The 62,379-nt window shown below is 36.4% G+C and overlaps 2 protein-coding genes across 3 annotated transcripts; both read right to left on the bottom strand.

Moving 5' to 3' along the window:
* Window positions 1-3,223: 3,223 nt before the first annotated feature.
* Window positions 3,224-30,560, bottom strand: LOC110116383 (triacylglycerol lipase 1). 2 transcript variants are annotated; one of them, XM_020849925.2, is made up of 9 exons: window positions 30,313-30,560; window positions 19,985-20,095; window positions 19,676-19,816; window positions 19,447-19,557; window positions 19,177-19,320; window positions 19,030-19,070; window positions 18,868-18,944; window positions 10,467-10,562; window positions 3,224-3,754 (listed from the first exon to the last, which is right to left on the bottom strand). In XM_020849925.2, exons 1-9 carry the CDS (start codon window positions 30,484-30,486, stop codon window positions 3,432-3,434), a joined length of 1,218 nt encoding a protein of 405 aa, XP_020705584.1. In that variant the 5' UTR covers window positions 30,487-30,560; the 3' UTR covers window positions 3,224-3,431. The 2 variants fall into 2 exon arrangements, with proteins under 2 accessions (XP_020705584.1, XP_020705585.1); XM_020849926.2 differs by lacking the exon at window positions 10,467-10,562.
* Window positions 30,561-49,058: 18,498 nt separating this feature from the next.
* Window positions 49,059-49,939, bottom strand: LOC110116382 (F-box protein GID2). The gene has a single exon (XM_020849924.2). It carries the CDS (start codon window positions 49,844-49,846, stop codon window positions 49,253-49,255), a length of 594 nt encoding a protein of 197 aa, XP_020705583.1. The 5' UTR covers window positions 49,847-49,939; the 3' UTR covers window positions 49,059-49,252.
* Between the last annotated feature and the right edge of the window lie 12,440 nt (window positions 49,940-62,379).

Below are 62,379 nucleotides of genomic sequence, written 5' to 3'. Positions count from 1 at the left end.
GTTGAAGGGTCGGTAGAGGTAAGGAGTCAGCATCTGGTTGTGGTTCTCTGCCAACTTCAAGAGGAAGCAAAAGGAGATAGGTTCTCTGCCTTGCCTGGGTGGCAAAAAGAGGTTCTTTATGAGGGCTTCTCCGCCTAGCCGTGGGGGCTAAAGGAGAGTCACGTTTGTAGTGCAATACTTGGAGGATGCCTCCAAGGAGTGGACGTAGGTCAAGTTGACCGAACCACTATAAATCTCTGTGTTATTGTTTTCTTGCTTCCGCACTTTTAATTTTCGCATTTATTTTTCTCGTGGTGTGATTTTGGTTTATGTGATTTTTGTTCTTTGTCAAAAGAAATTGTTAAAATACCAATTCACCCCCCCCCCCCCCCCCCCCCCCCCCCCCTCTCTTGGTTAGCTTGGGACTAAGTTCATAGGGCTTAACATCCATAACGAACTTTCAGTTGCAACAAAGAAGAAAATAAAGAGGCGTATGTTGATTAAACCTAAGGGTGAAATATACATACTTATTATATTCTTAACATGCTACTAAAATTTAATAAATGTTTTTTCACCTAACATATTTTATACAGGTTTCATCCGTCAAAGCAACCGACACATAAAATATGAGACATCATATGGAGCATGTATGCTGCTCCTTATATTTCTTGGAAGAAAATCCCAAAAGAAATATATAACATGTGTTTCAGATAGTTTAAGATTAGTTATTATATTATGTTACATATTTTTTAACTAAGCTAACAAAAGATTTTATGTTGTATGTTTTTTAATGCTAACAGATTTTTATTGGTTGGTCCAGCACAATTATAAAATCAGAAAGAATTTTGAGAAGCATGGGTAGACTTGCATCCAAGACATATTTATAAACATTAAAAATTAGGCGAGCAACCACTCTGAATTTGTGAGAGTGTATGTGTTGAGCTAACTAGTTCTTGGGGTAGCCCAGATTATTCCATAAGGGACCAAAATAGATAGAACTGATCTTTATGATATTAAGGGCATGGCTAATTCCCTCCATACTGGGGGCTCAGTTCCATATACTGAGCACAAGCAGTTTCTGATAAGATTTTTTAAAAAAAAAAATTTAATAATTTACTTATATATGAATACTAATATAAGTATATTGCAGAAAGTTATGTTGGGTAGAGAACCAATCACTGTTAATTGACATAGTCATACCCACAAGCAGCAAGAGGACCAGTAATGTGTTGATGAGCGAGTAATGAGAGCCTACATGAGTACATAACTTTAATATTTCTGATGACAAGTGTAAATTTCTTAATATTGTATTAACTTTTATAGGACAAGTATACAGTATTTTGAGATAGCCAGTCAGGAGCAGGCGAGAGATCTTCTAGGGGATCAACAGAGTATTCTGACTATTACACTTGGTCGCAAAACGTAGGAGGAATGAATAAAGGATGGTTTTATGGTTTATGCTCATAAGCCTATATGTATATGAGGGGTAGACATCTGGTGACTCTAGCTTATCAACAAGTAGCCAAGAGTTGTTGTACAGCCAACATGTAGTTGCCCTTGCAGCCGAGCTAGAGCAAGTCAAGAAATCACAAGTTGACATGCAAATACAGATGCAACAAACTCAAATGTTGGATGAGCTGCTGAAATTGAGGGAGTTGTTCACTGGAAAGCAAGCAGCATCAGCCTGAATTTTTGGCGGTAAGTTTTTGCCAGAAATTTTGACGGATAAATGACCAGCACAAATGACTAAAAACTAATGTGTCATTCCGATAAGCCCATCGAAAATATTTTCGATGGAACTTTTCAGCCGAAAAAGGTTTTCGATGTGCGTCATACAATTGTTTGAAGTTTTGCCAGAAAAAAATCAACAAATAAGATTAGAAAATGAGCTCAGGCAAATATGATTAAAAAATTCGTCGTGCGTTTTACCATTGATTGATATAATCGCTAACAACGCGTTTGAACAATGTTTTATTATTATGCAGGCAAGTTTATACATGTAGGCAAGTTTATACTTCTATGGTTCAACAAAATTTGAATTCGGACATCCATGGTTTGAATAACATTGAAAAATGTGTGAAATCATGTTGAAAATGTTCAATAATCATTTGATAGGTTCATATAAGATTCCAACTCATGTTTTAACAAAATTATGAAGATAATATTTGATACTCTATAAAGATTTGCCTAAACTCTCCATCAAAGTAATTTAAAATATGAAACACAATGCATCATTTAAAATTTAAAAAACACATCTTACAAAGTCACTTATGAATGAAAAATAAAAAAAGATACTCTATTGGTGTGGTAGTTTGATCACCTGAGTAACAAAATTAGGAAAGACGAACGACAAAACTTCTAATAACAATAAAATAAAGTTGAAGTATGAAAAGTGAAAGATGTCGTTCTACCTATAATAGAGATATAAAATTTGGAGGGTAATGATCTGAAATGTACTTTCGAATATATTTTTCATATATATATACTATAGAGTTCACTAATGAATAAAATCGTATTCGTACATTGATTCATTAATAAACGAGCTTATAGAGCTACTAATCAAGCTAATGGCTATTCGAACACAGTAAAAAACGAACAAGTTCTCTTGACAACCTTAGCTCAACGTTGGTTTGAAAAAAGTCTACACTTTAACCATCTTTTATGACTTCTTTTATATTTTAAAAGCAAAATAAATCATAAGGTATTAGACTTAAGTTTATTATATTAACTAAATAGCTTTCTCAAATCGCTAGAACATATGCACTTTCAATTTTCTTTTTCAAATAAGCCCTAAGTCAGAACTTTGTAAGGTCAGTAAACTTTGGGAGCTGGGATGTTTATTAGTTTGGCCATGTCTGTCCCTTTCGGATTCGGACGCAATAAGCGTAGTACTCCCAAAACAAAACAGATTCATCATTCATCATTTGATTGGTTGCATCTGCCACCCATTTGAACCATTGGGTCACCACTTGGTCGAGTTGCCTGTCTCCAGTACGAAGTTAATCCAAACTTAAAAAAAAATTCTTTATAAAAAATGAAGATCACTTTGTTTTGATATGACTTCAGCCTTATTTAAACAACTTCATGAGCGTCTCCCACTCAGTACATCGAACGCTTTTCAAATGATTTTGGCAACAGATTCATAAAACATTTTGCATATTTAATATTTCAATAAGAGCAACATCAACTTCCTTCTATCAAACAATACAATATGAGAACAAAAGCACACAAATCAGAACTTCCATATAAGAACTAAATACATTTTTATATTAAACCATTCTTATTTCGTAACTTCAATAGTCAAAAGCTGCTATACATCATAAATTTAAAGTTAAATTAATATACATATAAATTTTCCACATACTTCTCTAACATTACAGCTCATTCATATGACTGTAACTTCTACTTTAGAAAACATTACACAGATATCTTAGAACGCATATAATTTCAGTCTAATAGCTGGTAGACCTTCCTCTGGAGCGAAGGAACCTTATCAGATCAGCATAAACATCATCTTTAGCTTTCACGCTGAAGACAAAATCGATATGGCCGTAGGACTCGATGTACAGTTGTTCAGGCTTGGATTTCAGTTCCTTTATAGTGCGTTTTAGATCAGTAAGGTCTGCTAATGCATCATTACCTCCATAGCCAATCCATAGTGGGAGAGATTCAGGTATATCTCCTAGGTTGAATGCAGGGGGATGAAGACTGTGATAGTGTTTCAGATTTTCCCACCAGCCAAAGTCATACTTCGCAAATGTGCCTTTCCTAATCACTGCCAAAAGATGAACATGTTATTTCATAGAAGAATATCTCATAGTTTTCTGTAGCAAGGAAATTTCATAATAATAGAGTTTTCACATGTAAGTTCGACAAACATGATCAATACGTAAATCGCAGGATACGAAGAAATAGAATGGGACATTTTGGGTAGCTTCTAGAAGTGTTTGAGAGGCATCAATGAATTAGACACTCTAGGATGGACAGGCATATAAGCACCACTATGTCATCCTTAGTATCAAAGTGAATAAAAAAGCACGAGAATCGTCAGTTTGTTCGATTAAAGCCTCGCTTGAATTGGTCAATCTAGGAATAATCAAGCTGAGTCGATCCAAATTAACTATGAACCTTGGTACGGATGCCATGATAATGAGGTGGAAATCGTCCATCATAAGCTATATTCGGAAGGGTTTCAAATATAGTGATGATCTTCTTATCGTTTCTGCCGGAGCCCTCGGTGTCATTCCGTGGGTGAGTCTATCCACACCTCACACAACACTGGGGCGTTGCAAAAGTAGATCAATGTGGAGTGGGTATTTGCTTTCAGCCCTTTCACAGATTGCTCAAAAGAGAGGTTATTTGCCTGCAGCACCTAAGATCAAGGACCAAAGTTTTATGGATGGTAAACATAACAAAAATGTTGCAATAACTGAGTTACTGGGGCTGACATGTTTGGGATATGGCTGCAGCGATATGTTAAAGGAGACAATATATTCCCGCTGTTAAAAGTAATGGAAATTGAAGTAAAAGTTCACAAATGATATTAAAATGAGAGTAATTTAATAATATCAAACAAAATTTTGCAAAATATAATTTCCTAGTTGACTTATTTCCTCTGTGTACACAACTAATTTCACGTACAATAGGAGCAGACTGAGATCAAATATTTTAAAATTTTTAATATTTATATAAAAAAAATAAATTCTTACTTCACTGCAATTAAAAAGATAAAAATGTCAAACAAAATTATTTTTGACGACGAAGCAGTTGTTATATATGAAGTCAATTGTTGTACTCAAGGAAATAAGAGAAATAGAATATTAGAATTTGTAAGAAAATTTAAAATTATTAAAATATCCTTATTTTTAAGGATATCTGTTAACTTTAAATTCAATTTTCATTAATTTTGATAGTGGGACTATTTTGACTCTATTTAAGCAGTCTATGAACCAAAAATACGTCTTGGTCTCTAAAAAGCTAAAACAACTTATTTACATTGATTATGTTGGGCTTTCAACCAAATGTCAAACAAGGGCTGATACGTGGCTATATGACAGAAACGGACAAAAGTAGCCTGACCATGAAAGTAAGTTCCCACCATCATTAGAAATATGTTTTCAGGTAAACGGCAAAGTACATTAAATGAACCAAGACAAGAGCAGTGGAGGATCTTTGACTAATTGAAAGAATCACTAGATCAAATATGCCAAGAATCATATACAATTTATGTTGAAGGTTAGATCATCCAGGATAGCAGGGAAAGCTGAAACTGGCAGGAGAAGAGACACGTTAGGCATGTGGAAAGCAGTAATGAAAGGCGTACATTATTAAAAAACTTATACTGTTTTTTAGCATTATTGGCAGCAAAAATTCGCGCCCCAGCCTCTTTTGTTGACGAGGAGAGTTTTAACAAGTTTATGTTCTGAGATGAATTTTTAAAAGGTAGATTAGGTTTTGATAAGATACTATTTAGAGATTTCGCCCTCATTTAGCGAGGACTATGATCTAAGTTCTTGTTTCTTATAGGCACAAGCCCTTACGGTTAATTATCCTTCCCGATAACGAGAGAGAATTTTTTACTAGTCATTAAATAGGTCACACAATAATTACCTAATATATAATAGAAGCAATTTTAGAGTTTGAATCTGATTTTGAATTTTGGAGTTTATAATTTGAAATTTATCACCATACACTTAAAGTGAGTGATGGGAGAATGATGACGGGTCCGATGAAGATCCCATGGTTCTGTCATCCATGAATCCCTAATCTACTTAGTCAGAGGACGTAATCGACCCAACCTGATAGAAGGAACCTTGTTGGCAGTCATGAGTTGCTTCGTCCAAGTATACCTCGTAGATTTGGGGTGGATGTTTGTCTAAGGTGATGAATTTAAGTCAACCTTAGTTAACAAGGTATTCTATAGAGTGCACAATACAATTCATTACTCAATAGGCATTTAACCATTATTAAGGAACATACGAGCTTTGGTCGTGATTATAATATAATTGTGTCATTTTACAACAAAATCATCTGCTCATAAGGCATATGTCACGTCCCTACTAGCGATGAATCAACTAAAAATGAATTGCAGTAATACATTCTACAAAGACGTCTACTCTTTGTGAGTTGAAGTTATTCTTCAATTCATTATCCTCACCAAATCATTGCAAAGTGTGGATGGATTTTAATTTTAAGTTTTTGGTAATTATATTTCATTTAAATATTTTAAATTTGATAGATATTAGATTTTGAAATTTTAATAGGCTTTGAGAATTGGCTCATCTGGTTGAGATTTACATTCAACATGGCCATCATCGGGGTGTTGTTATAATTATTTTAAATATTTTTATTTATTAGAATTTTGGAGGCACTTAAAAGATATGATCCCCTTTGGTTGAGATTAGCTTTCAATACGATCATCATCGGGAAGGCTTTATAATCATTTCAAATATATTTGTATTTTATGTCAGGGTTCGAGATATTTTGAAAGACAGTTCTCCTCCATTTGAAATTTTATATTAACATGACCATCATCATGATTACTTTATTATCACTTTAAATTATTTGTATTTTACATTAGGATTTGAGTATTTTGAAAGGTAGGATCTCCTCCAGTTGAGGTTTTCTATCAACACGGCCATCATTAGGGTGTTTGAGCACTTTTAACAAATCTGCAAAGCATTCTTAGATCTCGTATTTAGGAGCTTGGCGTAAAGATCAGAGCACATGCAGAAATAGTTCCAGGTGTTTAGGCATAATAAATTTCACATTTCCTCACTTCATTTGTATAAATAAACATTGAACATTATTCTTGCATAATATATTAGCATTTGCAAATGCATTTATATTTTAATCACATGATGCATTTTAAAATTGCAATAGATTTGAAGTAACTCATATGATATATCTTATAATTGTAATATGCTGAGTGTAACGTTCAAATTTGAAATTTGCTTGATGGTGTGGATGATTTGCTTATGCAATCACTATTATTCATGATTTGAGAGTAGCCTAAGCAGTTTGCTATTTCCAAGCGAGATCGTCCAATAGATCTGGCTAGGATGGGGCTTATTGCTCCATTTAGGAGTTGCTTGTTAATTTTATTTTGGATGGGGCTTATATCTTAGCCTAGGAGTTGCCCAATAATTTTTAGTGAGAGCAGGACTTATGCTTCACTTAGAAGTTGCCTCTAGATTTAATTTGATGTAGGACTTATGACTTCTCTTAGAAGTTGATTGTAAATTTAATTTGCGATAGGGTTTATTGCTTCACTTAGAAGTCACCTATTGATTGAATTTAGTTTGAGATAAGTCTTAATGCTTCATTTAGAAGTCACCTATTGATTGGATGTAGCTTGAGATAGGGCTTATTGCTTCACTTAAAAGTAGTCTAGTAGTTCAACTTAGGGTTTGTTACTTCAGGTACAAGTTTTTCTAACAAATTGTTTAAAGTAGATCTTACTACTATTACAAGTTGCCTTTTGATTTAGGTTTGTTTAACTTAGGAATAGTTACTTTGGTTTTTGCTTTATCCTTGCTTTAGCTGCTTTCTTTTTTCTTTAGCATTGTTGTTTTAGCTCGAATATTAATTTGTAATTGTTTATTTGCTTGTAGATATTGGAGCCCGCATCGATTTTAGTTTTAGTTGAGTTTGTGTATGTTTAAGTTTGAGTTAGTTTGGACTGTTATACTAGAAATGATTAGTGTAAACATTTTCTTATTTTAGTTTAGTTTATTGGTTTCAAATTAATTAATTAATTAAAGATTTAATAAATAATTCAAAATTAAAAGTATTTTTTAATTTTTAATTAATTATTTCTTTATTTAGTTAAGTTTTAAATTAGTCACATTTAATTAATTTCTCTAGAAAATGTTCATTTTCTAATTTAGCTTGCTCTCATTTAATTAAACAAAATGCACAATTAATAAAGTGGCTCTCCCCTATTTTTTAAAATATTCCTTCCTTCAATCTTTTCTTTCTTTTCATGGAAATTTGGCAGCCTCCCCACCCCGTAAAGAGAGGTTGGGATGGCAGTTGCCACTATTCATCATAGACGGATCAAAGATACGACGACGCGGGGTCTTCGGATCCAATATTCCTGATCGGATCAAAGAAACAATGGCGCATATCTTTAAATAGACAATTTATGTTTCTTCTACTTTTTTTATTTATTTAAAACATATTTTACACGACAAGTGTTGGGTTGATCAGATCGGGTCGCGCAACGAGTCGGATCGAGCGTAGAAGAGTGAGCGTGATATGGTTTCCGCATGCAGGATGGAGAGGCGAGAGAGAGACAAGCTCAACTGTGGCTGAGGGAGACGCAAGGAAGGAGTCAAGCTCGGCCTCCTTACATGCAGCTAAGGGTGAACAAACAGGAGGGGGACTTCGGCCTGAAGTCTAGCGTGCGACACTCATAGATCAAGAGGGAGAGGGGTATTCCTGCATGCGGTTCGTATAGAGAAAATGGGATGAGCGGACGGTTCCTGCATGTGTGAGAGTTGAATAAATGAGATGGAGCGAGCGATTCAAGTGTTTGCTTTAGTGTCGTGATTGAAAGTTACATGACAAGCGGTTGTGTTGCTTGGGGAGCGATCAGTGGTCAACAAGCATGTCTTGGAATAGTATCATTTGTATGCCTATTTTGACCTAAGTTGTTTCAGGGATTTATATTATGTGAGTGCAATTTGGCCTATCTTTGGAAATATGCTATGCATTGTTTACAAAATAAGCTACTCTCGAAGAAAAATGAACTGCACTGAAAGTGTGTCATCCATGATCGTGAAGTCGTGGATACAATGCATTTCCCACAAATTTCAGTTGTGGTTATGATAAGCTTGTAAAATAATTTCAAAATCAATGATATTTTTCTTCCTGTAGATGCTTTGAACTCTATTTATGTCATTGTAAACTGTATTCCATTATTCTTCCGCCAAATCAAATCATTTGTCCACAATCCTTCTAGTCCATGAAGCCTTCAGTCTCACTTTCAAACGGTTCAAACGGCTTCCCTGTTCATCATGTAAAAACCCACCATTGTCAGCCACTAGTCACAGCCACTACCCCTTGTTGCATTACCAGCCGTCGAGCTTTATACATAACTTATTTTACTTCAATCAAACACTGAAAAGTACAATTGAATTTGTTTTGCACTTAAGCAAATAATTCTAAAACATTTCAAATATGCATTACATTTATTTTACACTGTGTTACCTTTATGCTGTGTTTTGTTTTTTCAGCAAATCAAAACAGACCCTAAGTGCAGCTGTAGGGTACATCTAATAGCCTGAAGTTATAATTTTTCAGTCTTAACTTACTTGACTAGTTATTTGTATTGACAATTTCTATCAGTTAAACAAGGCAGATGTAGAATCTTAACGTATAACAAAGTAGAAATTATTCTGTAAGGTGATCAGCAAAACACCGTCCGGAGACCAACCCAAATACATCACGTCGGCAGTATCGAACCGCGGTACCGAGCAAAGGGTGACGTGGCATATTCTAATTGGTCTTCGGACAGCGTTCGGCGTCCGCACAAAATAATTAATCATAACAAAGACACATAATGTTTGTTTGATACAACTGTGCTGATGTGTTGTATGAATAAAATAACATACATTGGGTAAATAGACGAGCTGCTGGATAGGTTAATCCCTATGCTTATGAAGTGCCAGAGAATGTGCATGCAAAAAATGATTTTCTAGTCTTATTTCTCATATAAATAATTACTTCTTTTTTTAAGTAGGAAAAAAACAGTAGCTATAAAGGCTAAATCCAATCCGAGTAATTTTACCAATACAAGGAAAGCTTAGAATCATGAATAACTTGATCTGACCATATACTGCAGAGAACAGAGCATATCACTTAAAATAAGTGTCTACACTTAGTACCACAAGTAGCGATGGAAGCCCTAAACATATTAAAGAATTGAAAGGGGAATGTGCTACAATCTACTTGTTAAAAAAAAAGTATTTTTGTAAATGAGAAAATTTTGAATATCTCAGCCACATGTTTTGTGAATACCACACGTGTTTGTATCCGCATCTTGGGGATGGTTATGAAGTGGGAGAAGGTGAAATGCAACGGTTAAAAAAAAAATTCACTACAACAAATTAAGTTGGCTTTCAGAATAAAATGTTCAGAAAGTAATAATCTTCATTTTATCATTTAAAAACGCTGCTTATAATTATTTATAATGAATGCGAATAATGACAATGGATGTTGGATGTAAGCCAAATACCGTGTGCAGCAAAAGTTAACCCAAAAAAAATCACGGGATATCTGAACCTTGTTGCTTATTTTAATACACTACTTATGTAAAGATATATGAATTTAAAATATAAAAAAACGAAGCTATTGGTCGTAGAATAAACAACAAAAATGAAAGATTAAGGGGTAATATCAGGAAGATGTGTTAATTATAATTCCCTTGAAAGATCAACGATTCTCGTATTACCATATCCATCTAAAAGAGTTGAAATGCATACTTTGGAATAGATGGTGTAAGTTTTTTGTTGATGATGAATGGGGCTCGTATTCTAGATAATACTCCACACGAGATGCATTGAAACAACAATTATCGCCTGCAATATACGTAGCATTAAAATAAAGTTATAGTATCTCCAAATTTATCACTATTATTTGAGACACTTGAGACAGATGCAGAAATAACTAAATAAACTTTACCCTCAAAGATGAAAGACTATTAGGAGACAGCCAGTGCAAGGTGCAATATATCACAGCGTAATCTAATGCATCACATAGTTCTGAGTATGAGGAAAATAACTGCAAAGATAACTTTTTTAACTAACCTTGGAACTAATTGTTTTGCCAAGTGAGTTTAAGCAGATTAGATAACCTAAAATGCCTGTGCTGCAGATTGAATAAACAAGATCAAAAGTAGCACCTTTTTTTTAAATTTTTGATATTATTTAAACTTATTATCCATGTTTTTTTTTTATTTAAAACTTTAAGAGATACTAGGGCTTCATAAGCCACCTGTGACTCACACCCCATTCCAATTCTTGAAGGATCCAATTCTTGACCATTCATGTTTATGTCCCCTCCACATTGCCTCAGTGAAGCTCGTGCATTCGCTCTTCAGTTCATCTAATAATTATTTATAGCATTTCTTCCTAATATTATTTACATGTATTTTCTTTGCCTATTGTATTTTAATTTTTTGTTCGTTCACTTAGTTTAGTTTCTTCTAATTTAATTGATTGCTAGCAATATTATATTAATGCAATGCTACTTTGAGTTTATTTCGCAAGTGATTCCCTGGATTGCCTGGGATTCAGGATTATCTGAAAATAGGAAGGAACCTTTTCTCATCCAAAGCTCCATGCAAGGGAGAAGGGTTACATAGATAAGATTTTAAAGTCCACTGTAAGGTAAGCTATTTAAACTTTTGACAAAAATTCATGTATTGCTTGCACAGAGTTTGACGAGTGTACTGAGTTGCATTTTTTTAATAGAGTGTGGAATATATGTGATACTACACATAATATATCTCACTGCAAAGAAAAATATTTAAAATGTTACACCTACTCATATATAATTTTACAGAGACCATAGATACATAGGTCAACAGATAGCAAGGAATGACTAAATTATTCTATAAACATCTTTGTTAATACTCATTTAGTTCTGAAAAATAATAAGCTTAGAATTAGTTCGCTATGTTATGGAGGTTAGATTGCACTCTAATATCTACCTTATAATCCTCTATGTTATAACCATTGTGATAATAATCTATTGTTTCAACCTTGTAGTTTACTACCTTATAGATATTGGCTATACTGTTTTATTTATTGTATGGTAAACCCTAGTCGAACCTTATTTGAACCTTTTTTCTAACCTTTTGTCTGAACCATATTCAAATTTTATTTGAATCATGTTCGAATTATGATCAAATCATATTCGAACAATATTAATGTTCGAACTAGATTTGAACTATGAGCTAAACCAAGTTCAAATTAAAATTTGAGTATAAACTAGTTTAAACCAATTTTGTTCGCAATGAACTTTAAATAAGTATTCAGTAGTTATGAGGGGGGCCATTTTGGTCTGAAATCAATTTCTTGACATACTTTTTCAAGAAAATAAATAACATATTTAACTAATTTCAATTATTAAGGAGCATATAAGATCATATTTTCCTTTCAAATTCAATTATGATGTCATGCTCTTCTCTATTACATCACACCCAGTAATAAGTATGGGATTTTATATGTTTGGAAATAAAATAATTTAAGAGAAAATCTAATAATATGACATCTAATCAAATCTAACTATATCATATTCAAATGAAATAAATATTTGATTAAATCAAATTATATAAAAATGAAAGGAGAACTAATAAAAACATAATCAAATCAAATATGATTAAAAGCTAATTATTGAATCTAACCATGTATAACTTGTGATGATCTAATTAAAGAATAATTGATGCTTTGTGGCAATCATGCATCCGACATACAAGTACAAAAAGTGAACAAGATTGATGTTTTCAACGATATGATCACAAGTTGATCCAAACCCGGCTCAAATTGGCTCAAAGACATTGGATTTAATATCGAATAGATTAAGCTTAACAATAAAGTCCGGCTCAAGCTAATCTTGATTTGAGCTAGGCCAGGCCAGGTTTGTTAAATTCAATTCAAGCTCATTATAAGAAAAAAACAAATTCAAACTTAACAAAATTTGATCTTCAAACGCACATTATAGTACAACATACAAAAATGCATGTGTATATCTAGATATCTATGAAGCACTGACACTTCTCCTCAAAGTATCCGACATGACATGCATCCGACACTCCTTCGACACGTGTCGAACACACCTAAAACGTGTCCAATAAAAAAAATTATAAATAAAAATTGGACACCTATGTCAGACATGCATCTCTTAAATATTTTATGAATTTTTTAAATATAATTTTTTGTATTTAAAATTTTTACTTATTTAAAATATAAAATCTAAATTTCTTATTTCCTATCCACAACACCAAATCGAGTCGAACTTGCTCTCGAATTGAAAATTCATTATATCTTATTTGTTTTCTTCTGTCGTTTATCAATTATTAAGTTTACCTAGTGTTTTGTCACCACATTTCTCTCAATTTCTATTTTATCTTATTGAAAATACTAATTTCAAACAAAATTCTTTCAATTTCTATAAGTATTTCCTATCATATGCTCAATAAAAAAGTTCCAAGGCAAGATTTATTATGAGTGGAACAGAGCCAAGGTAGTTTTGGACTCGGGTAAGTTTTTGCTGCAAATATAAATTACCACATCTTAATATCTATTAAACACAATTTTCAAGGCCCAACTTAACTTTCAATACACAAATAGATTTAAGCCCACAATTAAATTAAGTGATAAGAAGGCGATACTTAGATTCAACTCTATTTCCTAATTTTTGTATTCCAAAACAATTGAGGAATTCTTCGAGATCCTTTTATTTTCTTCTAATTTTAAATTGCTTTGTTTTTACTTGATTTTTTTCTAACCTGAAAAAAGTATAGCTGACATTCTTCTGCATTTAATAGTTTCAAAAATATAAAAAACAAAATATCCGTTTACATATCCCCTTTGCTCCCTCTCTTCGCACCGCAATCGCCGCCTTTGCCTCTAGACTTGGCCATACCTCCACCAGCCCTACCTCCTAACTCCCCCACACAAGCAACTTCTTCTCCAATGCCTATCCCTTTCCTGCCAACTCCATAGTTGTCAAAGACACTAACCTCCCAACGAATTCATCTTCGACATCAACCTTTACCATTGTTGTGTTACCTTCTTTCCTACATTCCCAACACCAACATCTCCACTCACTAGTTTCACGTCTTACCCCTTTTGAATCAACGCACAAGCAACAATGATGGTTGTGTTGTCAAGGAAGCTAATGTTGAGCTTTAATGTGAAAGATTCGACAAATGGGCCAAAGGTGAGTTTTTCACGTCGGACAATAATGTATAAGAGAGATGGTGGTGTTGTTCTTGCAAAAGAGAGGTAACATTGGTTCTCAAGTTTGTTATATGGTGAGGGGAGTCAAGGCTCAGGTTTTGGACATGGAAATATTAAAAACACCTAAAAATTATTTTTAAAACAAATAAATTGTTTTAAAAGTTTTTAAAACAAATAAATTGTTTTAAAAGTTTTTAAAACAAATCAAATTGTTTTAAAAGTTAAAAAACAAATATAAGTATAAACATATTTTGTTATTTTTAAACATTTTTTTAGAGATAAAATTAATTATCCCAAATAAGGCTTAGGTAAATAAAAAAGCATGTTGGCACCCTTGTTATACCTTTCTTTTGAGGAAAACAAAGTGGACCTAAAATAACTGTTAGGCTATTATTATGTGGATACAAGAGTTAATCATAATGCCATATGGTAAGACACACCAATGCCAATGATGAGGCCTATTACGACGATGGTAAAGGCGATGACCGTTGGCAACGGCCACCTAGGCAAGCTCACAGACATCGCAATGAAGCTGTGTCCACCACTGATAGTGGTGGCCATTCCCAAGGTGAAGATGAGGTAGAAGAAGTCGAGGAGAATCTGCCCAATGCTGAAGACGTCACGCTTGCCGATATGCAATGACAAATAAAGCAGCAAATGAGAGCCAAGGATAAAGAAATCTCCCAATTGAATGAGAAAATGACTGAGATGATGGCTCAAATGACGGCGATGATGCAGAGAAATGTTGCAGTCGGTCCCATGCCCAATCCTCCTCTGGATCTTCCAAACTTCCAAGTGCCACAAGTATCAGGAGTAAGGGGAGCTTCATAAGGTGGTCATGAAGCCCATAACATCGTCCGCCAGCGCACCCCACAAAATGTTGCAAGCACTTCCGAACCTATGACTGCTGCACAGTTGGAAGGAATCATTACCGAGAAGATCAAGGCTATCATAGCTGTTGACTAATCGGAGAAGTTGGTGGGCAAGAAGTTGGTGGGCAAGGGTTGCCCGTATCCTACTGAATACGACTAAGTGTCATACCCAAAGGGTATTCGGTCCCAAAGTTTCATACTTTCAATGGTACTAACAACCCCAGGTAGCACTTAACACAATTCAAGGGCACCTGCGAGAATACAGGAGGAAATGACGCCCTACTCTTCCGGTAGTTCGTTAACAGTTTGACAACAACTGTTTTCGAATGGTATGCTAAGTTACCAAATGACTATGTAAAAATTTTTGCAGAATTAGAGGCCATGTTTGTTGAGTTTAGTAAATAGGTTGTTAGACCTAAGTTAATGTCCCAAGGCTACCAAGAGGGGGGTGAATTGGTAGTTTAAAAAATTAAAACCCTCTTTTAATTTAAGTTGAACCGAAATGAAAATTTTCTTTTAAGTTTTTTGTAAAAAACGTTTTTCAACCACAGAGTTTTTAAAATCAAAAATAAAATGCGGAAAAGTAAAAACAGTAAAGTAAATGACACCAGATTTATAGTGGTTCGGTCTAAACCAGACCTACATCCACTCCCCAGAGGCACCCTCTGAGTATTGCACTAATACCAATAGTGACTCTCCTTTTGCACCCACAGCAAGGCGGAGAAGCCTTTACAAACACTCTTTTCACCACTACCCGGTACGACAGAGAACCGTCGTCCTTTCACACTCTCCTAGTGTGGGCAGAGAACCCTTCGGCTGTTCACACTCTCCAAGTATAGGCAGCGAACCCTTCGGCTATTCACACTTTCAAAGTGTAGGCAGCGAGCCCTTCGTCTGTTCACACTCTCCAAGTGTCGGCAGAGAACCGAATCTCCTTGGCAGATTCTTCTCACAAGAATCTAGAGGAAGAAGGAAAAGAGTGAGTATCTCAATTCACAAGTAGAGATTCTTACTTTAACTCCAGTGAAGCCTTCACCACTCAGTGGTATAGGAATCCTCCTTTGAATGCACTCTCACACTCTCTCCTTTGCTATTCTCTCAATAGGCACGACGATCAAATGACAAAAAGATTGGATGGAGTCTAATTTAAACTATTTATACAAAAGACAAGAAAAACCGCCAAAACTGAAGTTTTCAATTCTGTACGCAGTGGATCGTCCCGTACGATCGTGGATCGTCCTGGACGATATTACTTAAACGCCTTGAAACGAACCTGTTTGCATATGTGTACGAAATATTTTCGTACAAGCTGATCGTCCCGTACGAACTAAGTTCGTCCGGTACGAATAGTTATTACAAGGTCGGTTCCAGAAACTGCAGAAAAACCGTCCTAAGTCGGTTGTATCGTCTGGACGAAATTGGTTCGTCCGGACGAATTTTTTACAGAGAACAGATCGTCCTGGACATTTTTAATTTCGTCTGGACAAAAATTTTGCAGAGACCAAATCGTCATGTACGATAATTTAATTTCGTCTAGACGAAAATTTTACAGAGACCAGATCGTCCTGGACGATATTTAATTTCGTCTGGACGAAAATTTTACAGAGAGCAAATCGTAGTACGATAATTTATTTCGTCTGGAGAAAATTTTACAGAGGACAAATCAATCCCGGACGATTATTAATTTCGTCCTGGACGAATAGAACTTAGAAAAATTTTTCAATCCAGTTCCTATTCGTTCCATGTGCTCAATAGGAGATCACTGTCTGATCGTCCTGTACGAACTAATATCGTCCCGTACGATCAGTATAAATTTTATGATCTCCTTATGTGTGTGTGTGTGTTTTTATTCACTCAATTACAATCACTCCCTTTCAATTTTATTTTAAAGAAAAGTACAAGCTTCAAATTTCACAAAGTATCTCATGCTGAATTTTATTTGAAGTCTTCGTAGTCTGGAGTTCGATTTTCCTGAAATGTTAGTACACACAAGAGCAAATACAAATCTTCTAAAATTGTTAGGAGATAACTACACATTTGAACAATAATGTTTGGAATCATCAAAACTATACAAGTTGCAAAAATGTAAAGCATGCAAATAACAACTATCTTAACAATGTTTGTGAAGGATTCACTAGTGCGACCGAGAAGATTACGATCGCCGACCTCACTTTAGATAAACGAAAGAAAAAGGAGTCGGTATTGAAATATATAACTCGCTGGCGCAATTTGAGCATGAAGTGTAAGCAGCAGCTCAAAGAAGAGCATGTCGTGCAGTTGTTAATGGGCAGCATTGATGATAAGATGTAACCCTTTCTATGCATAGTTATAATTACCACATTTCAACACCTGTTGGATACGAGGCGGGTAATCCCCATAGCGCTCATGTAGCATGAGGGGGGCGAAAATTAAGTACCCATACATGGGGAAACGACTATGCTTTTTTCAACAAGTGCTTGGAGATCCTTAAACGCTCATGTAGCGTAGCGGGGATTGAAGAAAATGCAGCCACAGTGTCTACCGGTATCTACCTGAAATGCTCATGTTTCGTGGAGGGGAGGCTAGCCTCTCAAAATTTCCCCAAAATGGGGGAGACTCCGGGACTGCCGAAATTCCAACTGAAGATACAGTTTGGAGAATTCAAATTCAAACTTCTCCTCCTCTTCACCCATTAAATCTGAAATTAAATTTCAATTTTTGGAATTATCTCCCTTCCTTTATCTACACATAAAATCATGAGCTATTTCCCCTTTCCCTCCTCTATGGCCGATCCCCACTACCTTTTCTTCTTTACTTGGAATTAGTCCTTTTAACTCCCTTCCATCAAACATCGCTTCCGAAGGATTTCCACCTCGCAAAACTGCTGTCCAGATTTCCTGGACATATAAAACATTGTTGTCCAGAAATTTTGGCACAGGCCGTTTGTTGTCCCGCCGTCTGGAAGTCCTTTGTTTGTTGTCCAGAAGTTCCCCAACCCATAGTTTGTTGTCCACTCATGTATGGCTGATCCATAACATGATCACGGCTTCGTTTTCGACGATCAAGGGTTAACCGACATTCTCCGATCTCTGTTCTTTGACATAGACTTTGAGAACGACCACTCCGTGGAAGAGTACGTGGATCGAATCCTCTTCTACATTGCAACTGCTATTGATCAATGACAACCTCCCGTTCAGTGGCAACTCTCTTCCGAATCCTGACAAAGGTGAACTCTCTCCCGAATCTTATTCCTTCCAACTCTTCCTCAATTGTGGCATCATAAAGATTATGCAAGATTTCTCTGCCTAACCAATTATTAAGAATGTGAGTGAGGGATTCTAATAGTGACTAGTCTAAATGTTGATTGAGGGATTTCCTTTGAAAACCTCCATGTAATGCATAGCTTGATTTGAATTAGTTATTTTGGTGCTCCTAAGGAATATCGTGTAACCAATTGCCTAATCTAATCGTCTCTTTTATATTTTCAATCTTTCTTTTAAAATTGCTTGAAGTTGAATAATTGTTCTTACTCTTCGTTGAGCGTGTAATTTCATAATTAAACATCAACCTACGCATATAGTTCTGCATCACTTTTCCTAAATTTCTACAAGCACTTCCTAACATCTCTCTATGCGGCTGACGATATAAGTAGATCTTACCAAACCATGTAAATTCATGTGCCCATTTTCTTGTGTTTTTTGCAAGCTTCATTATTTTTTAGGTTTCAATCGCACTTATTATTGTACAAGCGAACCTTGTTCCCAACATGATATCTAGAATTTTGACCTCCATTTACCTGTTTCTAGCAGCTAGAATTTGGATATGCAAACACGTCACTTAAGAGAGGGGCGCAGAACTAAAAGCATAAAAGAAAGAAATCCAAATAAAGCAGCAACTTTGTTCACAACGCCATATAATTTACTTGGAAAGAACATAACTTTGGCCCTATAGAAGGATAGATAGCAGATTCATGTTACTAACTTTGTATTCTCTTCAAATTGAAGTAAGGAAATCCCATTGGAAGCAAGAAGGAATCTGAGCATAAAACAAAGCCAAGTTAAATGTACCTGTTATTGCACCGAGTAGATTGCCGCAATCCACATGTCCATCACATAATGAATCCATTATTTCAACGCCTATTTTACTGCAAATATTTTGGGCCAGTAGAAGGGAACTCTTGAGCTTATATTTTTAAGAAACATGTTTTCACTGGGAAGATAAAAACAAACCTTCGGAAATTTAGCTGATGAATGCCTAGAGAGAGAAGCATCTGGAGAACAATCAGGGACAATAAATCAGAAACCACAAAAGGACGTTTTCTACTAAATTTTCTTTTTATTATGTTCATCAGCTGAACAAGATGATGATGATGATACCTGATCAAGATGCATGCTAACAGCTCTAAGAACAAAATTGGAACTGATATGATCTAGATAAGATATTGGACACAGAAGTGCAGATGCTTCAACCATTTTGACCATATCTGGCATTGTAAATGCAGCTAATGCCATGATAGTCCCCTGAAGAACAGCAGACATAAATTTAAATTAATAAAATGACACTAAGACCAAAGAATATTTTGGTATGGTTATGATGCTGCAATCACTTGCTGAAATTGATTAATTAACTATTTGACTGATTAATACCTGTGAATGGCCTATATACAAAACTTTAGAATTTGTTTCAGTTTGTACATAGCTCAACATAGCCGCCAAATCATACTGAGCTAAATCCTGCCAACTCCAATCCCAAAATGCCTGCAAATAGTATCCATAATCATGGTATTATATAACTGAGGATATTTGCGTATTGCAACATGAAAAACTTAATACATTAATTTGAACCAAAATAAAAATCAATAAGAGATACACATACACGCTCATGCTCAGATAAAGTGATGTGCTTACTGCTCCAGCGTGTGCCACGCACATTTCCAACCCACACATCAAAACCATGATCTGCAAGTATGAATCCAAGAGACTCATCGACAGAATTTAGAAACCAAGTATCACCCCCCTGTACAGTATAGAAAATAAAAATATGAAAACTATGTCAAAACAAGCCAAACAAAAAAGCTACCTGCAAGTTCAATATTTGGTTAATTCAAGCATTTAAGGAGAGAAAAAAGAATCATGAAATGAAACATGTGCAAATAAAAATGAGATCACACTGCATTATATGAACCTGGAAGAGGCCATGTTGAAGGAAGACAGGAGGACCATTGTATCCTCTTAATGCACTTCGCCCATTTGAAATACGTTGCAGAGTTAGTAGATAGCCATCCTCAGTCTGAACCTGCACATCAAATCAGCATTACATGAACTCATTGAATTTCAATAATACACATTTCATCATACAGCTTTAGAATAGGAAACAAAAATTTCATTAGGTTACAGACAACTTGCTACAAACTTGAAAACTATAATTTTTCTAGTCCAGCATGTGAATAAACTTAACCATTTAAAATTTAGCAATCTTCATAATGCATGAATTCCAGGCCTGCAACTTCATATTGAATGTTATGTCAATATTTATCTAAACCACTACCTCTGAAGATATAATCTGTTATACACACGGTTGTCATATATGCAAATCAAGGATAACTAACAGCAATTTCATGTAAACATATAATAAACATAGCCTAAGTATCTCACAAGATTTGATTGAACAGGATTGGCTACAACAACAACAAGTCTTTATCCCACTACGTGAGGTCGGCTACATGAATCCTTTTTCTCCATTGTATCCTATTAAAAGTCAAATTCTCGTTTAAATCTAATAAAGAAAGGTCATTCCTAATATTTTCTAACCAAGTCTTTTTAGGTCTACCCCTACCTTTCTTAACATAAATCAAATCTAATACCTCTACTCTCCTAACCGGGTCATCGGAAGGCCGCCGTTTTATGTGACCAAACCATCTAAGGCGACTCTCTCTAATCTTATCTTCTACTAGAGCAACTCCAACCTTTTCACGTATATGCTCATTTCGTATCCTATCTCTAAGGGTAAAGCCACTCATCCACCTGAGCATTCTCATCTCTGCCACACTTAACTTAGTATTATGCTTCTCTTTTAATGGCCAACATTCGGCACCATAAAGCATTGCAGGCCTCACGACCATCTTATAGAATTTTTCCTTAAGTTTGAGGGGGGCATTTCTATCACATAACAAGCCCGATGCACTCCTCCACTTCAACCATCCAACTTGAATTCTGCTGATAATATCCCCATCTATTTCACCATCACTCTGAACAATAAATCCAAGATATCTAAAACGTGTACTCTTATGAATGACTTGATCGCCCAAAGTCATAATCCCCTCGCTAGGTCTATTACTACTAAAATTACACTCCATATATTCCGTTTTAGATCTAACGGGAGGGGGGATCAGATACTCAAAGCACTTGCATTAACTACTCCTATTGCATGGTTTTAGAAACTAAAACCTTAAAAAACTCTCAAGCATGGAATAAGTAATTTAAGCAAGAATTAGCAAGTCCTTCAAACTTCATCCATGTTTTGCTACAGTTCTTTAAGCTTATCGTGCCATAAATAAAAAAATGGTTAAGAATATAAAATATATAGAATTCTCTCTTCTCAACCAATTCTTTAGTCAATGTGCTAAACTTCTAACTGCCATGATGGGGTGATTTTCAAGCACATCCTTCTATAGATTTTTTAATCATATCCCACCGAGAAAAAAAATTTAGTTATCTCCTGCATGGACTTGAGTAGTATCAGCAAATAAAATGCCATTATCATCAGCCTATCCCAATAAATTGGGTTGTTTATTCAAATCCCACTTCACAATGCATTCATATTTGGAATTGAATTTGATATTAGTTCACCACAGCTCCTCATCAACCAGACTTATTATGAGTTGGATTGGGTGCATTCTAGCTTAGCTAAATCTTTTTGAAAACCTCTAACCATCTTATTGAGCAAGAACTGAGCCATGATTGAATGGATTTGTTGCCAAGCATCAATGCGGCACCAAGAAGATAATTGACTCTAATGTTGTGGCTATAGGTTAGACTTGAACCAACTTCCATAGTTGTTGCAACTACTTCCCAACATAAAAGTAAACGTTCTTTTATTATCTTAGTATCTGAAATACCGAGAATTCCGGTCAGCTCAATAGCACAAGATGTTTGTAATTAAATGGCAAGATTATAAAAAACCAGCAGTGCTTTATCTAATTAAGAATTAAATTTTCAGTAAAGTAAAATTTTTAAAGAGAACCAAAAGTATTTTAAAAAATAGAGATGACTGGTATTATCACCAATATTCAATACTACGCACAATCAACAACCAACTATGAACTGCAAATGTGCAACTTTCTCTTGTTGCAATTTTAGGCATACCAGAGAACTTGGCTCAACTTTAGCTGCATAACATAGTTATTCAAATATTAATGGTATCAAATGCAAAGCATTTGATTCAATGCTCTCTTACATAAACAAACATTATATTACATGCGTGTTGAGTATAATCTTTCTTACTTTTAATTTATTTTTGCCATCAAATTCAAATATGTAGATGTCAACAAAATTTGGCAGCCATCCACATGTTGTTCACAAAATTTCCTAATATTAAAATGTCAATAAATTTCTGATGGAGATCTGATGGTAAATCTACTTCTTAATCTTCCTCTTGACCTTTTTTTTCCCCTCTTGATGCACCTTGAATTTTCTTTGATTGTAACTTCTCTAATCAAATTCTTTTCTTTGGGTGTGAGAAAACTGAAGAGAGAGAGAGAGAGAGAGAAGTGAGGTTTAGAGAGAAAATATGAGAGGTAGTACTATGTACGGCAGAAATCAAAAGAACACCTTGGAAAACCTAACAGGACACAGAATTTCTATGAGAAATCTCATGAGATGTGTACGTAAGGCAAGAGAGTGAAGAGAATTAGAAAGGAAAATAGGAGAGCTTTTGAATAATTTCAGATAATGTAAATACGAGTTTTTCTATCCTTGGTTATAGAAATAATATTAGATTGAAAAATCAACATAGTTTAAATTTTAAATGAAAAAAAAAAAATCTAAATTCCTATAATCTAATTTAAAAAGTAGATTATCCTAAAAAAAGATAATTCCTATCTAATTTATAAATAAAGGATTATCCTATCAATGAACTTAAGATTAAATATAATTTATTGGCTAGTTTAACATAAATTCAATTAGGACTAGAATATTGTCAAGAATATGAGTTTGGGTCTTGGATGTGGGCCATATGCTTCATCAACTCCCTCAAGACAAAACAAAACTCACGTTAGAAGAGTTCGGATTATTATGTTACCTCATAAAAAGATGTAATGTGCCTTCATTAGCTCATCATAGTTGATCCATGAATATTCAGCAAGAGGTTGAATCTTCCAACAAACTAAGTATATGTGACTTCTAATGCACTCGTTATGATTTAATTAAAAATATATTGTTCTAAATTGACAACTTTTGTGATAGTGCTGGTAGGTGGAAGCACATGAACAAAATCATTATTTGAAGCTGTAGAAGCCTTACCTACAAAAAGACTACTTGTCAGGTACAAAAGGTTTGAAGGAGATATGGCATTACATCCATAAAATTTTTAAACAAATAAATTAAGCATATGAATCCAATTTTCTAAGAATTTTATAAAGACTTTACTATCTTATGTGGCGTTTTCTAAATAGAAGGGGAAATAACTTTGGTCTAATCCTAACCGGTATAAATTTTCCCTTATTAGATTCTCGCTTTCTTCTATAAGCAGATTGTGGCTTTACATTTCTCGTTTTGCTTAGCAATTTAACGGTTTGTATCATCATAAGTTTATATATATGCTCAAGATGCACAAGAATGAGGGTCTAATATAATGTAGGCAATGATATAAGATCTAAAAATTTCCTAGGTCGCAAATAGCTTCAAACGTATATTTCTTAATAATAAAAACAACAAAATTGTTGTAAGCGATTTTTTAAGAGGAAGCATTAAAAATTATTTCTAAATAATCACTAATAAAACAAATCAATTGATTACCTAGATTCTATTAACCACTTATGTTTATACACTCATAAAATGGAAAGCATATGAAAATTTCAAGCTTCCATAAAGTTCTCAAAAAGTGGCCATAAAAACAAATACAACACAATTAGAAAAAATTGAAGTAGGCAATCCATACAATCTATCCGTTACTTGGAAAAATAAAATTGTTATATATAAAGCATCAATAAATTTAGAGTAAGGTATAAGCTACGTAATCATTTAAAATATATCAACCACAATGAATGTGAAATCATGTTCATAGGAAGTTATAGGCAAACCTAACATTAAATCCATGCTTAAACTAATCTATAAAGCACTTGAGATAGATAGGAAATGCAAAGTTCATAAGATTGTTTAGTAACCTTGAGATAGATAGGAAATGCAAAGTTCATAAGATTGTTTAGTAGCCTTACCTAATCAACAAGTGTGACACTAATAATCTGATATACATAACATTTTAAGGAAGACCAGTAGAAACATGATGAAATTAATAGGAAACACTTGTAGATCTCAAGTATTTCCTATCAATCTCCATAAAACAGCGAGAAATTCTTCCAAAATCCAAGGAAAACAGTAGATGTTATTGCAAGAAATCAACTAACGGAAGAAAAACAAACAAGATACACTTGATCCTCAATTCGAGAGGAGGATCGATCTCTCCCAAATCTCTAGACGCCGCCAGAGCCCAAAGAAAACCTAAATCTAAGAGATCTCAAATTTCAACCAAATTCAAGATATCCAAACCCTAGGAAAACAAACTATTTAATGCATACAAATCAAAAGGAAATCCCTAAACAGTCCGTACATTCAAATTTCCCTCTCAAAACCCTCAAAAAAACTTCCTAAAAAGCTCTACTTGGGCGGTCGGGCCGCCCAATCTCCGCAGGAGGCGGAGATCCCGCATTAGTTGCAAAGTACCGGTCCCACGCACGGGCTGGACCGGTCTAACAATACTCCCCTCCCAAAGATCCACCTTGTCCTCAAGGTGGAAATATGCTCGTATTCCCGCGGAGGTGGTCATCCTTGAGGTGACTGAAAAACCTTACTGTATTACTGAACCAATGGTTGCACAGAAAGAGAAACATCCCCTCCATCATCCAATCTGATCGCATCCAACCTGTGTAGTCCCACCAGATAATCTTCCCCCACCTCTTGTATGCCCCTAACCATGATCTTAAGTGATGTCATGGCTTTGGATAGCACTACATCTTCGCTTATAACCACCTTTCTCCCATCCACCATTAATTCCATCGTGAGTGCTCCCCAATTTTCATTGGTTTCCCCCAAGGCCTTTATAGATTCCCTGGCCTTTCTCCACCTTCCATATACCCATCATCACCCCATAACAACTAGTGTCCACCAATTTCACTCCTAGGTTGTTGACAACCTGAGTGAAAATGAAATTATGGGTAGCTCCACTGTCAATCAAAACAACCACCTCCATACCTGTTATCTCCCCCTTCACCTTCATCATATGATTCGAGGTGAACCCTACTACTGAATTCAGGGAAACTTCGGTCAGATCCAAATGCAGCTTCTCTTCCCTCTCTTCCTTTAACTCCCCCTCTCCTCCCTCCTCAGTGTCCTCGTCATCACAGACGGTGAGAACCTGAAGAATTCGGTCCTTGCACCGATGTCCTGGCGTATACTTCTCCTCGCACCTGAAACACAACCCCTTTGCCCTCCTCTCTTGCATCTCCTTCTCTGTCAGCCTCTTGAAATTTTCCCCACTCCCTCCTCCTACTGGCTTCTCCCTGGTGGCCTCATTAATGTTGTCTGATACAGGCCCCTTGGGTGTAAGAGACTCCTGAACTGTTGCTCTTAGCTCCCTTCTCTAGATTCTTCTGATTTTCCACCAGCTGTGCCAGCTTCATGGCCTCCCCTAAGTCACGAGGCATCAAAATCTTCACTACTGCTCGGATCTCTACCTTCAACCCCTTCATGAAGTTCCCCTCTAATACCGTATCTGATAATCGCTCCACCCTACTAGCTAGGTGCTTAAACTGCCCCCGGTAATCTGCTACTGATCACTCCTGTGCCAGAGTAAAGAATTGCTCATAGAAATCTCCTCCCCGGTCAGTTTAGAAACGTTCTATTATGCAGTCTTTGAATTCCCTCCAGTCCCTGATAGGTCTCCTATGGTCTCGCCACTAGTACCATGACAGTGTCTTCCCCTCCAAACATAGGCTTGCTGCTGTCCGTTTCTCCTCCCCTGTTAGCCCATTAACGGCAAAGTACCACTCCATCTTATAGATCCACCCATATGCATCCTCCCCCTCAAAGATAGGCATCTTCAACTTCCTCACCTTCTAATCTCCACCATTCCCCCTTATTCCTCCATAACTTCCCCTCTCCCAAGTGCTCGACCCACCCCACGTTTCCCGGTTTTCCCTTGCCCTGCCATAGCTCAGACCCCCTTCGAATTCCCCTCTTCTTCCTTCAAAATCTGCACCTCGGCGACCATAATATCCCTCCCGGTGTTCCCAATCAGCACCCCTTTGCTCCATCCCTCCATACCCATGCCTTTCCCCATACCTACCTCCTCTATCCTCCCTCTAGAAAGACTCTAGATAGGGTTTCCTTCTTTCTCCCTCCCCGATTTCCACCTCATCTTCCTCCCTATGAATTTCAAAATTCGTGTTTTTTCTTTCCCCCTCTTTTGCCTCGGAAGCCGCCGTTTGGTTGTGAATTTCCAACATTTTCTTCATCATGTCCCGGAGATCGGCTATTGTTCTTCCATGGAGGAAATCCTTTCCTCCACCGTTGTCTTGATTTGGTTCATCTCTTCTTCAAGCCTTTCTTCTAGCGCATCAACTTTCTTGGCCGTCATCTCGATCCGAACTTTTGTAAATCCAAAAATTCCGGATATGGATTACAAAAATAGCAACTCCGTCCCTTCCCGACCAAAAATCAGCCGCCGCACTTCGCCAAAATCAGCCCATGAACGGTCCCAAGACTTGCTCTGATACCAATTTGATAGAAAACACTTGTAGATCTCAAGTATTTCCTATCAATCTCCGTAAAACAGCGAGAAATTCTTCCAAAATCCAAGGAAAACAATAGATTTTATTGCAAGAAATTAACTAACGAAAGAAAAATAAACAAGATACACTTGATCCTCAATTCGAGAGGAGGATCGATCTCTCCCAAATCTCTAGACGCCGCTAGAGCCCAAAGAAAACCTAAATCTAAGATATCTCAAATTTTAGCCAAATTCAAGATACTCAAACCCTAGGAAAACAAACTATTTAATGCATACAAATCAAAAGGAAATCCCTAAACAGTCGCTACAGTCAAATTTCCCTCTCAAAACCCTAAAAAAAACTTCCTAAGAAGCTCTACTTGGGCGGTCGGGCTGCCCAATCTCCGCAGGAGGCGGAGATCCTGCATCAGTTGCGAAGTGTCAGTCCCATGCGGACCGGCTGGACCGGTCCAGTGAATCGATCTAACAGAAGTATACATAATAGTTTTATCCTGCATATTGCATGATAACTAAAAAACCATTTAGAAATCAAGTAATCTATAATTTAAGGAGGCATACATCAATATTTTAATAAAACCAAAGGCTTTTTGTGCAAAAGGTAGATGATAAAAGTTGAATTATTTTAGTACAATAACCAAAGAAGATATAATGATGCAAAATTCATTATGAATCTAATACAGAAAGTGGTCAAACAATGAAAACTACTAATTGATTCAGGTTGATGCTGATATAAGATTGCCTTAACCTAAACATGATCTGCATATATCTCATAGAAAGAGATCAAAAAAGCAAGAAGGTACTCTAATCTTTCATAAAATTACACTTTTTTATGTTGATACGGACTCTCCACTCAAAGTATCATAAAAAATAAATACTAGCGACTCAAACGATCAGTAATATTAAAGATGAAGATATCATCAAACAATACTACTAAGAATTTGCCAATAGAAGGATAAAGGACTTGGTTTATGATCCGTATAAAATGCCAAGAGTAATTAAAAGACCAAAGGATATGACAAGCTATTAAAAAAGGCATAAAAGAGTCGTAAATGCAGTTTTTAACTCATCCATAGGCATATGGGTTTGTTTGGTTGCAAGTATTACTAGTGTAAAGTAAAGTAAATATAGGAGTATTGCAATTTTAGGTGTCAGTATAGAAGAATAGCAAATGCGGAGTAAAATAGCCGTGTATTTGAAATTTCTTATCTAATTCTTTTTTAATGTATTTGGAATTTGTCAAATTTGGGCTAATTCTAAATATACTATTTGTGTTAAGAACGGCCGGCAACCACCCGCCACCAATGTTGATCACCGCTACTCACCATCAATTGTAGTTCGCCCTCACTAATGTAGCCTCCAGCCTCTAATTTCCATTAGCCGCTATTGTCGCCCTCGTCATGGCCCCATCAACGTCGGTTTCCCTCCACCACAAGTCGGCCTTTATTGTCGTCGTCGGGTTATACATTAAATTAATTCTACTTTAAACCAAATACAAAATAGTAATAACTTGCATTTGCAATATACTCAATCAACCAAGAAATATTTTCAATACAATAAATTTATTTATACTCTATTTATTTTACTATGCATTATTTATCAACAAAACAACCACCCGTAACGATAATATTGAAAAAAATATGCCAAGAACTAAATGCATCATTTACGAGTGAATAAAGAAACTAAAGTGAATTGTGATTTTATGGATAGCTGAACTACTAAAGCATGTTCGCCACTATTCATCCCTCTTAAGAGTATGACGAGCCAAAACTGCAATAGAAAAAATGTTTTCTTTAATGAAGCTTTTTTACAATAACTCATAATTAATGTTTTAAATTCATCATGCTCTTTAGAACTAATGCAATAAGAAGCATTTGATAAATGGTATGAACTTCTCAAGAAAATGGTGAAATGCACCTTTCAGGAATTAACATATCAAGGAGATTAAACTCATTATCAATTAGTACAAATTTTCAAGGTGACAATAACTAAGCTATAAAGTTTAGTTGGGACTTGTTTTTTAAAGTCGGCTTACAATTTTTGTAGGGTCAACAAATATTTATTCAATAGGATTTGATCATTTCATTATAATATTAGTACCCTCAAATTTAAAGGTATAATGTTGGCTCTGCCATAATGAAAAACATTCATATCAGAAATTCAAATGAAACCTGAAAATTACTAGCAACATACATGGGTAATACATCATACAACATCACATTAGAATATATACCGAACTACGAAGTGAAGAGATGTCATGTTAAGCCATGCAAAATTGAAAGGGTCAATTTCTGCTTAGCCTTGAGATTGCAAAAGGACAACAAGACACCCAATAAATTATCATATTAGTATCTCACAGATCTTTATTCAAGGATTCAAAGAGGAACTACACTAGTTGCAGAACAAGTTCTAGGTGATTAGAAAATCCATCAACATTTTCATTGAGGCCATCAATAAAGGTAAGTTATAACAACAATAGTCTCTTTTTTTTTTTTTTTTTTTGCATAAAGATATGCAAACTAGTGATAATATTAGGAAGTTGTCCTTCTTGAGATGTTCCTTTTCAGTTTTTCTTCAGAGTGCTTATTAACATTAAATTATCAATTTTCAATGCAAGACCACAAAATATTCGGACAAGCAACCTCATGATCCTAGTTTGTGTCTCCAATAATAGTCATTTGGGTCTGTTGTATTGTTTCTCTATGGAATTTTGTTCGATTCTCAATTTGCAAGGTGGGGTTCAACTGAGTAACCTTTGCTACCTTGTAATAGCATTTTCCCTGAAAGTATGTCCTGAGTTCCTAAAGGATGTCATTGTTGGAACCAGAATTCTAATGCCTAATTTCAAGAGATTCGTTTTAGCCAGGGTTGAGTGTAAAACCCAACCCTTTGTGTTAATTTTAATTATCATTGTTATCCAAGAAATCTAAATAATAACGATGGGTATATTACATTAAAAAAAAATGTTGTTCAAAGGGAAACTATGAAAATTGTTGAATCACCATAGCCAGACATATTGTATAGGATAATAAGATAAAATAATAATTTTTTGAAGGCATGCTTAAAACTATAAGGCATTTCAACAAAAAACAGAAAAAATAATTTTCTCTTCTTAAAAAACTATGCATCGTCTAATTTTAAGCATTTATCTTCATTCTTCAACATTTATTAGGGTGCCTTATTACCTTGATATAACACAGGTCAATATGTCCATACACAATTTATTTATGGGTAACTATTGGGATATCTACAAATTTTCATAAGGAAAACCTAAGAACCATGCAGAATCAGCATATAACAAAATAATAATAATAATAATAATGGTTCGCATGAATCGCGCTTAATGCTGCAACGCATAAGCATCTCACTCCGAATGACTTCGTAGCTTTGACAAGAACATACACTTTTAAACTAATGACCCCTTCCAGATACAAATATATCGTTCAAAGCCTGCAAATTAGTCATTAAGTTCCTATCGAGAGGCTTAAGACTGGAAAAATAGAGATGCCTACGATATATTCAGTGCAAGGATAACCCATGGGTCGAACTATGAGAGAGCAGAGTCCCTCATTGGACTGCGGCACGCCGGAGACAAAGCTTGGTTCTATCAAGCAAAAAAAGTTAACGAAAAGAAATATGGAGATGAGCGAGGCAGAAGAACAGGAGGTCCAGGCCGCCCTTTTCATCTCCTGCAATCCCAGCTGCTATCCGAAGAGAAGGAAGGAAAAAGCCCGCTGACCTGGTTATTTACGTCATCTACGTACAGAGCACTCAAACTTTCTCCATTTATATATTTAATATTTATTTAACTTTTTTTTTGGGAATTAACATTTGATTTTTTTTTTTTTTTTTTAACAAGGAAGTACTGTTCTTAGGCCAGTTACTTAGCATGCAACCCACACCAATTTATATGGGCAAATACTTAAGGCTTTCACTGCTTGCTAAGGGATTCGAACCAGGGACTTAGGCTTTACCCAGCCGTCTCTTCAATACCCGGACAAACAGCGGTAGGTACATTTGAAATTTTAAATATACAAAAATAGCACGTACCTCATCAAAATTTTATATGTTATTTATATTCCACCATAATTTATTAGGGGTGTAAATGAGTAAGTAGAGTATCTATCTAAACAAATTAAGCCGTGTAATTCTTATTGAGCTCCAGCTCAACTCGAACTTATTTACTAAGCTCAAACTCAGACTCTTTAAAAAAATTATGAGTTCAAGGTCATTTGAAAAGCTCAACCATGATTTGATTGTTTAACTTGAATTTTTTAATTTTAAAGTAATTTTAATTTTTTTAATATGAAATTAATTTATATTAATATGTTATATAATACTAATTTAAATTAATTTTTAAATATATTTTATGTTAATTGAGAGGCACAACTAGCATATGAGTTGAGCTAGGTACGTTGAGCTCAAATTTGAGCTCGTTTAATATACGAGCTCGAGTATAGGCTTGAAATTGAACTTGTGGCTCAATAAGCTCGACTCATGAGCTCATTAAAGAGTTAAGCTTGAGCTAGCTTACTCACTTACACCCTTGCATGCTACTAATCCATTGCCACCTTCCCACGCCAACAATCCCAATGAAATTTCAACACACTCTAAAGGAATCATTTCGTTGCTTAAAAAAGGAATGCAGTATAAAAGGAAATATTTTGTAGTTATTTAAATGAGTGTAAAAGGAATGCATAACTTTACTTTTTTTTTTTTGCTTGAAATAAAGTTAATGTAGTGTAAAGTGTAAAAGGTTTTCTCGGGGTAGTCGGCGGTGGCCGATGGCTTGTGGTAGGCGTTGGAGGGCGATGATGGTTGTGTGACCGGTGGTCGTCAATGGCGATAATGGTGGGCAGCCCATTGCAGTAGGTGACAGCGGGCAGTGTTAGCCAGTGGTGGGTAGTGGTGTCCAGTGGCCATTAACCGACGGCTAGCATTAGAGGGCAACGGGGGTGGTGGCGGCAACTGACAGTGGGCAGCGTGGTGCGGTGGTGGTGGGCGGACGGAGGCGAATGTAGTAGCGGGTGCTAGCGATGGGCAGAAGGCTATAGCAGCATGGCTGTGGGCGATGATGAGTAGCAAGTGATAATGGAGACTATGGGTATAAACGAGTCAAGTCTAGCTCAAGTTAGGGGGTGTTCGAACTCAACTCGTGAGTCAAATATCAAACTCAAACTCGAGTCAAGTTTAAAAGCTGAACTTGAGCTCGACTCGCGATACTGTAATGAGTCATCGAGCTGCTCGTCTGGCTTTCCTGCTCTATTATTTATTTTCTAGCCCAGCTTTGTAGCCCGGCTTTGCATGTATAGAAAGAAGCAGCTACCACATTGAGAGAAAAAAAGGCTGCAGCATCAACATAATGCTTTTTATTATATTATTTGTGAGGAAAGAAGGCTGCCAACATTTATTAGCATTTATTAGCATTGGTATTTGAGAGAAGACTTTTGAATTTATATATATATATATACAGTAAACAATTAAAGATTATCAACTATAGATTCCTCCTTTAAAATAGACATAAAGGAAGGAGGAATCTTGTCTAAGTTGACATCTTCCCAAATAAAAGAACTCAAAATGCCGTAGTTAGCACATAAATCCGCTAACTTATTGCATCTTCTATCCACACAATTGAAAATAACATGTTCAAAGCCATAAAAGAGATCCAAATTACCATGTTTAGAAGTTTCTTTTTGTTGAGATTTTTGCAAGAAATCCATCACATTAGCATTGTCTCCTTCGATTATCATGCCTTTATATTTCAACATCCAATCCTTGATTACTTCCTTGAAGGATTGAGTAGCAAGAAGCTCCAAAGTAGAAATATCCCAATGAACATAAGGCTTACCAAAGGCCAATAAAAATCTCCCGTTGAAATCACAAACTACACCGCCTATTCCAGCTTTATAGGAAGTTAGTAATGAAGCATCCACATTGACCTTAAGCCAATCGGGTGGAGGGGAATACCAATGATTGTTAAACAGCCTTGAAGGCTAATTAATATCCCATCTTCCCAAGATTCTACTAAACCCTTGAGCCATGAAAGAGGAGAAACTCACTGCTTTAGCTCCAATAACCGAAGCACTATCTTCTTTTTCATTATGAATTAAATTATTCCTGGACTTCCAAGAGAAGAACACCAAGTTGCAATACAAGTTGATCATAAATGAACCTTGTTTATTCATCCAATTACTGCACTATGTTAGAGAATAAAAAACAGGAAAAAGAAAACCCCATTTACCGACTTGGATGATAACATCTCTCAGTTCTGAGCATCTAGCCACAATGTGATCAATGTCTTCATCTTCAAGACAACTTCCCGGACAAAGCTTACAGCTGTGAAGTCTTCTTTGTTCTAACATCTTATTAGTGGGAATGGCCTTATTAAAAATCCTCCACCAAAATATCTCAACCCTTGGGTTAAGTTTAGCATTTTTAATCCAACTCCAATAATGCTTGCTGCCACTATTTGCTTTATTTTTACCAGAGATCATTGCTGAAATTGATTTACCATTCAACTTGAATAACAATTCAAACTTGTCTTCAATTGACTCCTTGTTAATCTTGATAAGAGAAATAAGGTTAACTAACTCATCTCCCATATAATCTCTCAATGCTTCCACCTTCCATTATAGATAAAGTTAGAAACCAAAAAACTACAGTCATCATTTGGTTTAATAAACGTTGGCCATTCGTTCAATTTTTTATCTAGAATCCATGTGTCTTTATAAATATCAATGTTCATTCCATTAGTTACCTGCCGCCTGATAATTGAATTAAGCGACTTGCCTCCTTCAAAGATGATTTTTGCAGCCGAAGAACTCGTTCTCCTTGAACCTCCTTCTTTTAGAACATTTCCATATCTCGGATACAAGGCTTAATGAAGCAAAGACTCCTTATTAACCATGTATCTCCAAGCCAATTTAGCTCTCAATGGCCCTACAATACTAGAGCAAGAGTGCAGTCCTCTACCTCCCCAATCCAAAGGAAGGCACATAACATTCTAATTCACATAATGGATACCATATCTACCATTAGATTTATTCCATATAAAATTCTTGCATATCTTATCAATTTCATTAAGAATGCTTTTAGGCACCAAAGAGTTAGTACTATGAAAGATTGCAAAAGATAAAAGGATGGGTTTAGATAACAAAATCTTTCCAGCCAAAGAAATCATCCTTCCTCCCCAAGTATTAGTCATCTTCATGGCTTTGTCAATCATAAAATGGTAGTCTTCCTTGACCAGTCTTCTTGTGGCTAGTTTAATACCAAGATAATTTAGCTCTTTAGAAGCTTTGAACCCCATGATCCGAGCTACAATCTTCCTCTTCCTTCTATTTACCATTTTACCAAAAATCATGCATGATTTATTGAAGTTGATTCTTAGGCCGGACCAACCACAAAAGCTCTTAACAATAGCTTTAACTTCCTTCACTACCTTTATATTTGTTTCTGAGAAGATGATCACATCATCAGCATATAGTAAATGTAAGATTCTCGGGCCCCTTGAATTCAGCTGAATACCAATAGTATCCTCCTTTTGTTTAAAAGCATTAGAGAGCAATTGAGCACAAATAATAAAAAGGAAAGGAGACAAGGGACAACCTTGTCTAAATCCACTCTTTCCTTCAATCCAATTAGATTGATTACAATTGATAATAGAGAACTTTGAATCTTGAACACACTCCAAAATGAGGCTAGAGAATTTAGAAGGAAATCCAAAATACTCCAAGGATTTCCTTAAGGTAGGCCATCCCATTGAATCATAGGCATGTTCCATATCAATCTTAAAGGTCACCAAACCTTTTTAGGATTTTGAGTTCTTGAGTTTATGCATTACCTCTTGTGCAAGAAGCACATGATCTGAAATAGATCTACCTTTCAAGAATGCAACTTATTCTTCAGAGATCAATTTCGGTATAATCAAAGACATTCTGTTTAAAATGACTTTTAATGCTACTTTATAAACCGAGTTACATAAACTAATTGGTCTAAAGTTAGATGGAACCAAAGGATTGAAAACTTTAGGAATGAGCACTATAATAGTTTCTTTCCACATAGGATCCATGATCGAAGAGACTAAAAAATCATTAATAGCATTCCAAAAGTCTAATTTAATAATGTCCCAATAAGCTTTTAGGAATGAAAAGGTAATTCCATCATTACCTGGAGAAACATTGCAGCCACCAGATTTGATCACATCCTCCACTTCCTCCAACGAAAAAGCTCTGTCCAAAATTTCTCTATCTTCATCTTCCAGGGAATGCCACGGTATAGGCCAGTTGTCCAAGCTGCAATCTCTAGTCTTCCATTTATCTTTAAAGAATTTGATGATGACATTTTCAATACCTTGTTGATCTTCCAAGATTTCCCCTTATTTATTCTTAATTTTAGCTATGAAATTTGAGTTTCTCCTTGCCGAGGCAAAAGTCTGAAAAAACTTAGAGTTTCGGTCACCTTCCATCATCCACTTAATCTTTTGCTCTTTATCTCCATCAAGTCTCCAATCTAGCTAGAGTGGAATTAAGTTCTTCCACTTTAACTTTGAGAGTCCAGCACTCTTCTTTCGAGAGAAAACCTTCAACAGCCTCTTTGGTTTGTAAATCCTCTATTTGTTTCAGCAAATCCTCCTTTAAAGAGTAGAGGTTCTTCATTTTAGCCTTATTCCAATAGAATAAGGCTTTAAGACTTCTTTTCAACTTAGAATTCAGAATCTGAGAATAATTTCCTGCACAGCGTTTTGTCCAAATGCCTTTAACAACAGCTGCCGAAGCTTTGCTAGATGCCCAAATGTCTTCAAATCTCAAAATCTTTTTGGTGGAATGAAGCTTCATTACATTAAGCAGGATCGGACAATGATCAGAAGCAATGCGAGCTAAGTGCCTAACCACCAAATGATTGGAGGAATTAACATCAACCGAATTCAAGAGACACCTATCAATCCTCTCAAGAATTCTATCCACACCTTTTTGGTTATACACCAAGTAAATTTAGGTCCAACATAACCTATTTCATGAAAATCATGACAAGATAGAAACTCCTTCATTTCTTTTGATCCAAGGGAAAACTTAAATCTTTTCCCTCCTCTTTTGTCCTATTTAGAAAGAACACAATTGAAATCCCCACCTACCACCATCTTGATTTCATTTGAAGAATATCTTCCCAAGCCATCCCAAAGAGATCTCCTTCTATAAACATCTTTGTTTCCATAAACAGTAGCAATCCTCCATTTGCACTTGTTAGAAACTTCCAAGTCTCCAACAATCACTTGTGAAGAAGCTTCCAAAAGTTGAAAATTTACAACATTAGACTTCCATAACACTAGAATCCCTCCTGATAAGCCTTCAGCTAGGACTTGAAAAAAATCTCAATCATTTCCAATAAGAAGATCAACATCCTTCCTATCAAAATAGGAAATTTTGGTTTCCAATAAACCAATGAAGAAAACCCCATGCTCCTTAACAACCTCCTTTAAGTATAGAGAAGCCCTTCTCTTTCTAGCTCCTCTACAATTCCAAAATAAAATGGAAGAATTCATAGATTAAGAGGGGAATGAATCCCCGCCTTATCTTTACAATCCACTTCAGCTCTTCTACTTCTAGGAATCAAATTAATTGGTCCCAAACTTTTAAGTTGTTTAGAGCCTCTCTTTTTGGCATTAGAAGAAATAGCTTCCTTTGCTTCTATATTACCCTTCTTCTCACTGACAATAGACTTGAGGCTGAATTCTTCAATTTTTTTCACAACTTCCTTATCATTAATAATGGAAGCAGATTCCTCATCCTTAACCACTATCTCACCCTCTTCCACCAAACCATCTAATAAATTGAATTTATTAGCAAAAACAATACTGGAAGAAGAATTAGACATACCAGGTTCAGAATTGATAACATTCCCTTTGCTATCTTGAATAGGAGCCTTCTCAGATTCAATCATGTCATTAACATGATTTATGATTCAATGATTTCTCCAGCTTTATCATTAACATGATTTATATAGTCGTTTTGTGGTATAACAGTAACAGATTCCACTTTCTTGCTCACCCATTTCTCCTTAAGCTCCTGAACATTCTTCTTATACCCAGAGCTTTTGAATCTATTCTTCCCATAGCTTACAAGTAACCATGGCCCATAGCCTTCTTTTGATAATGCTGTTCCAGCCGGTTTGAGCACTTTAGAAGGACCTTCCTCCATATTTATACTAGAATTCCCAGCATTTACAAAATTCTCTTTTATAACATAATCCAAGCAATTACCCTTCAAATGGCCAATCTTGCCACAAGAGAAACAAAAATTTGGTAGTCTTTCATACTCAATTTTTTGATAGAATCTACCATTAGAACCTTCCACCCAAACTCCAAGAGGAAGTTGAGTGTCCAAGTTGATACGAACACACACCCTTCCAAACTCCCTTCTTCCCCATTGGAACATGTTTCCATCAATCATATAAGGTTTGCCAATCATTGAAGCAATTCTACAAATGTTGATTTCATCCCAACATTGTAAGGGTAGGTTAGGCATCGTAATCCAAATATGAGCCGTTAAACCTTTTAAAGAGGTAGGTGAGAAGGTAGAAGACCATCTATCCATCCTAATAATCTTTCCATTGACAAACCAAGGCCCTTTAGAAAAAACTTGCTCCAAGGATTCTTTTTCATGAAAGGAGCATAGTATCCAATCATGTCCAAGCATAGTGAGATGAAATTTTCCAAACGAAGTCCATTGCCTCCTCAATTCTGTGCTTACCACTGGAAATGGTACATTACTTCCAAAAACTTTAATAACCAATGAGTTTTGAAGACTCATAGAATTTTCCAATTCTTTCTCCTCGTGCAATTTAACTGTATAACCATCTTCAGATAAAAAAATTCCCTAAGTCCAGATCTTGGACTTTAATGTTCCCTTTCTTGCTCCACACATTTTGCTGGATTGCTGGCATAGGTCTAATATTGACCTCATTCAAGGATTCTTCACATCTTCCCAATTCTCCAGGGTCACATTCTCTAACTCTGATCAAATCAGACTTGTTCAATACGTCATTTTCAAATCTCCCTGCATCTGGATTTTCAGTTGAAATAATTTCAGAATTTTTCAGGAGTTGCAGATTGGCTTCACAACCTACTTTGTCTTCAACATTAATAGCAGCATTTCTGTCAGATTTCTCCATATTTGAATGAGTTACTCCAATGTTTTTACTCAGATTCCTTTCAGAAGGAATAACATTTCCTTTCTTCAGCAAAACTGGGAAATTTTCATCTTTATAATGAAAATTCGCAGAATCTTCAATCATCAACTCTTTACCCTTACCAATGACTTCAGGAAATTTCTTCGACGTTGTTAGCAGTCCTCCCTCGTTGATAATCAATGGCATTCCAGATCTAACTTTCTGAATCGATCCTTGAACAATACCAGGTCTTCCATCTCCAAAAGCCGACGGGGAAGACTAAAATGATTTAACTGGAACGTGAGATCCTCCCACCGGAATACGACGAATATCCACTGGTTTGCCGGCTGAAGGTGGCCGGCGACCTTCTGACGCCATACAAAAATTACGGAACTCTCGCTGTTTTGAAGATTTGAATTCCAACGAATAAAACTCAGACTCTCTCTCTCTAGCTTTCTCTCTCTACCTCATGCGGAGAGAACAACGAACAAAACTGTTTTGAATTTTTATATGAAGCTGCCATTTTGGGAGAAAAAAATGCCATCAAACTTAATTTTTTTAACTTAATTTATTACTTTTAAGTATAATAAAAATATTAGCTCAAAATACTATTTTCTAGCAGGCTCGCGAGCTCATGAGCTCACGAGCCTAGCCTCAACAAGCTCAAACTCGAGCTCGCATTCGAGCTCAAGCTCGGCTCTTGAGCTCAATAAGCTTAGCTCACGAACCCATAAAAGAGTTGAGCTCGAACCAGCTCGCAAGCTGGCTCGGCTCACTTACACCCCTAGTGGAGACAGAGGCCACCGTGGGTGGCCAAAGAAGCACTTGAGCGGTCTAAAGTGTTCTCGCTCAAATTGGGTGAGAATGCTTTACCTCAAAAATGAAATAAAATAGAATACACTTCATTTATATAACTTTACCATGAATTTATTTTTCACTAACCAAAAAATAAAAAGTGAAAAAATAATGCATTTAAAAAAAAGTAATGCATTTACTTTACTTTTCATTTCCTTTTCTTCTAACCTGACAGCCCTAAGACCATCTCTCGTTAGAGCAAGACAATGATGTGACTTACATAGGTAAAGCTATTCAATTATATGCCGCTCCAACCTTAATTCTTAAAACTCTTATCAATGAAGTTTAAGCAAGTCCTAATGGAGCTCGCTAGGATAAGGCATTGAAAAAATTAAGAAATGTGCTATATTATGTAAATATTAAAATTTATGTGTTAACTATATAAATGGAAAAAATGATGAGTGCCCTGTATGTAATTTCCCCTTTATGGAAACATGTAGTATTAATTATATTTTGATATAATTATAAAACTATAAAATTGATAAAAATTATTATTAACTATTAACATAATAATATTAAATTAAATAAATTTACATGTTTATTTATTTATTTTTTTAATGAATAAATTTGAAGTTAATAGATAAACTCAATTGTTTTATGAATAAATTTGCAGATGATATATGGATTTTTGTTTTATGTTTTAAATAATAAAATTTATTTTGAATATTAGGATGTTCTTAAATTTGAGTTTTTATATTTTTATCAAAATTTTGTTTCAAACATTATTTACTTTTAAAATTTTAGGAGGGTATTTTAAATAATTAGATCACCTTCGGTTGAGATTAGCTTTCAATATGACCATCATTGTGGTGTTATCGTAACAACTTGGAAATTATTGCATTTCATAAGCATTTCAAGGCTTTTGAAGGTTTAGAGTCCCTTTCTGTTTATATAAACATTCAACATGGTCAGCATCGGGGATTAAATAATTTGTATATTTGTTATTTAAACCATGTCGATTCTGTTTGCATATTAACAGAAGATTGGGTTTAATATCAATTTTATGTCTTTAGTAGTGAACTTTTTTTTACTAGACCTTGAAGGTCTAATATGAACTTATAAAATCAAATACTCTAGTCGACGCTACGATCATATATTTGTTAGTAGTTCAAGTCATGTTAACTCTAGTCTATTCGAACATGATGATTATAGTTGAACTTATGTTCACTTTTGACCCCCGTAGCAATCTCATATTTTATTTTTATCATTTTAGTGCATTTTGTCAAAACATATGTGAGGTTTAAAAAAAAAAATATGCACACTTATCGAAGTGGTGTCATGCCTTTTCAAGATGGTAACACTTTTCTCAGGGTAAATGATTGCTTCCCAAGGCTGCTGCACGTATCCTATATAGAAGTGTCGACACCATGCTCGGTGCATCATATTTAAATTTAAAAAATTATATTTTAATGCATGAAAAGGGCATTAAACATCTTCTGTCAACTTGTAAAAGTAGTGTAGATTCGGTGGCGTTTGAATTTCTCAAACTTCTTGGACTGATTGCACTTTTTTAAATGATAATACATTTCTGGAGGTCGGTAGATGCCCTTTTTTTTAATTGGCAAGAATGCACTTTTTTAGACAATGGACCTTTTAGAAGTTGAAAGCATTTCTTAAAATGATAAAATGTTTTTCAAATTGCTAATAAATTTCTTACATACGAATCATATTTTTAGAGATAACTATGCACTAGTCGAATTATTATTACATTTATAGTGACAGTAATGTATTCTTTGATTCGACAATTTATAAAATTGTATGCTTTCCTTGTCCTTCTTTTGATTTGGAGCTGTCCCATCAACTCTCACACTCATGCACTAAGTTATTTTATAATATTCAGACAATCTATTTTACAAAATATTGAAATTGGACTTTTTACAGATCTATAGAGTATGCCAACTCAGTAGCCCAATGTTTTGATTCATTTTCAAATCCCCATTTTACATGTGGTTCCTTGGAACTGATGTTATGAGAACAAATATATAGATGGGTCTTCTGAAGGCAATGACATTCATTTATCCTAAGACCATTTGAATCATAACATAAGTTAAATTAATTAAGAATTTTTTTATTTGATCAACTTTAGGAACATTTTTTTATCTTACATTTCCATCAACTACATGTAGCAAAGTTCCATCTTTGACCATGACAATATCTTGACTATGAAATTCTTTAAGATAACTTAGAAGATTGAACCCCTCTTTCTCAACTAAATTATTGGTTTCATAATATACTTGATTTGATCTCTTTGCACTAAAGGAGGATTTCAAAATAGAGGCTGAAAATTCTCTTTGCTCATAAAAAAAACTTGCATGTATTGAATTGAGTCCATTCTTTATAAGTTTCACATTAGAACTATTAAACATATATGGCAACGGATGACTGAGAAGATGCAGGAATTCCATATCTTATCAAAATATCAGTCCATAATCCATATATATTTTTAATGCGATTCAATTTATATAATTTAATTTTAATTTCTCAAAATTAAATTTAGATTTTAGATTTCAATTTTCCCTTAAATTATTCTATTCAAATATGTTCAGACAAAATTTTGGTAGTATCCTGACGTCTCCCCAGCGTAGGGGGAATCTATAGGGATTCAAAGCCTGCCTACCATGTCAAGAAAGGTATGCATGGTTGGTATCGGGTGATACTGCGGTCGTGGTCTTCAATCCCACCACGCCAAGAAAGGTGTGCATGGATCTTTGATATACATGCATGGAAGCTCTTAATTATCCCCACCGTGCTAAGAAAGTGCCCATAGGGTTTACTTGATTTATTATAGGTGTCACATCGATCTCCCTCCCACCACGCTAATAAAAGCATGCATAGGTGGTTCGCTCGTTGCGCGCAATCACTATAAATGAGATATGTATTTTAGAGTTTAGCAAGTGTTATACCTTGATGAACGAGGCTGCGACGACGATAACGGCAAGTTTGTGGCAAGGCTAAAGATTTTTATTACTTTTATATTTTTATATTTGTTATTTATTTTTATATATGTAAATGAAAATATATTGGAAAATAGAGAGTTTGGGATATTGAAGATGGCAAGATATTTTACTGTTTCTAGTCTGAGTGTGAGTTAAGGTGAGAAAGTAGGGGTTGTTTGGGTTGTTGGCTAGAGATAGAGAGTTATGTGTTAAGAACTATTTGCTTTTGTGACTATACAAGCAGCTGGAATTAGGGTTGTTGGATTAAGAGGTCTTGATATTGGTTGATTTCTAAGAGAAATGAGGTAGCAGGACGATGAGGAGTCGATTGATGAGGGAGTGGTTGGTTGGGGTCGTTTGCTGATGAAGAAAGGTTAGAGAGTAGTATTAGAGCATAATGATAGGTGATTAGTATATGAATAGATTAATAGTCTATGTATTGCAACGTGGCATCACGTTACTGGTTGTATGATCTTAATACTTGTATTGAGCTCTATATATATCTCTGTATAATATCGGTATAAGCAATGAATGAAATACACTTTGTTTCTCTCTGTCATCTTCTTCCTTCCTTTCTGTTCTTCTTGCATTCCGCTTAGGTTCTTGTTCTGAACAAGAACTGGAGATTCAGTCCATCAGATTCTTCATGGTATCAGAGCAGGTGCACTGAATCGCCGTCAACTATGAGTTCCGCTACGTCGCAAATCGGCGAACACCGGGAATCTGAAAATCTGGAAGATTATTTCATTCCTCCTACTCTAAAGTTTGTTGTCTCTAATCTCAAAAACATTGTTCCCATGCAACTAGCTTCTGATAACTATCCCCTATGGAGATCCCAAATTCTCAAAATCTTTAGGGCAAATGGGTTTGAAAGGTTTCTTGATTTTGCTGCTTCTCTTCCAGCGGAGAATCCCCCTCCAACGGACGGTAATACCAGTCCAAATCCTGCCTGTGCTCAATTTCTTCTTACCGATCAAAATTTGGCTGCTGCCCTTTGCTCAACCATTTCATCGTCTGTTCTTCCATACATAATCAATCTTGATTCCACAGCCCAAATTTGGAGTACCCTTGAAACCTTATTTCAAGCTACAAATAGATCCAAAGTTATCCAATTAAAGAATGAGCTCCACAATATTTCTATCAAGAACCTTACCATGTCTCAATACCTGGCGAAAATCAAATCTTTAGTCGATCGGATAGCTGCCCCTGGATCCACGATTGATCAAGAAGATATAATCCTTTACATTCTTAATGGTCTCCTATCATCCTATCAATCGTTCAAAACATCAATCCGAACGATGCTATCGCCGATTGGTTTGGATCAACTGTATTTGCTTCTTCTCAGTGAAGAAATTCACGTAGTTGTCGACGCTGCTCGCGCATCCCAACCCTCCGACGCAAATCTTGCTCTCTTCTCATCCAGATGCCACGGTAGAAGAGGTCGTGGAAGAAACACTAACTACCACAACAGGTCATCCTCCACATCTGCCGAAACGTGCCAAATCTTCCTCAAGAAAGGCCACTCTGCTTAGAACTGCTGGCACATACTAAATATGCAATATACACCAGCCCCCTCCGTCGACTACGAACAAAGCTCTGATTGCTACCGACGAAAAAACTCATACCAACTGGTATCTAGACTCTGTAGCTTCCTCGCATATCACCAATTCCTTGGCAACCTCCAGCTTTCTACGCCGTATCAAGGCTCCGACAATATTGTCATCGGCGACGGACGAGCAGTCAGCATTGCGCACGTCGGGGCTGGTTTGTTACTAACCCCATCTCGTAAGCTAGTTTTATCTAAAATATTTCATACACCAGCTTTGCAATATAATTTACTATCCATTTCTAGACTTACGAGCGATAATCGTATTTCCATAACATTTGACCCATCTGGTTTTGTCATTAAGGACATGATGACACAACAAGTTCTTCTACAAGGTCCCTGCAGTAATGGCATGTACCCCATTTAGGCATCGACATCTAGCTCAAAGAGTAAGGCGCTCACGGCTGCATCTCAAAAATTGGCTCTGTGGCATAGCAGACTTGGCCATCCCCATCAAAGGACCATGAACGCTATCTCTGCTTCCAATCCTCAACTTAGTATTACAAATGATTCACATATGTACTCTTACTGTAAAGAATCAAAAAGTCACAAACTCACTTTTGATACTTCTACTCATAGACAAAAATCTTTATTGTCTTTAATTCATTCTGATGTATGGGGACCTGCTCCCGTTACTTTCGTTCAAGGTTTTAGATATTACGTCATATTCATTGATGATTTTTCTAGGTTCACATGGATTTTTCCAATGCAAGAGAAATTTGAAGTTTTAAATATTTTCATGTTGTTTAAAAATCTTGTTGAAAATCAAATGTCTCACACTATAAAAACTCTTAGATCTGACGGAGGTACCGAGTATTGCAATCGTTCTTTTCAGCAGTTCTTGCAAGCTCATGGCATTGTACATCAACGATCATGCCCGTACAGGCCAGAACAGAATGGAGTAGCAGAAAGAAAGCACCGGCATATCATCGAAACCACCAGAACTCTTCTGCTTCAAGCTTTGGTTCCCTACATTCACTGGACCGAAGCTGTTCTTTCCTCTGTCTACTTGATTAACAGGTTGCCTTCTCCTACCACTAACAATATTTCTCTGTTTGAAATTATACATAAAACAACACCGACTTACAATCACCTACGAATCTTTGGATGCTAAATGCTTCCCTCTCACACCACCTCACTCTCGTCATATGTTTCAACCAAAAGATAAATCATGCGTGTCCTTAGGATACTTGGAGACATATAAAGGTTACAAATGCATGTATATTGCCACTAACAAAATCACATTCTCTAGACATGTTTTGTTTTATAAATGAAATGTTGTGTGTACCCAAATGGCAGTTACCCGCACAACTACACCTATTTCAAAATACCCCTGCATATGCACCGTAATTTATATACACATAAGTACATTAAAGGGGTAAATGCAATCATGACCCGCATGGGCCCCAGCGAGCATTTTATTGGTACACACATTACACCTAGGGATGCTGCGTGGGTCGATAAGTGAATTCAAGTTCGAACTCGATCCTTCTATACGGATTAATAAGAGTCGACCGAGTTCAAACATTCAAACAAATACACAGTCAAGGCAACCAGTATATTTGTTTTAATACATTCATATTATGTCTTCAAGGCCTATAATCAAGAGAATTCACTAATGAGGACATAAAGTCTACGAAACCCGATCCTCCTAAACAGATAAATAGGAGTAGATAGGGTTCGAACCATCAGATAAATATGTGGTCACGAAGTTGACTAAAATATTTATTTTATACATTCATATTAGGCCTTCAAGACCTTTAACAAAGAAAATTCCCAAATAAAGGCATGAAGCCCGAGAAACTCGATCTTCTATTGATAACTCGACAGAGTTGACAAGGTTCAAAATATAAATATTTTCAAATGACCCAAAACACCCCGATGATGGCCGTGTTGAATGCAGATCTTAACCGGAGGGGTTAATTTCAAATATCTTCAAAATGTCACTCCATAAAATCCAAGCCCCAAAATAAAAAATGTTTAAAATTGAAATCAAATCATTAACCACTTAAAATAAAATCCATCCACCCTCCGCAATAGTTTGCCGGGAATGACAAATTAAAATTTACTTTAGCTCACATAAAGCTAACACCTAGTCAAAAATATCACTATGATCCATTCTTAAACAGTCTCCTGCCAATAAAGATGTGGTACGTGTCCTATAACCGTCAGTTTTTCTGGCAAATGGCGCCACAGGATAAACAATTATGACCCGGGGCCCTCTGAACCAAGTAGTTTTTTTCGCCAAATGGCACCATAAAATACTGGTTATGGCCAGAGCCGATACGATCCTTAATGACATCAAATTATTGAGATATGAATCAATAGGATATGATCAATAGGGAACAAAGATCTCTAGCTAAGGAGGATTCAAATTTGTCCCCTTAGACAAATATTCACCCTGGATCTACAAGGACCCCTTAGACGAAGCAACCCATGACTGCCGATAAGGATCCTTTTGTCAGGTTGGGTCGACTATCTCCTCTGACTAAGTAGATCAGGGACCATGATGGCCCGGGACGACAAAACCATGGGATCTTGATCGGGTCTATCATCCATTCCCCCACCATACGCTTTAAGTCCAAGATGGTGAAATTTTTATTTTTAAATATCAATCCTTTCAAATCCCAAAACCCATTGCTGCTACTATATGCTAAATACAACATATCTACGGATATGATGTATTCATTGACGACTAGCCTTAATCGAAAGTTCTCTCGTGATCGGGAGGGATAATTAACTATAGGGGCTTGCGCCTATAGGAAACCAAAACTCAGATCATAAAGTCCTCATAAAATGAGGGTGAAATCTCTGGGTATTGTCTTATCTACAAACCTATCTTCCTTCCAAAATTTACACCGGAACTTAATTCCGTTAAAACTCTCTCGCTAAAAAGTAAAAGCATATCAGTGTGGAAGGAGGCCAGGGACAAATTTTTGGAGCCCACACCCGAACACATTTGCAAACTACTCAAATCCATCTATGGTCTAAAACAATCCCCATGACAATGGTTTCACAAACTTACTGACTTGTTATAGCTTCTCGGATTCAAATTTACCAAAGACGATCCCTCTTTACTTCTATACCATCAAGACAACATTCATATACTTGTACTGATATATGTATATGATATTCTTATTATAGGATCCAACCAAAACAAAATCAATTTGATTCTTCAACAACTGAATTCCAAATTAAGTCTCAAACAACTGGGAACATCTATCTATTCCTCGACATTCAAGTCACGAAAACTTTGGCCGCCTACTTCCTGTCCCAACAACACTATGCACATCAACTAATTCAAACAACCGGTTTCTCCAAGTGCAAACCAGCTCCCACACCCATATCACCACAACGAACCAAAGGTAAGACCGACAACACTCCCTTTTTCGATCCTCAATTTTTTAGGAAACTTGCAGGCTCTCTCCAATACCTATCCATTATAAGACCGGACATCACCTTCACCACAAACTCTATCTTCCAACACATGCACCAACCAACCAACAATGATTTCAAATAACTCAAACAGTTGCTAAGGTACATTCAAGGCACGATCAACTTCGGCACCCCCATCTCTTTCGATGATCTACAATTGCCAACCTATGCGGACGCCGACTGGGTAGCGGACACTGCTGACATAAAATCTACATTCGGTTTCTGCACCTTCCTCAACACCAATCTCATTTTCTGGACCGTCAAAAAGCAAGTTACATTAGCCAAATCTTCTACATAAGCAAAATACCGATCCATCTCGTCAACCACATTTGACGTTCTCTGACTCTGTCGCCTCCTCGCTGAACTGCACATTCAGCAACACGCTCCGACAAAAATCTACTGCGACAACACCTCCGCTATAGTGCTAGCCAACAATCCCTTCTTCCATGCGTGGACAAAGCACATCGTAATCGACAACCATTTCATAAGTGGACACATCAAGAATGGAGAAATCAACATATCTCACATCAGCACAACAGACCATATAGCAAACATCCTTACCAAACCTATGTCTGTCAATCAGTTCAACAATCTCTGAATTAAACATTCGCTCTTCGAATGATTAATTTGAGGGGGGACTGTTAGAACACTCTACACGTCAGCACTACATTTATTGGCTTTATTAATAAATGCTGACGTGTCTTCATTCCTTTCTTGAATTCTTGTATTACAAACTCTATATATGGTTATGTACGCTATTGTTTACTCAGGGAAAATGAATTTAGCTTTAGTCTGTTTCTTCTCCATTTAGTCTTGTCTCTTTCTCGCATCTTCTTTCTGCTTCAAGATCTCCAAGCCTCTCTTTGGCAAAGATCTTTCAGGGCACTCGTCGTTGGTGGATTATCCAACAATGCTCCAGTCAAGGTCGATCGATTCTACTACCCGGGAGCTTGCTGTGGGCTGAATTCTTTGGGTGGAATTCTTTACCGTGGGATTCATGACGCGCCTTGTGCGGCATCGTGAATTAGGATCACAACCATATGTAGTTCATTAAATAAATTAAGGATCTCTTCCACCTGCATAAGGTGTAAGAAACGTAGCAAATAACAACATAAACTGTAAACATATTTCATCTAAGGAAATTTTGGCGTTGTGAAAAAGTCGAGTAGTTTGAATGCTTCAAGCAAAAAAAATATTAAAAAAGAACAAGTTTTCAGTAGTCAGTTGCCAGATGAGAATCACACTGCCTAATTGGGAATCAAGTTGTGACCATATTACCCTAATTTATATTAACGCGAGGTTTTAGGAAGACATCTCAAGGAACTAGGTTACAAGAGTAATTCGAAGTCGCTATGATAAAGAATGAGCTTTCAATCGAGAAAATTTTAATCGCTAAAAATTCAATTGAAACTAAAGACTATTATCTTAAAAAGATAAAACGAGAGACTCTCATATTTACTGAGAAATCAAATACTTTAAAACATTTATTTTAGATTTCAATTATGATTGCATCTATTAATGAACAAACTTAGAGCCAATATGTATCCACTTAATCCAAAATTATATTAAAAAACAGTAGGTTATCCAAGCATCAATTTAGATGTTAATGTGTTCGATTAAAAGTATTCAGAATTGAGTAGTGAATGAATGAGAATGATATGCATACAGGTAAAATTTTTACGTGTGGTAATCGGATGTTCGGATGCTATTCAAAAGCGAAATATAACTCGCCACGCCACGTTTTACTGTGTGACAGATGACGTGACGCACCTTGATTCATCTCTGAATGATTCGATGACCGCACGCGATAATTTCTCATGCATATAATCCTTGTGACTAATCCCGCTAGTATAAACTCATTGTCACCTACTATTTACTATTGTTTCTTTTTATTGTTGAAGCTTCATAATTATTTATTTTGTTTAATTTATTGTTACATATTAGATACGATTATATGATTATTATATCAATTATTTTATTTTTAAATAAAATTATTTATTACAGCATCTAATTTAACTCCGATCAAATCATCAAAGCCTGGACTTAATTATTAAATCTTAAGTGGCTAAGAACTAAATAATAAAATTTAATCCAAACTAAGAGACCCAAGAGAGAATAAAAATATTCCCTTTAGTTTGGATCCAGACGAGCAATTAGTTGTATTAAAAGCCTTCAAAGTTAAATTACTACTTGATCACGTCTCTTCATTTGTCCCTTATCAATAATATATGAACCACTGAAAAACTCGGTCTAAGAAAAATCAATAATAATAAAGTAAGAATTATATTAAAGTTGAGAAGATAAAACAAAGTTCACCCACTTGCGTATTTAATTATACATCAAATCGAGAACACAAACAAGAGAAAGGCACAAAAATAACGCGATAATTGCAAAATATCGGGAAGGGTTTCTGAATCGGATCTGTTCACCAGCTGTGAAAGGAATCTGAGTTTCTCATCCTCCGCTACCGGCAGCGTCCCCCGATCCGCCACCACCAGGGCGAGGGCGAGGGTAATTAAGATTCATCTTCTCAAAGTAGCCTATGGAGAGAAGAGAGAGTGAAAGCAGAAGCTCGTCCTTTCCACAGCGGGCGGGCAGGCACGAGGGGCTGCGCGAGGCGGCAAGAAGCGGAAGCGGAAGGGCCGGTCGGGGTCGGCCGGCGCCGGCCGTGGGTCGAAGGAGAGGGAGGAGGTAGAGCGAGTGGTGTCGACGGAATCCGCCCAGCGCAAGCACCACCGAACGAAGCTGCTGGTTTCCACAGCCGATGCTGGCCCAGTGCCGGGTGCAGACTGCCTCCCAGAGCCGCTCGTCTTCTGCAAGAGATCGCCACCGCCGGCTCACGCAAGCCGAAGCTGCCAGCGACCTTGCGTCAGCCCTTTTGAGGATCTCGAAAACGAGGTCATCCCCTAGCTCCGGCGCTGCATCTTCCTTGGAAGGGGAAATAATCACTTCCCCTTCCTCTTGCTCGCCGCGGTCCAGTTTTGCTCTTTTTTCCTCGATCTCCGGCGGATCTCCGGCGTCCGATCCGTCTATCGGCCGCCGCTTCATCGACTTCTTACACGGTTGAGAAATGAAATTGCTCTCTGTTTCTCTCCTCTACCTTCGGACTACTCCTTTCTACAATGGTTTATTGGTCTTTAAGTAACAACAAGAGCCTGATCCTTAAGCCCTTTGTTGAATCCGTTCTGAAAAAAGACACGATAGAAGCAAAAAATTACGAGTTTGACCGGCTTTATGGCATTTTTCTTGGCGACAGTGGAAGGACTAATAGAAAGATAAAATCAGTTCGGCACTCGTCACGCCATTTGTTCTTTTATGAATTCTTAAATGACTAGAATATCCTTGGATTTTTGATTTTGTAGCTATCCACGCGGCCATTGATTGGTGCCGTGGGTAATTTTGCGGTTTTTTGCCATGAGAAATTATTTACTTTCCCATATATGTGAAAAATTGCCAGAATATTTTGGTAAATGCTAAATTAATTTTAAATTATTAAATTTATTTAAAAATGAGTGTAATATAAAATTTTATATATGTAATATTTTAGATATGTTTTGATTAAAATTATATCAAAATATTATTATATAATTTTCTCTCTATTTTTATCCACTTAAATATTTAATTAATTAGATTTGCAATTTTTTTTTTTAAATAGAGGACGTTCCCTTAAATTTAATTAGTTCAATTATTTCTAATTCTATAAAGAATAATTTTAATCTTATTTTTGAGCTATGAAAATTAAATATTGCAAGAAGTCAAAAATGTGAGAAAAGGGGACATAATGCAAAGTTAGATGGATGATTATAACATAAAGAATTTTGAGTTAAAAAAATTAGATAAAGATATTCTTATTAAATTTCTAATTAGGATAAATTTTATAAATTTATTTTAAAATTCATTCAAATTCATAAAAAATCAATATTATATTTTTCTTAAATCAAATAAAAATTCTAAAATTAAATGTGATCAAAGTTTAATCAAATTATTGAGATTAAAAATTTTCTTGTTAAATATATTAATTAATCGAATGTACTTAAAAAAGAAATTTAATTATAAAGTTACAACATTTCAAACTTGATGAGTTTATCTTCAACTAAAAATAGAAAAATAAATTACTATTTTAAAAATACTGATATTTAAAATTACGTTAAAACAATCAAATGAACCCTAATGTTTTCACATGTGAAAATTAGATTAATTTATAGCATTTAAAAAAAAGATTAATTTATAGCATTTTTTGTATTCGGAATAATTGAATTTAGCATTGCTTTAATACGGTTGTTGCATTAGTTGGACGCATGTGATTGCAGATGTTTGATGGATTACTTTTCGGTTATGGGTCCATAGGCACTTATTTTTTTAATAGAAGAATTCTAAACTCTTCTCCTTGTTGATTTCATACTAAAATGACTATGCATTCTTTAAGACGGCTTTCTTATTTATTTTCTTAAAAACTTTTTAATAAATAAAATTTAATTTAATTTTTTACTAAAAAGCAACTTTAAAATTCAATAAAAAAGTCATCAAAAACAAAATTTTAGTTGATTCAAAATAAATTCGCTAAATATGACACTTTCTTTTTTATTAATAAAATACTATGAATAACTAAATTAGTGAAATAATTTTGATAATGCACTATGTTATATATTATTATGGATTTGTTAAGGGTTTTTTAGGCATAGATCAAGGAAATTAAATAAACATTTTCAACAAGTAAATCACTTGCTATAGACACTATTGCAGGCTAGAATATACGCAGCGATAGAGTTGTAATTCTACGTCTTAGCATTACACAGATATCCATCTCAAACATAGAGAAGACAAGGCTTTTTTTCGTGGAACCATGGAAAAAGGGAAAAACCACGAGGCTTAGCCCAGTTGAAAAGATTTCACTAGAATTTGAGTTGAGTACAATGGGCTGATTCATCGTTGAGGGGGGTCATATTACAAATGTCAACCATATGGTTAAAGTTTAGTATTAAAATCTGGCGTCACTTGGAAGTTGGGGCATCAGTTAGTAGTCTGATAGTGACTTGGCAAAACTCTAGCGTCAGTTGATGGTCTGGCGGAGTTTAGGGCCTCAAGTAGTATCCGATGATGGCGAGGGACTCAAGTGGTGGTCTGGTGATGGCAAGGGCCTCAGGTGACGGTCTAGTGAAGGCGAGGGCCTCAGGTAGTGGTATAGTGAAGGCGAGGGCCTCAGGTGGTGGTCCGATGAACTCAAGCGGTGGTCGAGGAGGATCTTCTTCCTTCTCTTCCTTCTCTTCTCTTATTCTCTTCTTCACATTTTCTCTTCTTGCTGGGATCCCACTTCAAGAGAAATGAGGGGTCTAGTTATAGATTTCTAGAGTGGAAGGGCCCGTAAATAGGTGGGAGATCAAGGGTAAATGGGGAGTGGTTAGATGGATTGCCGATGTTGAATCCCTTGATCATGGACCGATTGATGACCATTTGAATGTTTTAGTGATGTCGGATTTTGGTGATATTGGGCTCATTGGATTTGTCTTGTCGAGTCGCTCGATTTGACTATAAGCACGTTATATTTGCAAACAGTTTGGTAGTCCAAATTGTGGTTCAAACCTTCCAACAGTGCTTCTAACTCTTGATTTGGACCCATTTAAGTTCGGATTGGGTTGAAATTGGTGTCGTTGGGTTCATATTCTCGAGTCGCTCAGTTAGACTATAAGTTTGCTGAAATCAAAGTTCAGATGCTATCAATTTTAATTTTGGAAGTTTCAAACTTGATTTTGCATCAAGATTCATGCCCGATCAAGATAAAGTTTTGATAACGTATCAGATGCCCCCTATTTCGGACGTCGTGGCTCCAGAAGTTCAAAAATATGCATTGTAGCATGTGGGAAATTTTTTGGGTAATTTGAAATTTGAGCGTAGTCCGATCATGGGCGTAGAGGTCTTGAATTGCTTTAAAAATATCAAAATTGTGTCCAGGACGTTGAAAAATGATTTTGGGGACCTCATAAACATCCCATTTGGCCTTTACATAGCCAAAATCTGACCCCAAAATGAAATGGGATGGAAATCCACCACTGGCCGCCGTTGCGCTGCCAGCCTCTACCATACAGTGCCGTGCCTGCAAGGTCGCCAGTGCAACTAGAGTCGCCGGCCCGCTAGGCTCGCGCCTGGCCCGACTCGCACACTGGCCCACACGCTCGTGCCTGGCCCGCATTGGCCCATCGACCGGCCCGCATGGCCGGCGCATGGTTAGCTGGTGGTTAGGTCAATTTTTTTTAAAGATATATCCTTTTTTTTTAACTTCCCTAACTCCTCCAACTTGCCCCTCACGCTTATAAATACTCCCCTTAGGGTATGAAAATTCACACCATCTCTTCTCCCTCCATTTTTTCAATTGAGGCATTCCCTTGACTCTATCCAAGCCCAAGGCCCCTCTCTGTGCAAGAAGGATCGGAGATCCCCCTTCTCCCCCTAATGCCCTTCATGTCTTCTTTCAATTGAGGTATTACCTTGGCCCTGTATGGGTGGTATCCCTCATCCAAGCTTAAGACGCCTCTCTTTGCAAGAAGGTGATCCTCACTTATTCAATTGCACGACCCCTCCTTACACAGGAGTAATGTCTGGTGACCTCCTTCCATCTAGAGATCCTATGATCAGGGGAGACCCTTTAGAGCGGAGGCTAAATAAGTAAGTGAGGGCAGATGAGATAGCGTCCACTATTACGAGTGACTTTCTAATCATTTTCTGAAAGAATTTTCATTTTTCGAATGATGTGCTGGCGACTGTCCCTAATAGGTTCGATCGGGTTGGACTTCCTCCTCCTGGGTATTTGACTGTTTCTGATACCAGTTTACGAGCGGGATTACGCTTTCCACCTCATGTGGAGCTGATCAAAATTTCATGGTTGTGAGGGGTGAGCTTATCCCAATTTTCATACAGATCCATGTCGGTGACTGTGGGGTTGATTTCACTATTTAGAGATCGAGAAGCTATTCTGACACTTGAGCACCTTTCATAGATAGGTCGACTCACCAGTGACATACATGGGTGTGTAAGATTTAGATCTAAATGGTTGAATTTGCATACCCATGATTCTTGAAAGAGCTGTGCCAACACATTTTTCTTTATGAAAAATGATTGGGGTCTGATTGAGAAGTGGGGGAAGATGGAGGATCTGCCAGCCCCTCTACATGTCGAGGAAGAATACATAATGAGGATCCTCAAAGTTTCATACATAAAACATCTTCTGTATAAGGTTCGTTCCATGAGTAGATATAAAGAGGAAGAATTCTTTATTTAAGGTCGGGTTGTCATTTCATGCTGGGAGGTCGGATGCAAGTATGTGGAAGCTATCTTCCAAGGTTCCCGAACCCCTGCCCCAGCTTCAAAGGTGGCTCCTATATGATCGGTGAGAGGCCCTCAAGTTTTGAAGAAGATGAAGTTAGAGGGGAATGCGATGACTACCGACAAGGATCTACCTAACTCTTCTCCTACCAAGTTTCACATCCTTGGGGATGTCTTGAACCATCAATGTGTCGGACGTCACAAAGCTAATGACTTGGTGAGTAATATCTTCATAATTCTTCTTCTCTTTTTCCTTTTAGGATGGCTTATAACATACTTTTCTCCTTTATTTAGGTTTTTGCATCTTGGGATCGATCTTATTGAAACTTTGAATGAATGGAACAATGAATTTTTGAAGATTAAATATCTTTAAGGAGAGTTCAAGTGAAAGTACGACCATAAGATAAAGGAGACAAAAGTGCTAGAAGAGGAGTTGTGCAAGTGCTGAACTGAATTAGCAAACATAATAAACTCAGTTTCTCTTCAAAATCAGCAGACATATTGGCTTCAAATTGATCTGATGAAGGCACAAGAAAAGATTACCCACCTTTTGAAGGATCAAAAGGTCTTCGAAGAGAAGATAACATCACTTAATGTAAAAAATAAGAGGTCTCATACTCTTATAGCTTAAAAGGAGGATGCTTTATCTAGGTCATAACCTTCAAGAGTTATTGAAGATTTTAAGAAGTTAATAACTTTCAAGATCATAATCCAAGATCACATTCAGGAGGCTCGAGATTATATCTATGATGTAGAAGTGAAGGTCTTGAAGCAGTAGTGTATTGATGATGGATTCATTTAGGGATTTTTGAAGGGAGCTTGTTTGATATAGCGAAAGTTGGAGTTTAAGTCGAAGGGGTAACCTCTAGTTAGTTTTTAGATGACTTTCCTTTAGACTCTGATGGCGATGAGATAGAGAGTGAGCTATAGAAGGCCTTTTCTATTGAAGTGGATGATGAGATTGTATATATTGAGTAGCATTTTTATTTTTTATGCTCCATTAGTTGTATCACTTTATCTTTTTTAGTGATTATGATGTATCAGATGTTTGTATCCATATGTGTTGTCTTCTATGATTTAGTAGATGGTTGTTGATGCATTTATTAGTGGAAAATGTTTCAGTGTTATTATTTCAGCTCAAGTGAATTTTATTTATGCTTGTTTAAGGTACTCTACTTGTCTGAGGCTTTTACTAAATGCGTTCCAAGTTAGGACAATTCATTAAGAATGTATGACATATCTGAGATTATATGTCAGAGCATTACTCGATGATGCTAACATGTTTAGAAGAGGTCGAGAGAATTCACAAAGGATGTGTGACTTATCTAAGGTTGTTTGTCAGAGTTTTCCCGATAGAGTTAATCTGTATGGAAGAGGTTGGATTGAATCCCCCTGGGATTAATCATCCAGTGATTGAGGTTCAACAAAGAGTGCGTATACCTTGAATCAAGGATATAAAAATTAAGTAACACCCACCAAGGGTGTTTGACCTATCCAAGGTTATTAATTAAAGCATTATTTAATACTTTTTAACCTGTGTGGAAGAGGTCAGATTAAATCCCCCCTGGGATTGATCACCCATTGATTGAGTTACAATAATGATTGTGTTGCTTGAATCAAAGATCTCAAGATCGAAGTTTACAGCTTGTGCGAATCTATCAATACTATTTTACTTGGAAGAAGATAATAATGTAACTCAACGAGGGAACATAGTTTTATTATATTAAACAAATGCATACTTCCCTGAGATAACTTAGAGATGAAGAAGCTACAAACACCACAAAAATTAGAAGATAAACAATGTTCAATACCGAAGACATGTAACGCTAAAGACTAGCAATACTAAAGACATATAATACTTAAAAAAATGTAGCACTATTGTGCTCTACTGATATTGCTTGTGGAGATTGTCTACATTCCAAGTCCAATGAACCATCTTTCCATCAACATCATTCAATTTGAAAGTCCCGAACTTCACCACAACTGCTACTAAGTATGGAACCTCCTAGAGGGGGGAGAGTTTATTGTATTGAGGGCTTTTTCTTACTGCATTGATACTGTGCATAACTAGATCTCCAATCAATATACACCGTGGTTTCATCCTTAATTTATAGTGATGAGAAACTCTTTGGTGGTATGTAAATCTTGAGCATCACCTTGTCTCTTACTTATGGAAGGAGGTCTAGGTTGTACCTAAGTTTTTCTTCATTACCATTGAGGTCAAAAGTTTGAACTCTATGACTTGGGACTTCAATGTCAATGAGAATAATAGCTTATGTGCCAATGCAAAGATTGTATGGGGTTTCTCCTGTTGGAGTTCTTGCTGCGGTATGATAGGCCTAGAGGATATTTCAGAGCTCATCAGCCCATTGCCCCTAGCTTTCTCTAGTCATGTCTTTAATCCCTTCAGAATAGTTTAATTAGTGACCTCTATTTGTCCATTAGTCTGAGGATGGGTCATAGCAGTGTGTACTAGCTCAATGTTGAGAGCTTTGCAAAAGGTGGTAAAGACCCTTCCAGTGAACTGTGTTCCATTATTGGTGATAACTTTTGTAGGAATGCCAAAATGACATATTATATTCTTCGACAAGAACTATTTGGCAATTTATTTTGCAATTTTTGCTAGAGAATCTGCTTCTACCCACTTTGTGATATAGTCAGGTAGGGTCCCGAGAAGGCTCATTTGTATAATTCCGTATTAATAATAGCAAAGTTTACTGGATGCCTTCGAAGTCGTACTTCCATCATTAGGTCTTCAAGAAAAATGCCTTATTATAAGAAAGTTAGAAATGGATCGATCCAGGATGTCTCTATTGACTCTTCGATTGATTGTATTATCCATGAGCCCATAATACTTGGGAAATGGATCTCCTTGATATAATTTCTTTTGAAAGTGTCACTGGTTGTGGAGGTAACCAGTTTGGAGAGCGCATCTTCTCGTGCATTTTGTTATCATATAATATGGATGATCTTATGTTTGTTTATATTGGCTAAGAGTAGCTTTATTACATTGCAATATAGAGCCAGTTGGGGGTTATGGATGTCGAACTCTCCCTTCACCTGTGTAGAAATTAATTGTGAATTAGTGTAGATCACCAAGTTTTTGCACTTTACAGTCGATTGCCACCTTAACCCGACAACAAGGGCCTCATATTCTATTGTATTGTTTGTTATAGGGAACTTGAATTGGAGTCCGTATTCAAGAAAAACTTGTTATGGAGAGATCAACAGAACTCCTGTCCTGACACCAAAACTTCCGGAGGCCCCCTCAACATACAACGTCCAGCACGGGGGAGAGGGAGAAACACTCGGTGGATTGTCAGATACCGAGATGGTGCATTTAACCACAAAAACTGCAAGTGCTTGAGATTTGATATCGAGTCTAAGTAAGTAGTGAATGTAAAACTCTCCTAATTCTACGGACCACTTGATGAGTCTACTAGACACTTCTGGCTTTTATAGGATACTTTTTAATTGCAAATTCATGTAGACTCTGATTGTATGGGCTTGGAAGTATAGGCGTAGCTTTTTGGCTGAGTATACTAACGCCAAAGCTGTCTTATCTGCTGAGGGATAATGTCCTTTTATTTCAGATAAGATCTTACTGACATAATATGTAGGATGTTGTATAGCTTTCTCCTCCTAGACTAAGATTGAACTGATTGCCTGGGTAGAACTAAATAAGTATAAATATAATCTTTCTCTCAGAATTGGTTTTGAGAGTAACAGAGGTGAGGCTAGATAGGTTCAGAGCTACTCGAAGGCCTCATAACATTCATTAGTCCATTGAAATCCTGAGCTACGAGCACCTCTGAAGATCTTAAAGAAGGGTAGATATATATCTCCTGAGTGAGGCAAGAAGCGAGAAAGTGTTGCGATCCTTCCATTTAATCTCTAAACTTCTTTGATGTTTCTTGGAGGCACCATGTACTTTAGAGCCTTGATCTTCTCAGGATTAGCCTCAATCCCTCGGTGGGTAACCATGAAACTCAGAATATTTTCTAAGGAAACTCCGAATATACATTTAGAGGGATTGAGGCGCATGTTATAAGATCGAAGGAGATAGAAACATTGCACCAAATCTGAGATTTTTTAAAGCTTTTCACTAGTATATCGTCTACATAAACCTCCATTGTATGCCCTATAAGGTCTTTAAACACCTTATTCATGAGGCACTGGTATGTGGCTCCCGCATTCTTCAGTCTGAAAGCTATAACTTAGTATTAGTAAAATCTTATGTCTGTTTGAAAAAATGTTGCCTTCTCATATGTAGGATTCATTCTTATTTAATTGTAGCCTGAGTAGGCATCCATGAAACTCCGCATTTGATGCCCAGATGTGGCATCAATCAAATTATCGATATGTGAGCAAAAAGCTATCCTTTAGACAGACCTTATTGAGGTATGTGTAATCTATACACATCCTCTAAGCTCCACTAGTCTTCTTGACCATAGCCACAGTCACAAGCCAGGTGGGATAGTGCACTTCTCATATGAATCTAGCCTCCAAGAGTTTATTGACTTCCTTTTTGATTGCTTGCTGGCGTTCTGGTGAAAAACTTCACTTCTTCTAAACAACCGGCTTGTACATTAGGTTTACTTTGAGGGAGTGTGTGATTACTTTAGGGATAATTCTAGGCATATTTGCTGGACTCCAAACAAATACATCTTGATTTATTTATAGGAACTCTATGTACTTTGTCTTCTCTTCCTCTAAGAGTAATGATTCGATAAATATTGTTCTTGAAGGATATTCATCGGATAGGGAGATGCAAGCTAAATCCTCGACGGGGAAGGCCTTTTATGGAATGTCCTCATTTTATAGATTAAAGTCTTCGATGCTCAAGGTAATTGATGGGCGTGGTTTAGCCTGCCAAAGATAGCAGGATTGTGCTTCTTGCTAATCTCCTCGTACTATGCCAATCCTTGATGGGGTGAGAAATTTGAGTTTGAGGTGTGGGATTGAGGTAATGATCCCGAAGATTGACTGTAGTGTCCTTTCGAAGATATTATTGTATGCTAACTCTGACTTTATAATAATAAACTGGATGGAGAGTGTTGCCTGTCAGGGGAATTCTCCCAATACAGTGGGAAGGCTTATCATACCTTCCACTCGTATAGGTCGATTGTCAAATCCATATAGAAAACCTGTAGCAGGTTGGAGCTTCTCTAGAGCGAGGCCCATGTTAAGAAAAGTGGAGTAGAATAAGATATCTACGGAGCTCTTATTATCGACCAAGATCCTTTTGACTTTATAGCATGAATCGCCAATCCCTGCACTTATTACAAGTGGGTCTTGATGAGGGATCCTTATTCCCTCTAAGTTAGAATCATTGAAGGCAATATAGTGGTCAGTATAGGACTTCTTTGATGTTGTCTCCTTGGTGATGGAGATCAGGACTTAACTTGGCATTAAAGGACCCCTGACAATAGTTTCAATTTCACCAACTATTTATCAATTATTTGCCGACTGCATTTGTTGTTGATTCTGCCCCCCAGCCGGACCACCCTCATCCCGAGCCGAGCAATTCTGAATGAATTATTGAAGATATTCTTATAAAATCCGCCTCTTTATTTCTTCCTTGAGCTGCCTGCATGCTTCAATAGTGTGTCCTCGACTATAAGGGAAATGAAAATATTGCTCCTAGTTTCTAACATTGGGCTTCAAAGGGTGCGGCCATTTCATGCTCTCCTAGTCTTGGATGGCCATCAACACATTTGTTAGGGATACATTAAGTGCTGTGTACTCTTTTTCTTGGTGAGACACTCATCGCAGTTGTGAGGGTCGAGGGGGAAGATTGTAGTTTCTTTACTTCTTTCACTGTGAGGATGGGTTTTCTATTCTCGGTGTACTTTTCACTTCTCATTTATTTACTCAAATTATTTTCTATAAGCATTAATGGCTTCATTGGCGGAGATTTGGGCCTCCACTCGATGGATCAGATTCGCATATGAATGTACCATATATCGCATGAGTACTGTGTAGAAGGGACCAAGATGAAGCCCTCCGAGGAATACACCTCTAAGTAACTCAAGATCTACCCCTGAAATTTACTGGTCCTTAGTAGAAAATCTTTGAAAGTACTCCTTGAAAGACTCATTTTTGTTCTAGCAAATTCCTGAGAGGTGGGTAGAGTCTCTGACCATCCTCTAATTGTCAACAAATTGTTCAACAAATATTTTGGCTAATTTTATGAATGTTGGAATGGATATGGTGGGGAGTGAATAAAACTAGGTTCGAGCTTATTCTTTGAGGGTAGCTAGAAAGACTTGGCATAGGAGCGCATCAGAGGCTCACTGGATATGTATTATGGTCCTATATTGATCGATATATTTGTACAGGTCAGATATCCCGTTGTATGAATCGATATTCGATAGTTTTAATCTTGCCAGAATGGGGTGTTGCATAATGGCTTCAGTCAAGGGTGATGAGTCATGGAAATCCCGTTGATGAATAGATTATCTTATATCCCCTACGGAGAACTCCTCTCTGACTAGTCTTCATAATTCATGTCAAAGGGCATTACATGGAGTTCAATGATATGCTGTTGGGCTAAGTCCTCAGGGATGTTTAGAGGAATGTGATGCTAGTAGCCTGCACGCGAAGGATGGGTAGAGCTTGCCATGTTAGCAAGCTCATTCTCTAGATGTGTTGGAGGGCACATTCTTGGCGATGGAAGGGGAACCTCGACATGAAGAACATCTTTTAATCCTGGTGGATCTCGAGGGAGAAGAATATCTTCTTGGGGTGCCGGTGATCTAATCTTTTGCAAGAGTTGAAGGATCTCATTCTAAGACTCCTCCATCTTTCTGATACGATCTTCTAGGGAGGGTCCAGATGTTCCTTCCCCAGTAGGGTTTTTTCCCCCCAGGGTGTGTTGACCTCATTTTTGTATGAGGTCACTTGGACCGATCCTGACCCTAAACCAATTCAATTTCCAAAATCAATTCAAACCTAGGATCCTCCTAGAATCCTGACCTTAGGATCTACCTAGATCATAAGTCATCCAGATATCTAATCAATCAAATCCGAAATCCAACTCAAATCCAAAATTTGAAACCAAAATCCAAGGCCAAAGGCCAAGTCCTAATGCCTTTTTCAGTAAATTTTCAAACACTTCAAAAACCAGTCAAATGACATTCGATTTAGAGTCTGTCAGTTGCATACTGATGGGACATGTCTCTGGAGGTAACCCTCCAAATTTGAGCCCATTATGAGGTCCTACCTCAAAAACTAAATTAAATAATCCAAAGGCTGTAAAACCTTCAATATTTACAGCCTATGCCACTGACCTATCACCTTGAAGATTTTGACCTTAGAGCCTTCATCAAAGCCTCTAGTCACTTCCAGAACATTAATCCTGATATGTTGATTAATAAACTGAAATTTTTCTGACTCATTCAGCCCCCAGTGGGCATGAGCCCAAAATGACCAAATACCCCTATGGGGCTCAATAGTGATTTCAAACCAAACGACCTCCAAATTGAATGCAACTATCTCCAACAAGTTTTAAATATCAAATCAAACTTGTTGGACCCATTTCCAGACCTTGGGTCGATCTGGTTGACCAAGTCAACCTAATTGACCCAATAGGCCCATTAAGGGCCCAAATGTATGTTTTGGCCTAATTGATTTCTTTGAACCTTCAAAACACATTCAACAAACTCGAAACCATATTTCAAACTTATTGAACCCAAAATTGGACCCTTGACCCAATAAATAGTTGACCAAGTCAACTAAGCCATGGTTGATCAAATTTGATCCATATGACCCAATTCAATACATTCATCAAATCAACACATTCAAATCATACCAAATCATTCAAACTCTCAAACACATCTCTAAACATATTTCAAATACATTCAAATTTATTTGAAGTCAAATCACACAAAGTTTGACTTGGTCAAACTTGAATTCATGTTCAAACCTCTCACATATATGCACTATCCAATGGCCTTACCCATTTAAACCCTGGAATCACCCTCACTAGACTCCAAATACTTAATCAAACTTGACCAGTCGTCTTACTCAGTCATTAGTTGACTTAGTCAACTAAACCTACATTTGATCAAACTAATTCACATAGGTTCTACCCTATGCATCAAATCAAATCAAACACGTTAATGTTTCTACACTACTCCATTCCATACTTTAAAGTATATCTAAATTCTCCATGAGTCAAAATATAATGACTTTGATTGGTCGGGTCAAAGCATTTGGTCAAATATTTTATGACATAAGCTTATATAATTATAACCCAATTT

This window comes from Dendrobium catenatum, unplaced genomic scaffold, assembly GCF_001605985.2.
Source record: "Dendrobium catenatum unplaced genomic scaffold, ASM160598v2 fragScaff_scaffold_1384, whole genome shotgun sequence".
NCBI lineage: Eukaryota > Viridiplantae > Streptophyta > Magnoliopsida > Asparagales > Orchidaceae > Dendrobium > Dendrobium catenatum.
The sequence above is the reverse complement of the archived record's forward strand: the minus strand, read 5'-3'. Positions and strand labels throughout refer to the sequence as shown.

Bases quoted from the DNA above. Each gene is read 5' to 3' on its own strand.
- LOC110116383 (XM_020849925.2), bottom strand. From the start codon at position 30,486: ATGAAAAGGGCGGCCTGGACCTCCTGTTCTTCTGCCTCGCTCATCTCC. The intron at 19,321-19,446 runs GTATTAATCAGT...GCTGTTCTTCAG, and splicing joins TGTATATAGGCCATTCACAG to GGGACTATCATGGCATTAGC. The intron at 18,945-19,029 runs GTTTGTTTTTAT...AAATATTTGCAG, and splicing joins CATCAGCTAAATTTCCGAAG to TAAAATAGGCGTTGAAATAA.
- LOC110116382 (XM_020849924.2), bottom strand. From the start codon at position 49,846: ATGAAGCGGCGGCCGATAGACGGATCGGACGCCGGAGATCCGCCGGAG.